A 72,089-nucleotide genomic window follows, 5' to 3' on the forward strand; every position below is an offset into this window, starting at 1 on the left:
CATATTACTCAATTGGGAGCTATGCCCTGTCTCCCCACTCCCTGCTCTCTCACCCCCAGTCCTTGCCTGGTCACATACCACCATGTTCTTGCAATACAGCACAGGGAATGTCAGCTCCACACTCACTATTCCTAGCCAGGGTTTTCTCCTTTTAGCCTAATCAACTGGGGTGGGATAAGAGCCAGACCTTGAAGGTGTCCTTAACATAATTCTATGCTAAAATCAGGTCTGGGCATACCTGGCACCTTCTTGTTGCTTTCTTTTCCTTCAGAGCTTAATTCTAGTGCTTATCTTCTGCAGAGGGTTAAGAAAGGAAAGGGATCACTACTTCCTTTGAAAGGCTCCACTTCCCCTCCTCCCTCCTCTACCTGTCTTGTCTCTTTCAATTGAATTTCATTCTACGGTGGTGTCACTGGGCCATTTTGTTCTTCTGGTGTCCTCGACAGAGATGAGAGCTCCCCCTTAAGGTTAAAGGGTGGAAGGCAGGATGTGGTCAAAAGTACACACCAGCGGGAATTGAAGAAAATCTCCAGAAATAAGATTGCTCCGTCAGTTTTTTCAGGTTGTTCATTTATATGGTGTTATTACATAGCCTCGGGAAAACACAGAAACAAAACCAAACAAAAACAAAATAAAAAAAAAATAGCACCTTGGAACTCCAGAGTCCATGGAAATTAATTTTCTTAGGAAAGCTTGCTCCTCTGGTTCCCCACTCTGGAGAACTTGATTTGCCATCAATATTTTAAGTGAAAATAAAGTAGTTCTTAAAAAATGAAGATCACTTAAAACATAGTGCTACTTGAATGTCAAGAAGCCATTGTGTTTAATAGCGTTTTTTAAACTATTAAAGTTGAGTGGTTACTTTTTATTTTGCATTTAGTCACTCATGGGAGATATTTATTTAGTCTTATATGCTACAAATAGTGACGCTGTTAATAGGGAAGATTCTCATTTTGAATAATGGTCTCATTTATATAATATCCCTTAGTATAATATATTCATAACTTACAGAGGAAAGAAAATGCACAAACTGTTAAGAGAGTGAAAATACTGTGAAACTTATGCCCTTAAAGCTATAGAATTGTGAAATCAAGAAATGTGATAATTATTTTGAGTTGGTCAAATGGTATAGATTAGATAGATAGATAGATAGATAGATAGAGATACATATACGTATTTTTTTAAATCTACCTTTGGGGAAGGGGCAACATCAAAAACAAAAAGATCTTCAGATTTTGTTGTCAATAAGTTTAGGATGTAATCAATACCACCTAGTCCACTTCCATGAAATTATCCAAAAGAACAAGAAATGAAAAGAAAAATATGGATTATAAATGAGATACATCTTTAACCCTAAACCTCATTTTAAGAAACAATTTTAAATTGCCATCTTGGCTCATATGGACAGACTGGTAGTCATTTCTTAAAAGAAAGATAGTGATTCTGTACAAAACTTGCAACTTTTTCTTCTCTTTTAATTATTCAGTATCCTGTCAGATGCTGAACTTCATAATAATATGAGAAGTGAACCAGAGAAAACTGCAGATTCTGGACAAAAATGGCATTATCTTTTGGATCAACCTTTTTCTTCAAGGACAAATCAGAAATGTGGAATGAATTGAGAGCACAGCGGAGGTCATAGGTGTGTGCTATAAGGAGCTAACTGTTACGTAATTCTTATGTAGATGGCATCTGATCCATGAGCATTTGATTACAAACAAGTTGTTATTCTGGATTCCCTGTCTGGTTCTCATGTGAGTGATAACCTTTATGAAAATAGCAACCACGTACTGAGTGCCTACTGTATGTCAGGCACTATGTTCCATGCATAACAATCTTATCAGGTAAAATAAAAAGATCTTAATTGTGACAGAAGGTCAAGAAAGCTGTGATTAGATCCAGGGTCAAACAGTACCACCAGGAGTCAATTTTTCTCTGTTTCTCGGTTCTGCTTCTTTTGAAGTTTTTAGATATAACCAGGTAGTTAGAGCAGGGTTGTACAATCTCAGCACTACTGACATTTTGGGACAAAAAATTCTTTGTTGTGAGGGGCAGTTCTGTGCATTGTAAGATGTTTAGCAGCATCCCTGGTCTCTACTTACTAGAGGAGGATAGCAGCTCCCTTCCCCCTGGAGTTGTGACAACCAAAAACATTTCCAGACATTGCCAAGTGTCCTGTGGGTGATGCAGGGTGAGCTATATCCCCTCCCTTCCTGCCAACGAGAACCACTAGGATATATGAAGATAACTGAGTATCTCCAAGAGTCAAGCTCAGCAGAGAAAAGTAAGTATTTCTGGCTCAGCATTCCCAGGGAAAATTATTCTGAGATCTTACTGGACCTGCTTGGGTAGGTGACTCACCCTTGAAACAGTCACCCTGAAGTCATCCCTGCAGCCAACTCTGATTGGCACGGTTAGGTCATGTGCTCCAGGGATGGGGATTGAGCCCCACACACACCATCTGGATGAGAGCTGGGCAAGAGAATTCTCCAATGAAAACCAAGGATAGAGCTTGAAGAGGAGGTGTGGAAACTGGACGAGGCAAAGAGCAAACATTTGCTTTAGAAAAGTTACCTCATTTATTTTCCCAACTGCCCTTTGAGGCACAGAGAGAATAAGTAAATTGCCCAAGGTCACACAGCTAATGAGTGGTCCAATATACAGTCATTTTATTCTCTGATACAAAATAAATAGGTAATGAATAACATTTTAAAAAATGCCTGTTCTTCTGCAATGGCAGCATTGCCAGGAGTTAACATATTCTTAGGACCCAGGTGGATTGTTGTACCTTCCTAATCTCAGTAATTTGTCAACGCTTTAGGGGAGTAGGGTGGAGATATCTACTTTCATTAGTCTAATTTAAGAATTAAAATATATTTCTCCCCAATTATAGTATCATAAGTGGTCAAATGGTATATTTAAAATAATGCTACTTTAGTATTAACACCTTCTTTTGGTTCACTGTGAGTTAAATCTGATTATTTGCTAACTTAGGAAACCGGCCACAATGATGAAACTGGTTCAGTTGGAAAATGTTCTGAATGCAAACTCATCGGCTTGTCAATGAACTGGAGTGCAGTCCATTTCTAAGCCAGGGGCTGCCTGTATTAGGAAACTGACACTGTACAATGAGGTTATTCATTTCTTCCAGGAGACTTGAAATACTTGTTCAAAGTTTCAACCTGCTGGTGGAATTTCTAATAATACTGAAATCTACGCAAGTTCCCATGTTACAAACCAGAAAATTACCCAAATCTAAGAATATATGAAACAGTGGAAACTTGCACACTGAAACTAGAGGGATTTACCTGTCACAAGCCATCTGTATTCCCATTTTTAGTCAAAGGTCTTTGTTAATCATATCTGGACATGTTATAAGTCACTGTATCTTAAGAGATTTCAACTCGATATTGAGCTCACATTTGATTTACTTACATTAGGCGGAAAGGAAACATGATTGTTTTTACTCTTGAAATGCATTTACTTCCTTTTAAAGCTGCCCAAATCTGTGAAAACAGAGATCTCTGTTCTCTCCAGGGACAGCATTTCGATGTGTCTTTGGAAATGTGGTACTTGCTGCAAAATTTTCTTCCCTGCCTCTCGCGTACACCTTCAACAATTTAACAAATTCTCTTTAAATAGGCTGCCATTTCCACTGTTGCCATCTACTTCTCAACTTTGAAGTTACTCTTTTGTATACTATGATGTCAATTATTGGGGGGAATCCCATTACTTAAATTTAGTCAAAGTTTTACTTGCTCAAGGGGCCTCTGTTGAGTTACTCTCTTTAAGATATAATGTGAGAATATCTATTTTAAACCAGGTTAAGAGCATTACTGCAGTCATTTTTACTTTCACAAACAAGTACCTTCAGAAACACATTTTTATCGAGTGTTCAAGAATTGCAGAAAACAGCTGCACAGAATCTTGAGAGAAATAGCTTTTGCTTTCTTTAATTTTTGCACTGTTTAAGGAGTGCACTGAAGGAATTTGAAATCAAGATGATTGACACTACTAAGCTTTTTTTTATGCAGCACACATGGTCTTTTTTAAAAAGAGTACTCTGCGCGCAAAACATAATTGCTCTCTGCTTCTGCAAAGGTTTCCCTTCAATAGAATTGCGTTTTCCTGATATAACTGATTAAAATAAATTAAATGAGCCACTCACTTATTCTTCCAGTTTGCAAACTTTGAAATTTTTCACAGGGTTTTATACAGGCATGCATTATGCAACTCTACATACTATTTAGTAAAGTGTATTATAAGTGCACTTTTCAAAACCTAGATAACAATGCTCTCAATAAAGAGAAAAGATGACAAAATGTCTAGCCCAGGGACCATCGGGCCACTGCTCTTTGGCCATCAAACAGGTGATTTTCAAGTCAGCCAGTTCTTTTCAGCTCTGTCTAGACCCTCTCTAAGGTGGGAGCTGCCTTGGGTGAAATGTTATATATATTCCTTCCAACTTTCCGTACCATCATCTGGTAAATGATGAGGGGAAGCAAAGTTCTTGGGCGAGGCTACTTTCCAAGTCTTCCATGATCATTAGCTTTACTCTTTCAAAAAAAAAGACTATTATATATACATATGCATACACATGTATACATATATGTGTATAGATACTACATTGTATTACAATATTAATTCTATTTTATTATGTGTATGTGTGTATATTACAAAATGAGCTTGCTTCAAGACTTTTTACAAAGAAATCACAGCCAAGCTTTCTCATGATTTATGCCATTTATGAATGCATGTATTATTTTGGTGGTAAATCGATGTCACTTGCACTACAGAAAATACATCTGAGTTTAGAAAAATGTTGTGAAATAATAGCTATTTGGCTGCACATAACTTATTGAATATCTGGCAGTTGTTTAGAGAACAAAGTTTTGCATTGATCTATTGAACGACTACAGAGTGACTATAAACCAAAATAGGAAGGAGAGAAAACAGAATATAGAGTAGCAGAAGAACTATTGGAAATAATCTTCTCATTTTCAGTTTTCTTTCTAAATCAGACCATATCTCATTGAGTCTGTGGTCACCAGGTGTTATAAACCTTAAATATGTGGTTTAGTATTTTTTTTTTTATCTGAGAAATGTGGTGAGAGTTAAGGAGAACAGGCAAGTCAAGACTTTAAACATTCCAATCAGGTTTCCTCCAGGGTCTTGCTGCTGAAAGAATGTCTTATGGGTAAATTTCCACTCTCTCAGCAGGGAGTGTTTTGCATGAACTGACTCCCAAGAGAATATGTTATTCCATAGAACAAAGCCCAGGCAGTGACTCATATTAAACTGATCAGGATGGGGGAGGGGAAGCACTGACCTGGAGGGAGGGGAAGGGTAGGGACACAATTTACTTTCTAAAAACTGACTACGGCTCTCTGGGAAATGAAAAACCTCTGAAGTCTCTGTGTTTCCCTGTGATGCTTTTATATAAAAAGTATTTGCAATGTGTCTTAAAGATTTTCTAGGATGAAATGAAGATTCTCAGTCAAGGGAAGAAAAACCAAGAATCTCTTGTGAAAAAAGTAACAAAACTGTCTTTCTCACCTACGACTGTTAGTTATAATATCAACTATAATTGATAGGCTGGACATGGCTAACTTAATCATGCTACTTACTGGTCACCACCAGAAACAAGACTTAACAAAGATACCGATTTTAAAGGGGAGCTATTTCTTGCTTGGATTTGCATGATTTCAATATGACACAGCCTAAAAATGGATTCTTCTCACATATGCTGCAACAACTTGAATCTCAAACGCCTTTCTTTTCCACCAAGGTTAGAGATGCACAGACCATCACTGCCCTGATGTTTCCTATTGTTGGGAGGCTGCTTCTTGATGAAATGATACAGTTCTGCAATTCGATCCTTTTAATTATCTTTTTCATTATTACAACATGCATCAGGGTCCTAAACTTCCGAGGATTTATTGATAAGGGCGTATTTCACTGGCACTGTCTCATTTTCTGGCTGTTTTTGTAATGGTTTCTAACTAATAAAATGTTATCTTATTCATTTGTTTATGTGTAATAAATCAGGAGCCTTTCCTCTTCTTCGGCTATGCAGCTATGGGTGTGTGTGAGTGGAGGAGATTGTCTCCATGTGTTAAACCGATGACGTCTTTTGCATACAAATAGAAATTAGGACAAGAGCCTTTTGCATACAAATAGAAATTAGTACAAGAGCATTTCATTAAGTAAAGTATCGATGTTTCTGCGTGACCTAGGGAAAATTAATATTCTAAATACAAAATCATGTGACTTGGGGTATTTTCCTCTTTCCAGCCGCCAAAGCTGTGAAAAGATGTCTGGAATAAAGCCTAGATTTCTTCTCTGTTCCTATGAGACATATTACTTCCTTGATGAAGGAAATAGATATGATGGAAAAAATAGTGTGCGCAGTTTTTAGGCAGCTTTAAAGCCTGGCTGTTATATTCATTCAACATATATTTATTAAACCCTTGGAATGTGTCAGACACCGTGATAGGTGCCAAGGTGAACAGGAGATACGGTCCCTGCCCCAACAGAGCTTATATTTTTATAGGGCAATAGATCCCACATGAATGATTACATCGAAGGATATGTAATTTCAACTGTGATAAGGGTTGGGAAGGAAAAGCTTGGAAGTTGAGAGAGTATATCACATTAAGATTCATTCATTTTTTATTTTCTTTATTTAAAAAAATTTTTTAAAAATTTAATTGAAGTATAATTGATTTATAACCTTTATTTTCTTTAGATTCATGCTGCCTGCTTTCCAGACAGTAGTTCTGGCCTCCCAGAACTGCAGGGCAGGGATGGAGGTGGACCTGTGCATACAGTCTCACAGCGCCCCATGATGGAGATACTGGGGAACTGCAGCTCTGCCAGCACGTTGGCTTGGGGAGTGCGGTGCCGAGAAAAGGGTTCCCACCAGAGTCGCGCTTCTTACTGAGTGTTGATAAGCTTTCCAGGCGCAGGTTGGGTTTGTATCCTAACTGTGCTTCCTCACCTGCATGGGATCCTTGACAAAGTACCTCTCTAAGCCAGAGCATTCACAATGGAGATAATGATAGTACTTTTGTGGGCTTAACTGAGTGCTTGGCTCCCTGTAAGTGCTTAATGAATATTAGTTATTCTTATCCATTTATTAAATATTTACTGAGAGCTCAGGGCCAAGCACTGTGAGGCACTGAGGAGTTAAGTTGAGCAAGAAAGACACAGTCCTTGCCCTCAAGGAATTTTCAAGGTGTGACTTATCTTGTATTTGTCTCTTGCAAGTATTTCATTATTCTTCATATTGTAGTTAGAGGTGGACGTGGGCTTTGCTGCATTAAATGTGCCCCATGATGCCTATGATAATGGTTTATATGTAGTAAGAACTTACTCAATGAATGTCTGCTGAAAGGAAGCATCAAAACAAACATTCATCACATACTTGTTAAGGGCAAGCCCTGATCCAGGCCACATTGCAATGTTCATGGAGACACAGCTTTGCGTAGTGGTTAGGGGCATAGCGTTGGCTTCAGAAAGGACTTCCTTTGAATTGTGGCTCTGGTGTTGACAAGTTGTGTGGCCCTGGGCAAATTAGTCTTTCCATGCCCCTTACATGAGGATGCTGACGTCTGTCTCATTAGGGGTGTTATAAGGGATTAAACGAGATAAAGGGGATTATATATGGTACCCAGTGCATGGCCTGGAAGAAAGCAGCCGCTCAATCAATTATAGTTATTGGTTATTGGGGTATTTCACTGACATGACATTCACTTTGTATTCATTTTGGGCACTTTATTTTCACAGATGTTATGGGCTTTAGTCATTTAGCTTGCCCAGCTTCTGAACACTTTCCTGTTTGAGCAGAAGCCCAAAAGGAAGAGCAGGTATTTTCTGTCTCCACAGGCTATTCGGTAAAGACTTGACCAAAATGTAAGTGTAACTAATCAGAAAATTCTGCCTGGACTTTTATTTAGGAGGAAATAATAAAAGACACAGGAACAGTCAGACATTATTCATGGCAGTTATGCTAGACTCAAGAGTTTATTGGTGCAAAAGTGAATGCCCAGGGCAGCTGAGTCCATCAGTGTTGAGGCGGTGGGAGGGGCACGTGGCCTGTAGTGATGGGACAGGATCCTGCCTCAGTCCCCTGAAGCACTTCCTGCACCTATTTTTCTAACCTTAGATCCATTCCTTGAATATCCCAAAACCCTCCTATAAATTCCCTTCCTATTTACATCAAACAGAGTTGATTTCTTTCTTTGCAACCAATGACCCTGGTAGAACAACAAAAATTAGGATTTCTAAACAAGAAATTTATGTTTTATACTTTTATGGCATTGGTGGAATACCTCCTGAGCTACTAAAGGTTATTTGTGTTGTTAAAATGTACACTTGAAAAAAAATCAATATGAAATCCTCTCTCTTACTCTTCCTAAACCATTAAAAGCCAGCCATGAGGCTACCATTAAAAAAAAACAAATTTATTTTATATTCCTTGAGCTTGGCTAAAATCCAGACATGACACTACTCAGATACTATTATTTTCAATGTGACATCTTATTTCATGGCAATCTTTAATGTATGTGTAACTCAAGAAAATGTTGACTACAAGCCAATCCATGAGGCCAATACTTTAAATTTAAAATCCGTCCCAATTTTCTACTTTAGTTTGCTTGTGGAATACAGTCTTGGTAATAGGTATTGTCTTAGCCTTAGAAAAGGGGATCTTTTTATCAACAATATTTAGATAATTTGTAGTTAAAACATTATTTTCCATCTGGAAGGTAGTCTCGATAGAGGACAGTATAAGGATAAACTCAGAGTCTGGAGGCTTCCTGGTTTCAGGGAAGATTGGAAGCTTTCTTTGTTCATGATGTCTTAGTGTGCTAGACAATATACACAACAAGCCCCTCAGCGATGGATTTACGGACAGAAATAAATTTGAGGAACGTTAGAGATTCCTTAGTCCAGAGAAGTCAAAGAGCCTTTCCCATGCATGCCAACTTTAATTAATGGGTGGGGTTGCATGGACTGCTGTCGAGAATACTTAAGAAATGTTATCCAAGTTCAGTGGGAAAGAATGCTATGATCAATGAATAACGTCTGTCATAGGAGCTGAAGTGGAGCGTGGTGGCCCATGTGCCACTTGTTTGCATTCTCGTCTAGCCCAATCCCTCATCTCACTGGGGAAGGACAGAAGCCCAGGAAGGGGAGGGGGCTCTCCATAGCTTGTTAGCTTGGGGTGTTCCTTTTCTCAAATACATGCTTCACTTGCTCAATGATTCTTTATAGAACGTTATTTCAAGTTCCCTGACCTCACCTTCCTCTGTATACACTCTGGTTTGCTGTCAGAGGACAGCAGTGTATCCTGAAAGATGTCATCTGTGGAGTCAAGACATACCTGGCTTTGAATCCCAGCTTGTCTACTTAATATCCTCTGAAACTTAACTTCCCCATCCTAAAACAAGATCAACAATTATTCCACTCCTTTTGAGTTGTAAAGATTCATCCACTTGTTTCACAAACATTTCTTGTGAACTTACCATGTGTAAGACATTGGGGATAGAACAGTGAACAAAACAGGCAAAAACTTTTGCCCGCATGGAATCTTCTAATGGATTGAATGAGATTTTACCTTTGTGTGTGCGCACACGCACGTGTATGTGTATCTCCATTCACAAGTGTCTGATATGTAGTAATACCCAATAAGCAGTAGTTTCCATCCACTTCTTGCTGGCTCTCAACTATACACTGACCCAGTGTGGTCTGAAGAGGACAGAGTAGCTGAACCTGATACCTTCTTCATTAGGGACATAACCTAAATTTGTTTAAGAGCAGGCTAAGTTCCCAAGGGCTTTGGAGGCGCAGTTCTTTTGCTCTGGGGGTCCTTTCTGGCTTGAGTGGGGTGTCACTAGCATCCAGAGGTGTCCACAGACCATTGCTTCCCTCTCTACAAATGGTGAGTCCAGCCAGGGTCCTCTCTTGCTATGCATTAGACACGGACATTGATTTCTTTGTTTCTCTCTCTCCTAATACCCTCCCTTCTTGCCTCCTTCCCACATACACAGAGCAAGGGAGGAATGAAACTCATGAAGGATAAAGCTTGTCAGCTCTCAGAAAACAGCGTGCTCTCTCTCTCTATTTCTCTTTTTCTTATTTGTAGGAAGGACTCTACATCCAGCTGCCCACATCTCCTGCTTGAGCACCTCCCTCCTTCACCTGCCCATCTTGCAGCTGTGATTTGCATATTGCCTTCTAATTCCAATTCTGCAAACTTGGGAAAATCAAAGGTAGCTATTCATCAAGGAAAGACTAGGCAGGTAGCAACAGAGTCAGTTCTTGTTGCAAAAAAAGAAACCTAAATACAATCAATTAAACTGTCAAAAGATTTCAGTGGATGATTCCTAGAATCTGGAGAAATATATACTTATAGAAACAGTTCAGGTAACGTGATCCAGAATTGGATGTGTCTCCTTCCCTCCTATATTTGATTATTTTCCCCAGGTGGCCCATACTCTTACAATGTAATGAAGAGCTACATGCCAAAGGAAATTTTTGGTTCAGGCTCTTTCCTGCTGGTTTTGGGTGTGCCATGGAAAACAGTGCCTGTGGAAAATTCTGTTGTGTTCCATTTCCTATGGTTGACAATCTAAGAGAAGCCAATTGGAAATTAGATTTCAGTTCAGAGACTGTACAGATTTTTTTTTTTCTCCAGTGCAAAGATAAGGATGCTCTTGACGTGAGGGAAGTTTCCTGAGCAAAGAATTTGGGGGCAGGCATGATGTCTGGGAGCTGCTTCCACATCTGGTTTTCTCTTCTCAGTTGTGTAAGCAAAGAAAGCAGTAGGGCAGATACCTTTAACATGCACAATGTCTTGCATATGTGGAATATTTTATAAGCTTCCAATATGTTTCACTGCCATCAACTTATTTTGAATTCTATAGTGGCCTTTTGACACAGGCAGGCAGATACTATTTTCTCGACTTAGGATTTGAGAAAATTGAGAGACAGCAGAGCAAACTACACTGTTCATGCACATGGAGTAAGACGGGACAGGACTAGGACCAGAACTCATATCTCTTGCACCTAGATCAGGTCTCATGTGGCCTTTTCCTGCGGCCGTGGGCTGCACGTGTCCAGGGGCCTAAGAGCCCCAAACTTCTTGATAGTTGATTGAGCTGCTGGTCTCAGCCTTGGGAAGTTTGCCATCCAGTCAAAAGGCTCAAAATCTGCAAGAGTTGCCAGTGCCTAAACCTGGACCAAACATGAACTCTCTCTCTGTCCACCTAAGCCCCTCAGACAAAAGAGGCAATTTGAGGTTTAAGCCAGACACTTATCACGGGGTCATAAGACCTGGTCTTCCATTCACTGTTCTCATGCAAGTTGACTTGTTGAAGTTCCAGTTTTATCAGGTATAAAGTAGGGATGAGAATTGTTTGCCTCATGGGGTTGTCATGATAACTAAGGGAGAAAATTAATGTGAAAGTGTTTTGCAAAGGATAAAGTACTCCATGAATGTAATTTATTCATGTATTACATAGCCGTTACTGTGAGCCAAGCCCTGTTTCAAAATCTTTACAAATATTAACTCACGTAATCTTCACAATAACCCTATGAGGTAAGTTTTATTATAATCATAATCCTCCTTTTACAGATGTGGAAACTGCTTGTCCATGGCACACAGTTGGCAAAGGTAGAGCTGGGATATGAACCAGGCAATTGGCAACAGATCAGAGTCTCCATCTTTGGTCATGACCCCATGCTGCCTGTGATTATTAATACTATGATTAGAGATGCAGCTAGATTGGTGTTAGCTATAAAACGCACAGACAGATATCACTTTTTCTCTTTTAAAAGCCTGTGAAATTAAATTAAATTAAGCAAAGAATGAATCAAGGAATCCTGAAAGCAGAAATTAATAAATTAGAAAAGAAAAAAATGGAGAAATGATAGATACTTCAAGAACTGGTTCTTTGAAAAGACCCATAGAAAAAGGAAACTTCTTGAAGCCTGTTGAAGAAAAAGAATAAGTAAAAGCACAACCACAAATAGTAAGAATGATCAAAGATATGATCACAGATAGCAAGGAGGCAGCGAATGTATGAGTATATTATCTGCGATTCTATAGCAAGATGTGACAACAATGTTCCTAGATCAACCTCCTAAGTTAATTTTGGCAATTTAGATTTTCTTAGGAAATTGATCTAGGAATATTTTTTTTTCACATTTTATTGGAATGGAACATCCAGCGTAATCCTTAATGATAAGACTTAAAGGGATTTTCATGAACATGAATATTTCCACTGTCATCATTATATTTCAACTTTGATTTGGCAATAAGATAAGGAAAAGAAATGAAGCAGAATTTTCAGAAGAGAAAAAACTGTTTGTGATGACATTCTTAACAACGTAAGAATCTCAGCCTAAGAACTAAATTAATAGGATTTCAGCAAGGTGGTATATTATAAAATATCCAAATTTTAGGTTTCTTGTATACTATCAACAATTAATTTCAAATGACATGGAAAAACAGCCTATTAATGATATCAACCCAAATTAAAGAACTGCTATGAGTAAGTAAGAAATATACAAGGTATATGCACTAAACTTCAAAACCAACCTATTAAAAATGTTAACACTTTCCCCCGCTGTGGCGGCCATGGAGGGTCGCCACTCAGCTCTTCCTCAGCCCTTAGAACTTGATGCCTGCAGCTGCCCCACCTCTGGCCGGAATACCATCCACCCCGCAGAGGCCACGTCCCGGATGCTCCCAGCCAATGAGCGAGACAGAAAATAAAGGCTTTTTCTGCCAGATGCGGGCGTCTTCTAGAGCGCAATGTCAGCTCGGTTGAGACTTTCTAAAAGCCGCAGTCAGAGGCTCTTTTCACCCATTTCCTCCTCCCTCTCTATTCCTCTATTCTCTCTCTCTCTCTCTTTTTTTTTTTAATGGACGTCAGACTTTCATTGGTGTCTGAAGGTGCTCCTGCCTCTTCCAACTCCCTTATCCTTCACAGGCTCCCCTCCTCTGCCCAAATCTCTTACCTTGATGCTCTGCTTCAAAGAAAAGATAAATGAAAACCATCGACAACGATATTTCGTATTCCTCTTCCCAGCTTTATTGTTGCTCTTTAATTCTTACTACTATTTAATAAACTCTATTGTACTTGTTTATCTTGTTCAATGGTTTTCTCTTCTCTTATTAGAATATAAGCTCCATGAGGGCAAGGAATTCTGTTTCTTCTTTATTGTATCATCAATATCTAGAATGATACCTGGCTCATAGAAAATGCTCAATAAATATTTTTTGAGTGAATTAATGAGAGCAAGGACATTAAATAAGACTTGAATAATGTTACTGGGAAAGATGAAAATCCTAATGGAATATTTAAAAAATTCAACTTGAAAAATAAATACTTAAAAATAAGCAAGAAAATGTCTCAAAAGAATAACAATATAAGATAATGAGATATTGAAGAGTATAAAGATACAATAATAAAAGCAGCCTGGTACCAATTTTAACAATGACAGGTTGGTCAGTAGGGCAGAATAGAAGTCCAGTCTCAAGAATTCTTCAGAACTTGGTACATGGATAAACATGGCATTTAAAACTTGTATGGAAAGGAAGGATTTTTTCAATAAGCAATGTTAGAAAAACCAGCCATCTGGGGAAAAAATAGATCTGAACTTTATTCCATATTCAACTTATATACCATATGTATCAAAGATTTAAATATAAAAACAAAATCACAAAGTACTAGGAAAAAATATGTGACTATTTATATTTGGGGGATAAAGGAGGTTTTAATAACATGCTACTAGAGGCAAAAACTTTAAAGAAAAACCAGTAATAAATCTGATAACCTGAAAAACAAGACAATCAACACATCTGTATATTAAAAAACATAAGTAACAGTGGAACATTTTGAACCAAATTAATGGTTGGAAAAAGTGTGCATAGTGCATGTGGCAAAGGTTAATTTTTAATGAATGTATCGTTTCACTAATATCAATAATTATGTACTTAACAAGTGTAAAGCTAATAAGAAAGCAGTAAGAAAATGATGACAAAATTTGCAAAAGAGGAAATACAAATAACCTATACAATTATGAAAATGTATGTAACTCATAGAATTGCAATTAAAAACCATGGGGCACCATTTTCACCTTTAAAAGATATCTAGATAGATAGAATATTTATGTCAAGTAGAGAAATAATCTATTCTTTATGCCATTGATGATTCTGCCAACAATCTTTATTTTTTGTAGGATGTTTTGGCACTATATTTTTTAAAACTTATGGTTATATATATATATATATTTTTTTTTGAACTATGGCTTTTCCTTCTAAGATTGCACCTTAAGGAAATAACCATAAATATAAGCAAAATATACCGGAAAATGTGTTCCTTACAAAATTGATTATAATTTGGAAGTAATTTAAATATTCAACAATAAGAGCTTGTCTGAATCAATTATGATGAAATGCAATTTGGCCTTTTAATGCCTTTTTAGAATAATGTTTAATGTCAGAACAATGCTAAAGATCGTTTTGGTGGAGATAACTCAATTATGCTGCAGTAGCAGCCCCCAACTTTTTAATGTCTTACAACAAAGACCACAACAAGCAGGTAACTCTCAAGGGCTGCTCTCCTCCATGTGTTAACTTAGCATTTCAGGATATTTCTATCATATGGCACCGCCATGTCACAGCAGGGAAAGGGCAGATCAGCTAGTCACTACTGGAGATTAAATGCTTCCACCTCAAAGTGTCATATGTCACTTCAGCTCCAATTTTATTGGCCAAAGTCAATGGCTGCATCTAATCTCAAAGGATAGAGAAGTAAGTCACCTAGTGGGCCTGAAAGTAGAGGGTAACTGGATATTGATGAATACTAGCATTTCTTACTACCAAGATGTATTGTTAAGAGTCTAAAATGACAATACAGTTTGTAAAAACTGTGTGTTTGTGTGTGTGTGTGTCTGTGTGGATAGATAAGATAGATAGATAGACAAATAGAGACAGATGCAAATATGCATCTATAGAGTCAACAGAGAATCTCTCAGGGTGGCAGGACTAAATTTTCTCCCTTTTCTTTATCTGTATTTTCTAAATTTTCTACAATGAGCAAATGTTATTGTAAGAAATCAAGTTCTGACATCAAAAACAAACAGCAACAAAGAAGTTTGTTGGATATATTTTCTTTTCCTTGGTAAATGTATACAATGTGTCTATAAACTGAAGCCCAGATTTTATAGGTCTTTTGAGAGATTCAAGATCTTTAAATTTTACCTTCTGCCACTTTTGCTTATCCCTCTCTTTCTGTACTACTCTTCTCAGGTTCTTAAGCAGAAGAAATTGTTAAACTTTGGTTGGAGATGATTGTCTTTAATTTCCATCCCTTTCCAATAAGATGGTGCTCCACTGGTGTGACTGAATTATGATGACAGTGGCATATCACTCCTCTTAAGGAGACACAGGGAAAGAACAGATGGAGTTAAGGGTATTCTGGCGGCACGAGCATAATTGCCACTAAAGATATTTAAGATAATTACCTTTTCTCTTTTATTCTCAGCCACAAGTGTTATTAAAGGACGAAAAAAAGAAAAAAAATAAAGAAAGAAAAGGAGAAACTTTGTGCATTTTGATGATCATAGCTCCTGACCCCATTTTGCTTAGCAAAGAATTTTCAAGTTTGAAATGTAACCCTGGTTCCTACTTCATTCTTGCCCGTTAGAATTCAAGTGTCTGCATTGGTGAAGGTGAAAGCCCTGCTTGACTTAGATGTCCTATGACTCCAGCTGAGCACGACCCCTTCAGAGGCTGCTGGCCGTTTCCCTGAGCTTCCAGAACTGTTCTGCTCGCTGTAAGGGTGGTGCCTATTGTTAAATACTAAGATTAATGAGTTGAATCTGCCCTTGATGACAGGGTCTCTGGCAGGCATCCAGACCAGCCTACACACAGGACTGCTTATGTGTATAAAGCTGACTCTTCACAGAGATATATTTGGACTTTCACATGTTCTGATGCGATGCTCACCCTCTTTCAGATTTGGGGATCCAGAAGGAGGGCTTTATGGTATAGAAGCTTACATCTCAGTCGCTCTTATAGACTGATCTGTCTTGCTAATCTGTCTACTGTGAATCCTGACTTTATGAACATTTTTCTGAATCTTTAAAATAAACAGACCCTATTTAATTTACCCAAGCGATGCCTGTGCTGTCAGTCCTTCAGTCTGAGCCCACTACTTACATTTATCAATATGGAGGTCATGAAGGAACAGAAATCAACTTGAGCTCAGGTATGCATAAAAAGATTTCCTTTAAGGACACACACAGAAACGCCCCAAATTTGTGTTCCAATTCTGGGAGAGAATCAGAATTGTGTTTCTTGGGTGAGAGGACTTAGGACTCAGTGTCTAATAAGCCAAAGCCTTGGGATAGTGTAATGAGTACAATTGTATCAGCTGATACGGCCAGTGGATGATATGAGGCGCTTTTCAGATTGCGGATTTCTAGTAAATTACTCTACAGGGGGGCATATTATTGAGAACCCTCTAGAGGGTCCTATGGCAGGGATACCAGTGTCCATCAATGTCCAATTCTTTTCCCACTCCCAGTGAGTGGAGTACTGCATCCCTCAGCTCCCTTGCAGTTAAGTGAGGCCGTGTGATATGTTCTCTGTGGATGGAAGTGTAAAGTGTCACTTCTGGGTGGAGACAATAAAAGGACCATATGTCATTATCTGGGCTTGCTCTTCCCTGCTGAATTAACCAAGGAAGCTGCAGAGAATGGTGGCATTTCCAACAGCCTGGAATTTGAGGTCAACCATGGAGAACAGTTGACCTAGAGAGATACCTGGGCGAGCTGAATTTTTTATCAGTGAGAAATGCAGCTTTGTGGTCTCAAATTTTGGGGTTGTTACCATGGCAAAACCTGTCTATCCTGGCTAGTGACTCTGTATGCTCCTTCTAACGCACCTCCAGGCTGGACCCAAGTCTGGCTTTGTGTCCTCTCTGATTTGGCTCTAAGCTTAGGCTGTTGCTGAATGCTGACTACTGTTCTAGTTGTCCAACCAAGACTGGGTCTCCCAAATCACTCTTAGCCACCAAAGGACTACATCCATTTCTAAGACCCTTAAACCAAAGAACTGCTTCAAGCAAGCAGCCACGTGCCACTCTTCAGATGTGTCCTTTCTCCCTTCTATCTTTATTCTGTAAAACGTATGAGAATGGGTTTCGAGATACATACACCCCAATGTTCATTGCAGCACTATTTACAATAGCGAAGACATAGAAACAGCCCAAGTGCCCATTGACAGATGAATGGATAAAGAAGATATATATACAATGGTATGTTACTCAGCCATCAAAAAGAATGAAATAATGCCATTTGCTGCAACATGGATGGACACAGATTATCATATTAAGTGAAGTAAGTCAGACAGAGGAAGACAAATGATATCACTTGTATGTGGAATCTAAAAAAATGATATAAATAAACTTATTTACAAAACAGAAACAGACTCACAGATATAGAAACAAACCCGTGGTTCCCAAAGCGGAAAGAGGGGAGGGATAAATTAGGAGTTTGGGATGAGTAGATAAAAACTACTGCATAAAAAATAGACAAGGACCTACTGTATAGCACAGGGAACTATATTTAATGTCTTGTAATAATCTATAATGGAAAAGAGAAAAAAAAGAGAAAGGGTTTCAATTCAGATGAACATGGGTGCCAATCAAGTCTCAACAATTTCTAGCCAGGAAAATGGAAGAAGAAAGTTGCTTCATCTCTCTAAAAGCTTTGTTTCCTTATTTATAAAATATCGATGGCAATAGCATTTTCTCATAGGACTGTTGAGAAGGTAAAATGAGATGTGAGTGAAATACCTGGAAGGAAGCACTGTGATAAAGCACATGCTCCATCGACCTGGTTGTTACTGATCTTCCCAGCTCTTTCCCAGGTCAGGGTCAGTTTCCTAATCCCTAAGTACTTTCCTTATGAGTCACATTTCAGCCTGGAATATGTGGGGAACATTGTTCCCCAAAGTCTTCATCTTATAGCTTTTTCTTGGGGCTTGAAGACTAGGGATTTTACCTTCTTCAATGGAGGCTCATCAAAGGAACAAGTGCCAGGGACTGAATTTCCTGTTTCAGCATATGTGTCCCCAAAGCAATCTCTGTTGGCTAAATAGCTGGGAAGGAAAGAATAGGCAGTATGCCCCCCCTCCTGCCCCCCACTTTGCTTATTGATTTGGTTGATGTGGGTGGGTTATGCTTTGAAGGACGAATCCTCTTTATTCTTTGTTCCTCATCCTTCTGTAGTTTCATCTGTCCTGAGCTCCAGCCATCCTGAACATTTTCAATTCCTCCAGAGTCACGCTTTGCCCACCTCCTATCATTCAATCATATTCTTTCCTTGACCTGGAAAATCCCACCTTCCCCTGCAACCGTCACTTGGCCAACTCTTATTCAGATTTAAATTTTCACTTAGGCATCATGTTTTAGAGACGTCTTCCCTGACTTTGCAGGTCTGGAAAGGTGGTTTCTACTTCCCCCCTCCCCCGGCACTCCCATATGTATTTCAATTGATTAATTATTTGCCTCACACTAGACTTTAAGCCACCAGAGAGATTGTGTCCCCAGGATCTTACACAGGACCTGGAACATAGTCGGAGATCAATAAATATTTCTTGACAGATGAATGAATGTCTTGTACTCTGGATTTTCGCATTTATCTTGAATTTTCATATTCGCTCTTACATCTCTTTATCTAAAAATATTTTTTCCAAGATCTCTTAAGTTCTGCATAACTATCACTCTTGCCCTCAATATCCCCTGTCCACCCTTCCCTCCCTCAATGTCCGTATGTCAGCTAGCTCCAGTTCATTCCAGAATAAAACAGTAAGGGCCATTATAGTGTATAGTTAACTCTGGTTATCCAAAAAGTAATCTGGACCACAGCAGCATTGACATAACTTGGGAGCTTATTAGAAATGAGGTATAAAGACCCCACCTCGGACCTACTGAATTGGCTCTGCCACTTAACAGAATCCACACGTGTTTGATTTTCATAGGTTTGAGAAGCATTGATACTTGAGTTGTCACTTTACTCTCTAAACATAAGTTTTCTTTATTCAAAATGGAAAAAAAAATACTTACATCACTGATTTAAGGTGAGGATCAAATAAGGTAACTTATATAATACAACACTTAGCACAGTAAAGATGGTTATTATTAAAATACCCTTCGTATTCCAGGGTCCTTAGTCAGGGATTCATGGTGTACTTTTGCATGTGAACTACGATCCCCATTTTGTCCTGGATAATCCTTGTCAGACTCCATTTCCATTGTTGAAATCCTGGAGAACCCATTGTTCTTTTAACACAGCATATAATTCTCTGAATATTTCTCAAGGTGTAAATGATTCCATTTCAGGTGTTTTCATATAGATAGAGATACCAAAAACAGGTGTTGCCCCATCAACATAGGGCTGCCCACGGAGACGGGAGTGCTGTGAGCAAACAGTGGGAAGATGATAGGGTTTGTAAAGAGTAAAGTCCTGGGTGAGTGTGAGGTAGCAGCATGGAATCTTTTGAAGGTCAGACACCATGCTTTCTCAGGCTGGGCCTTGAATAATAAGTTAATACCCTTGTCATCTCCTCCAGGGAGGACGTCTGAGAGAGGCAGGGCTCCTTGATGGTGGCCTAGAGCATTTTCCTCCGCTTCCTCTCCTGCCCTCTCACAGAGCAGGAAAATCTTGTTCTATCTTATTAGATTTCAGAGACGTGGACACGGTACAACATTCCTGATTCAAAACTGTCAGCTAAAAAGAGAGAACTGAGTTCTTGGGTTAGTAATTTGAAAAGATATTGAGTGAAAAGAGAAGGAAATATTTGCAACGCCTAGGGAAAGATTCTCCAACCAGAACGGCTTCTGAGTTCTCACCCATTATCCTTATTAAAAAAGAAATTGATTATGCCTCTTAATATTCTCCTTGACAAGGTCATTGACATGACTAGTTTGAATGGAACTGGCTCAGGGTTTTTCTCAGAGTCCAGCAAAGAGAAAGAGGCGGAGGGGGATGGTTTTCCATTTGGATAAAAAATCATTTAAAACCTTGATATATAAATGGGCAAAGGAAACAAATGAAAAATTCACATCAGAGGAAATTTAAATAATAAACATGCTAGAGCGTGTTCATCTTGTCTTGTGTAGCTCCTCCAGCAGACAATATGGAACGGTTAAACTGGCAGCCCCTACAGCTGGATAAAGTTTCTGGGGAAGTAAATGCCCCTGAGATCCACATTTCTACCCAGTTCAGGTTCATCTATGACTTTCATACCTTTCTCCTTTGGAGCTGGGATTACCCTCTTCTGCCAGTTCTCACTGTTTGGAACCAGTTTGTCACTTGGAACTCTGCTTCCATTGCAAATAAACTCTACAGTAATAAGAGTTATTACTGTAGGGGCCACATGTCATACGCCATATATCGTGTTCTAAGCATTCCTGTGTTAATTTTTTTTTTCTTTTTGCGGTACGCGGGCCTCTCACTGTTGTGGCCTCTCCCATTGTGGAGCACAGGCTCCGGACGCACAGGCTCAGCGGCTATGGCTCACGGGCCCAGCCGCTCCGCGGCATGTGGGATCTTCCCGGACCGGGGCACGAACCCATGTCCCCAGCATCGGCAGGCGGACTCTCAACCACTGCGCCACCAGGGAAGCGCTCCTGTGTTAATTTAATCACCACCACCACCTATACTATAGGTCTCCTCCTCCTCTTCCTCTACATCCTCTTCCTCCTGCTCATCATCTTCTTCTATAGGTAAGTAAACTGAGGCATACAGAACAAGCAGCTTGCCCAAGGTTATAGAGCTGGGAAATGCTTGAGCTGGGATGCGAAATCAGGCAGGCTGGCTTTGCAGCCCACATTATACCTCTATATATTTAACCTTGTACCTTTTCATTGAAGCCTTTCTTCCTTCTTACCTTAGCTCATCTTTTCCCACTTGCCACAGCACACCTATTTTTTGAGGCATTGCTAGCTATCCCCCCAAAGCCATGAATTGGTGGTCAAATAAATAGGAAAACATTAGGACAAAACATATTTCTACTCTAGAAGATTTCCTGAATATTCTAGTTTGAGCGTGATTCTCCTAGAGGAAGGTCAATCAGGCAGTATATCTAAGATTTATTTGATCATGAACACCTTTATTTATTTTATTTGGTTGTGCATCCTTAACACCCGGGGGAGCTACTACAGGTACAGGGCAGAAATGAGGACCACACTTTACTGAAATAGCAGCTGGACCTGAGAGGACACGTACTTCCTCCTTGGCTGGAGGCTGAGTTTTCTCCCACACGTCATGCCTCGCAGGGACACAGGCTTGGGGGAAGTTCTCCTCGCTGCTTCCAGACCATTACTCTTTGATCTGCAAGGAAATAAAAGCTCTCTTCCTTTGAAGCTAATGACATCCATCCATGCCACTCTTTACCACCTCTCATTGCCTTTATTTGCTTAACTCCTGACCTCCTCCCTTCTTTATGGAGACTTTGGCAATTACTTAGCTACCTTCCTCTCCACCCCAATTCCTTCAATTGTCATGGACAACATCTATGTAGATGAACCACCCAGCAGCAGGACCTCCGAGCTCCTTTTTCTCTGTGACTCACGTGACCCTTGCTTTATTGGCAGGAATCCTAGACCGATAAGAATGTAAACTTCTGTATCCCACAATGACCTAAATTCCCTTCTTTCCAGCTTACTTGCTTCTTTACAATGCTTCTGATTCTGCACACCATGATACTCCCAAACCTCCCTTTGTCAGGTGGCCCATCACCCCCCTTTCCAATGTTTCTCTTTCTTTCCCACCCAGTCTAAGTCCCATGATTCACAACTGCAACTCCACTGCTGGTATCTTCAAGTTTCTTACCCTCTTATCCTTTTGCTAGACCTCTGGAGTTCTGCTTGGTCATCCTTTCAATCCTGTTGTCAAAGGTCTTTTTCTCATTCCAGTAAATTCTGCTGCTTGGAAGGGCGAAGGAAAATGATATTTATTACTCTTCTCCTCTTCCAGTCTGTACAAGTCATAGTGATTTACACTCATCTTTTCCTCCTCTTCTTCCTCCACTCTTTCCTTCCAAGTTTATCAGAAATCAATCTCCAATATTTGTTGTACCTTCTGATGCCATCAGCTTTTGGAGTGAATGTTTATAATACATTTCTTTCTGTAATCAGAATATCACAGGTTAGTATTTTCAGGCTTTCTGCCTTCTTCAGTAGGCTTCATATTTTCAACATCACTTTTCATTACAGTTGCCAGTGGGTTGAGCCTGTCCCTTCCACAAACACCCGTATTGCAGAACAATTTCTGTTCCTTTTAACACCTTGTGTTGCAAGCCAATTTAGGCCAAATTAGATTTCTCCTGATTTAATTAAAATTCCTGCTGTTCAGGAGACATTTTTCGATGTGCAGCCAGCATACCCAGCAGAAATCCACGAGTGGGGAGGGGGGGGGTGCTTTTATGGTTTACACCTTCTGGGTGCTTCGACTTAGCAAAAATCACATAGGATCCTCCCAGGCTTGGTATCTGAACACAGCACTACCTGGATAGTTCTTTATTTCAAGATTTTACAAAGATGATAAAAGGATTAGTTGAGCAGGACTAATCCTTCATTATGGAAAGGGAACCAAACAGACGATTAGACAGAAACACTTACAACAGCCATGGGTACAAGGATATTCTAATATCAATATGCAGGTCCTCCTTTATAAGGCTCTACAAGAAATCCTGATCCAGTTGGACCAAGGAAGTATATCTTATAGAGGCCTCACTTAGATTCCTTTCTCTGCTTTTCCTTCTCCTCTGGTTGATCCCATGGTGTGTGCCTTATACCAGCTTGTCGCCCTGATTTTATTCTCAGCGGTTACTTCTGTGATTAATCACTGTTCACTTTAAGCAAAGTCCTTATCAATTTATTTTTATTTCAGTTTTGTTTGCCTTTGACACGCTCTCTAGAATTTTGGGTGCCTGCTCTTTTGGTAACTCCAAGGAAGTCTTTTGGTTGCTTGCTTGGTGTTGTAACCCTCTCTTAAAACCTGAGTCCTGGGTCTTCCCCAGGCTCACTGTCATGTCGGGCTGCAGTGGGTGGGCATTTATTCTCATTGGTTGGGTAGGACAGCTGTTTGAGATGTGAGCTTAGTATGGACCCCTGTATTGTTCAGAGCTAGGAAAGACACTTGCCGAGCATAGTACTGTTGCGAACACTGTCAGAGCCCTACCCGTGTCCCTCTCCCTCTGCTTGCCGGTCAGTATGTGCATCTCTGTACCTGGGAACTCTGCTTTTCTTACCTCAGCTGCAACAGTCAGAGTGGGAGGCAAGCATGAAATGTTCAGAAATTAACAACCCTGAGTTATCTTCAATCAATGACTCTTGGGTGTGGCAGTACAAATACCCCAGCTCCCTCTCTTCTTGAGCTAGATACTTGTGAGGAGCATGTTTTGCATCATTTCCCAGAGTTTCCCTTGGGATGAATGAAGCTCCAGTCACCCACCAGGGTAGCTGGTTTAATTGTACACTCTTTGTTGACCAGATTCTCTTCCCTGTATTATTTCCCCTGGCCCCCTACTGGGATTCCCAACACATCCCAAATAAACTATCTCACTCAAATCCTTGTCTCAGGGCCTTTTTCTGAAATATCCAAAATTGAAACAAACATTTCACATCTCTTCAGCAGCAGTAACTCAGGGGCATTCCTTTTAGCCACTTAACATACTCTTTTGTGAGCTATACTGGCCAAGGACTTTGATTTTCTCTTTTTTCCCCAACTTTTTTTATTGTGATAGAACAGACATAACATAAAATGTACTATCCTAACCATTTTAGGTGTACAGTTCAGTGGTATTAAATGCATTCATATTACTGTGCAACCATCCCCACATCTATCTCCAGAATTCTTTTCCTCTTATAATACTGAAACTCTGTACCCATTAAACAGTAACACCCCATGACCACGCCCCCCAATCCCTGGCAACCAATATTCTACTTTTATTTAATCTCCCCTTTCCCTCATGTCCCAAGCTCTGGTAACCAACATTCTACTTTCTGTTACTATGAGTTCAGCTTTTATTTTTTGGTTTTTTTATTCCACATATAAGTAAGACCATAGACATCAGAGATTCAAGTTCTTTGTAAAGTAGCCAAGAACAATTCTACCTAAGGATGGATTCTATTTCTCTAGGAATCTCAGGGTCTGCTCACCCCTCTTAAACGGGTTTCTCAGGCCATGAAATACACAACAAATCCTGGAATAACCAATAGTGGGTTTAATTCTTAGGAGAAAAAGAAAGCCAAGAAGATTACATACAATGATACTGAGATTATCAGAGGAGAGTAGCAGTGCAAACTTTTTGAAATGTGGTTGATTAATGCATTATAGATTTAAAACAATTTATTGAATTATGTTCTGAGCAGCCTAAAAGTAAATGTATTCAGTATAATGAGAGCAGTTTAGTGGTCCAGAAGAAGCTATTCAAATGCTTCCTGTTAATGGAGAAAGTCTTCAAATATAATCTAGTCATGCATTCATTCATTTATCTATTCTACCAAAAATATTATCAGGCACCTACCTCAAAGAACATTAAGAACTGGAAATATAGAGATGAAATTCCAGATTCCCTCCCCTCAAGAAGCTCAACATCAAATGTGATACACGTAAGTAAGCAATTACAGTTGAGGATAGAAAGATGTAGGAGGGAAGTAAACACAGAAGAGGGATCCTTACTCAGATTGAATATTTAGGTAGGGTTTCCTACCCAGCTCAGTCTTGAAGGACTAATGTGAGATAACAGGGGGAAGAGAAGGCAAAGACACTCCAGGAAGAGGTCTCATTAGGACAAAGATCCTGCATGGTGTCTTGTTGTAGAGCCTTCAAGAGCTTCTTTAAGGCTGGATCCTGTGGTATAAAGATGATGGTGCCACATGAAAGGTAAGGCTGGAGAATTGGCCACATGGGTTTGGGTGAGATACCAACCTGTTTGTATTTAAATGGTAATTCATTGGGGAATCTATGAAAAGTTTTAAGCATGGGAATAATATAAAGTTTTTGAACAATTAAAAAAATTTTTTAAATTAAATTGTAGTTGATTTACAATATCACATAAGTTTCAGGTGCACAGCACAACGATTCAATTCTACATACATATACATATGTGTGTGTGTATATTATATATATATTCTTTTTCAAATCCTTTTCCCTTATAGGTTATTACATAATACTGAGTATAAATAAAGTTTTATGAAGCTCTCTTAAGCTGTAGTGTGACAGTTTACATGTTTTAAGTTTGTTCATAAGGATGAATACAGTGACAAAGGAATAAAGTCTTCTCTCTCTATGGAGAAGAGCTCAGATTTTCCACAAGATATAAAGCGTATTGCTCCAGAGAAAAGCAAAGCCTCATCTCCAACCATCTCTCTCTTTCTCCTTCCACTCTAGCTCCTTTGACCTTGGTTTTTCTCAAGAGAATTGTACTTGCTATTCCTTCTTGCTGGAATATTCTTCCTTCAGATCCTGGCAGGGAAAACCCTCCCCATTTATGCAGATCTTCCCCAGAGAGGCCTTCCCTTAATCAGCACCCTCCTCTCCGGCTCTCCATCCCCTTTGTCCTACTTCCTTTCCTCCATTGCATTTATCGCCACCTGATGTTATTCATCTGTGCATTTACCTGTTGGTTTTCCATCTCCCCCGCTAGAATGTAAGGTCCAAGCAGGTAGCGTTTTTCATTACTTTATCTTCAGAACCTCTAACAGTGCCTGACACTGTTCAACATCAGTTGAACAAATAAGCGAATAATACTCAAGCCCAGAGACACATAACTGACTAAATGGGTCTGAAAATTCTGGCAAAACATGTCATAATTTCAGGACTATTCTCAGGATTAAACTGGCTTGATACTGTTATGTTCACAAAAAATCACTAGCAATTTCCATAATAAAGCCATTTTTCACAACACATGCCCTTTGCTTGGTCTTGTGGGCTGTTTACAATAGGCATGTTTAAAGCAATAAGTAAAAACCTCACCAACCACATGGGACATGGAATCCATTCCTAAGGGGATTCCATGCGTTCTGACCCCTGTTTCACTAAATACACACTTCAATGGAGGAAGGAAAGTGCTCATAAATAACGAATGAGTGGGTGTGTGCCCACTGGCTGCCGTCCTCCGTAATTCAAGGGCAAAGCTTCTCTGAGGTACGGGTCCTTCTATTCCATGTACCTAGAGATGGTACTCACAATCATTGTTGTTTCTGGAGACTAGAGCTATGTACAGCTTGTCTCTTTTGTATGGTTCACTTATAGCCAGAGAACTGGTTCATCTCCTGAGTGCTGAGGCCAACAGTGGGTTTTGGGAGACAGCTTTCCACAGAGCTCTTACATTTTTGCACATCTTACAAACAGAGGTATTGGCAATCTTTTGGTCTGAGCTATCTTTCTGAGAAAATTTTTATAGCAAATGACCCTGGAAGAAAAAGTTAACGTTGTCCTTTGGAGCAAAGTTGGGCAGGTTTGTTTGTACTCCATTACAGAAAGGATAGGGCTTCCTAATCTTGTGGTTCCTCTTCTATAATGTAGCCCACTGTGGGTTCACGTGTTACCTGGCCCCTTTCCATATCTCACCAGGATAATTGGGGCTTGGGAAACTGGTACCATAAAATGCTGCTACTTCAGCCATTGCTCTTGCTGTCTCTGTCTCTGACCCAGAAATCTCTTGTCTTTTGCCAGCATCCATAAAACTGTGGTAGGTTAACTGGTTTACTTGCAAGGAGTATAAAATTTCACACCTTTACAATCTTGACAGTTGACATTTGGTACATTCTTGTTGATTAAACAGGACCCCTATGATAATATATAAAAAGCTGGTAACCAGGATGAGGAAGTACAAGAAAAACCACATCTTGTGAAGAGCAGTTGAATGGACCCAAAGCCCAGAAAACAAAAGGCTGAGAAAGGAGATGACAGTGGTCTTCTATTCTGTGAAGACTAATAGAGACGAAAGAATTCTCTTTGCCTGGGCTGCTGCAAAAGATTCAGTTCAAACCAATATGAGGAAGATATATTGAAGCAAATTTCAGCCAATGAGTAAGGAGATATCGCTCTTACCTGGGAGGAGCCACAAGTAATGCAAATGAAAGAATTGGATTTTATAATAAAGATCTAAATGATTTGGCTCAGACTCTAATTACGCATGCTCAATAATGGAATGGCTTTCCTTAATAGGTTCTGTGCTTATGGATGTGGAAGTTATTTAAACACATCTCTGTGATTGTGGGTAAAGAACCCACTCTTCCACTAAATGAGAGATTGCTTCAGATGATATCTTAGGTTTGTTGAACAAGCTCAGATTCTAGAAAATTTGGATTATTTTCTCACTGATGAATGCCTTCTAAACCACAGACCCAGGGAAGTTAGAAGGCAATTTTCTGTGTAGACATGCCTGGAGCTTTAGGCCATTATATACACTTCTTTCCATACTATTCTGTTGACATCTCACAAAAGCAGAACTCCAGCCTAGAACTGTAGACAGAGATGGGAAACCTGGATCGGTAGCCAAGTCATACGGTCTGCTTCACTGTGTGCGCATTCATCTACTGCACAATTACTTAGCATTTATTTTGTCTCGGACCCTGTGCTGGGTGTGGAGAAAGCAAAACACAGCTCCTTGTCCTTGAAGACTCTACATCTACTTGGGGACACAGATAAGTAAATCAACAGCTAGAGCATATTTTCCTAAGTGCTAAGACAGATGTAAACCCAGAGTCCTGTAGGAGCAGAGAGAGAGAGAGCATATGAAACAGATTTAGGGATAAAAAGAGGGCTCTGGATAGTTTCCCAGAAGAGACGTGTGAGCTGAATCCTGAAGGACAAAGAGGAATTGAGCAATTCCAGAAATGAGGTTGAGGTGTAACCTTCAGAAGGAAAAGCCTGTTGTAAGGCACAGGACAAGATGTGAAACAGCCTGATATGTCCAGGAAACTACAGTAGTATGGTCCATCCAAAGCCAAGGGTTAGTATGGTCTATCCAAAGCCAAGGGTGCACGTGGATGAGTGAACTGGCTGGAGAGTAAGGCAAGAGCCAGATCACAAAAAGCCTCATGGGACAGAAATGAGTACACATAGACAGTCCTAGCTAGGCTATTCTTTCCCCAAAATGACTCTGGCTGCAATGAGCAGGCTGAACTGAAGAAGGGAAAGACTTAGGGGCAGGAAATCCACGAGGGGTGGTTGTAGGAATCCCGGAAAGAGATGTTGAAAGTTGAATAACTGTGATGAGGGTGCACTCTCAATTGTGGGCAGAAAAGTCACCTGGATTTGCCTTAGAAATTCTTTATGTGTCAAGAGTATTCCAAGTTCTGAATCATGGACTCTGCAGCCTGCATGACAAAATGAGTGAGGCTGGTCCATCGGTGGCATCAGGTAAACTGCGCTGGGAAGGCAGGAGCCATCCCCTCCCATGCTCATTAGTGTGGGCTTTTCCAGTTCCTCTGAAAGGCATTATGGGTGCTGGATGCATCCTTCAGTGTCTATGCAGAACATTTCCAGACCTAGCGAAAGGGAAAGGGGCTTGGTTGCTAGGAAACCGATGGCTGCTATTAACCACACCTACAGGGCAGCTCCAGATGAAGTCCTTTCTCTTTAGAAAGGAATTTCTAATTCCTCCCTTCAATTGCCACCGCCTGCATATTTAATTTCCTTTTGGGGTTCAACAGCCATCTGGCCCATTAACAAAGGGTTTCTGACTGATTATGCAAAATGTTCAGAGCTAAAACTTGGCCAGATGTGAGTCTTTCTTTTCTTTACGCCTTCTTTGAAATCAGAAAAAAATTAAGCAGGTTTTTTTCTTTCTTTCTTTGGGGCTAAGAAGAAATGACACTGTGACAGTACCTTTTAAAGTTTTCATCTGCATTTCTTTTCCTCAGTGATTTTTACTAAATACCCACAACTCCAGGCAAAGAATTGGGCTAGGCATGGGGGTGGATAAGACGGAGATGTGGACATTTCCCCCTAATAAGTCATGATCAGGTTGGAGAGAGAAGATGCCAGGCAAGAAGTGTGGGCAGTAGGGTCAGGTAGTGCTGGCTCGCGTGCTGTGACTGAGCACCTAGCATCACTGCACAGTGCCTGGTCCTTGGTGGGTACTACATACAAATTTGGAGCAGAAAATAAATCTCAAATCAGAACTCACAATGTCCACTCTCCCTTTGCACATACCGTGGGTTCCTAACAAAATGAACAAATAGTCAAAATAATTCAACCACAGCCCAATGATACGAGTCCAGGAAAGAAACAGGAGCTCAGGGAGGCAGCCACATGGAGGGAGAACAATGATGAGGCTCCTAACTGGGCTCTCACCCCGAGAGCTGTAACCAGGAAGTCAACTAAATCTCCAGAATGGTTCTGGGCTGAATTGTATCCCCTCCTTCTCTAATTCATATGCAAAGCTCTAACCCCCAGTACCTCAGAATGGGGCCTTTATTTGGAGATAAGATCTCTAAAGAAGTGATTAAGTTAAAATTAAGCTATTAGGGTGAGGTCATAATTCAATGTCATTGGTGTGTCTTTATAAGAGGAGGAAGAGACCCCAGGAATGCTTGTGTACAGAGGAAAAAACACATGAGGACACAGCAAGAAAACAGCCTTCTGCAAACCAAGGAGAGAGTCTTCACAAGACACCAACCCTGCTGGCATCTTGATCTTGGACTTCTAGCCTCCAGAGTGGAAAGTAAACCTCTGTTGATTAAGCCACCTAGACTGTGGTATTTTATTATGGCAGCCCTAGCAAACTAATATAAGAATTCTTACACAGACCATCCAAATCTAGGGAGAAGCAAACTGAATCTTATCCTTTCCCTCTTCTAATTGGGAATTAATGGGAAAATTGTGTAAGGTGGGAATGGTGAAACATGGGAAATGAAGGAGTCAGAGGGCAATGTGCTCTGATGAAATACAGCTCCAGGGCTGACTCAGAGGAATGAAGCAAAAGGTATGTCCCTTCCTCCCCGGAATAACTCACTTTCCTCTGCCCTCCAAGTAAGTAAACACTGGAAGAAGACATCTAGCACAATCTCAGAAGTGAGAGCAGCTGCTGGGAGTTCTAACAGTGCTGTGATTAACAGAAGTTTGCACACTGGTCAGCTGACCTCCCTCTCTCTGTATCCTTGCCCCTTCTCCCTGCCCATCACCATTCAAGACCTCAGGCTCCTGAAAAGATACACCAAAAGGAACACCCAATAACTATTCTCAAAGCATGGCTTTGAGGAAAAAATTAAAAGTCACTGTTAAAATATCAGAGCAAAGAGAAGTTCTGTCCAGAGCTAGGCAACAAGAGCAAGTTTAAAAAAAGAGTATGGCAACTACATGAACCGCAGAAAAAACTAGAGAAAGAAAAAGGCATGCAAAGTATAGACAAAGAACCCAGCCTAGAAGGAAACATAATCCCAGGAACAGAAAGCAATTCCCCACCATTGTTTCTAGTTATTGAGCAGCCTAATGAGAGTGTGAATTCAATACAAACAAGTGTTCAAAGATGAGATAATAAACCAATAGAACATGATGAAAAGGGACATTGTGGCCTTAAGGAAGAAAAATGGTCGAATAAAATACTCTCATTACAGACCCAAAAATACAATAAAAAAAATAAGGATGGGAACAGACATCATTGAAAATTCAATTACTGAAAATATGAAAATGTTAAAGCTAACACAAAGAAGGCAGATTAAAAAGAGCAAAAACGTTATCAGATAGTTGCTGATAGATGGGGAGGGCCGAAAAAGATAAATCCAATGTTCATTCATATTCATTTAACAAATATGGATCCCATCCATGTGGACAGTCTCTGTCTTCAATGCATTTAGAGACAATAAAGAAATAAACAATTCAACATGTCGGATGGTGATAGGTGCTAAAGAAAAACAGAAAGCAAGGTACAAGGGACGGTGAGTATGGTGGTGGAGGCGTTGCTATTTTATACAGATAATCAGAGAAGGCCCCTGGGGTAAGGTAACCCTGGAGGTGAGACCTGACTGAAGGCGGGGAGCCAGCCCAGAGTTCCTGGGCCAGGGAACACAAGTGTAAAGACCACAGGGTGATTGAGAAAGTGGCTGATATGTTTTGGAAGCAGAAAGAGGCCGGTATACTGCAATGGACCCAGCAATGGGGAGGATGCTAGGAGATGAGGTCAGAGAAGGGGTAGGAGCCAGGTATGTGTATCACCTTGTAGGCCATCCTGGGTATTTGTGTACAGATTCTATAGATTGATTGGAGTGGAGGAAAGCAGTATCACTCTGCCCGATGTTTTGCGAATAGACTGCTGTGGAGCAGAAGACCAGCTCAGTGGCTATTGCAGGACCTGCAGCAAGAGGTGATGGTGGGTTAGACCAGGGTAAAAGGGACGCTTGGTAAGAAGTGTTCAGATTCCAGATATATTGAAGGAGGAGATAATAGGATTTGCAGAAGGATCAGATATGGGGAATGGAAGCAAGAGAGGAACCAAGGATAACTCCAAGGCTTTTGACCTGAACATCTGGAAGGATAAAGTTCCCATTTATGAGACTGGGGAGACCGTGGTAGGAGCAGCTTTGCAGTGGGAACTAGACTTTGGTTTTGGATGTGTTAAGTTTGTCTCTTAATTCAAGTGGAGACATGAGGAGGTGTTTGGATATCTAATTCTGGAATTCCAAGGAGAGGTCTGGCTTAAAGATATAAACGTGTGAGTCATCTCTACATCATCCTTGAGGACACACTAAATAAAACGGAAAAATTATTCACAGATATAATGAAAAAAGAATCCATGACTCTGCAGCTTAAGAGAACTTGCTCTGCTTCAAAGAAATTTGATGCAGGGCATCTAAGCAGAAAGAGCATGCAATGCAGAGACATATCCTGATTCAGTTGTTGAAGTTCAGGGATAAAGAGTGAGTTTTTTAGGCATCCAGGAAGGATAAGGAATTCACAGAGGAAGGAGACAGAGGCTGACCACAGCATTCATTGTTCAATTGTCAAAGGTAATAGACCAATGTCTACATTTTCTGAAGGAAAGTGTGATTCAAGAATACCAGGCATAACAAAGACGTTGTTCAAGAACAGGGCAACAGGCACATATTCTTAAATAACTCACATAACTCAGGAAATATTGCACCCTTGAGCCCTTACTGGAAAAAAAAATTACTTAGAAATGAAATCAAGTCACTTAGATGAATCAAAGTATAGAACTCAGGAATGGAAGATGTGGTATCAGTGAGCATTGAGTCAATTTATATAGAGACCTGATACTAAATAATGATGGGAATTATTCTTACAAAGCAGAACACAAATACTACAGACCTTGACAGTTTAAAAATGATGCTCTAACGATCAGGAGGTGGAAGGAGAAAGCGTGTGTGGCTTCATGGTTTATGGGAGTCAATCAATGCTGCCAAAAATTAAAACTTGTAGTTTCAGGCTTCCCTGGTGGTGCAGCGGTTAAGAATCCGCCTGCCAATGCAGGGCACACGGGGGTTCAAGCGCTGGTCCGGGAAGATCCCACATGCCATGGAGCAACTAAGCCCGTGCACCACAACTACTGAGCCTGAGCTCTAGAGCCCATAAGCCATAACTATTGAGTTTGCACGCCACAACTACTGAAGCCCGTGCGCCTAGAGACTGTGCTCCGCGACAAGAGAAGCCACCGCAATGAGAAGCCTGCGCACTGCAAGCCTGCGCACTATGAAGAGTAGTCCCCGCTCCCCGCAACCAGAGAAAAGCCCACACGCAGCAACGAAGATCCAATACAGCCAGAAATAAAAAATAAATAATAATAAAAAATTAAAAAAATTAAAAATATACAAACCTGTGTTGAGACTCTTTACCCTTAAAAAAAAACTTGTAGTTTAAAATCACCCAGTGCCTCTAATTATGATCTTTGTAATTTTATTTCTTAACACCAGAGTATTTTAAAATATCTATCATGGTATAAATTCATTTCAAGATTAGCAATTCCTTCCGTTTTGTTTTAATTTCTTTGTTTTAGTAAATTTGAAAAACATCAAGCATTTTTAATGAAAAATAGTGCTTTATAGCATGATTCTATTTTTAGAAAAACATTTATCAAGCTATCATCTACCTATATTTATATATAGAAAAACATGTAGAACTATACTCACCTAAAATATTGACAGTTAGTATTGAGTGGGATAATTAGGTGATATTTTAGTTTGGGTTTTTTTTTTTTTGCTTTTCTATTTGCTTGAATTCACAATGAGCACATATTATTTTTCAAAAATAATACTATATTTCTTAAAAAAAAAAAAAAGGTAACCATGAGAGATGGCTTGCAAGCAGCTGCCAAAACAAGTGAGAAAGATTACTGTGGAATTTTTCTGTAGGGAAGGCTTCTTGGAGGAGGGGCTGGAAACAGAGCATTTACCAATGGGAAAGATCCGGTTTGCCTAAGGAAAAGAAAATGTTTGAAGCTGTGGAATCATATAGAAAGGCTTGGACACAGGTATTTTTTATTCAGGGAATAATAAAAGCTTTCTTAAGACAACCCTCAGAATGGGAGAAAATATTTGCAAATGAATCAACGAACAAAGGATTAATCTCCAAAATATATAAATAGCTCATGCAGCTCAATATTAAAAAACAAACAACCCAATTAAAAAATGGGCAGAAGTCCTAAATAGACATTTCTCCAAAGAAGACATACAGATGGCCAAGAGGCACATGAAAAGCTGCTCGACATCACTAATTATTAGAGAAATGCAAATCAAAACTACAATGAGGGCTTCCCTGGTGGCGCAGTGGTTGAGAGTCCGCCTGCCGATGCAGGGGACACGGGTTCGTGCCCCGGTCCGGGAAGATCCCACATGCCGTGGAGCGGCTGGGCCCGTGAGCCATGGCCGCTGAGCCTGCGTGTCCGGAGCCTGTGCTCCGCAACGGGAGAGGCCACAACAGTGAGAGGCCCGCGTACCGCAAAACAAACAAACAAACAAACAAACAAAACTACAATGAGGTATCACCTTACACTGGTTAGAATGGGCATCATCAGAAAATCTCTACAAACAACAAATGCTGGAGAGGGTGTGGAGAAAAGAGAACCCTCTTGCACTTTTGGTGGGAATGTAAATTGATACAGCCACTATGGAGAACAGTATGGAGGTTCCTTAAAAAACTACAAATAGAACTACCATATGACCCAGCAATCCCACTACTGGGCATATACCCTGAGAAAACCATAATTCAAAAAGAGTCATGTACCAAAATGTTCACTGCAGCTCTATTTACAATAGCCAGGACATGGAAACAACCTAAGTGTCCATCACCAGATGAATGGATAAAGAAGATGTGGCACATATATACAATGGAATATTCCTCAGCCATAAAAAGAAATGAAATTGAGTTATTTGTAGTGAGGTGGATGGACCTAGAGTCTGTCATACAGAGTGAAGAAAGTCAGAAAGAGAAAAACAAATATCGTATATTAACGCATATATGTGGAATCTAGAAAAATGGTACAGATGAACCGGTTTGCAAGGCAGAAATAAGAGACACAGATGTAGAGGACAAACGTATGGACACCAAGGGGGGAAAGGGGGGGAAGGGGGGTGGTGGTGGTGGGATGAATTGGGAGATTGGGATTGACATACATATACACTAATATGTATAAAATGGATAACTAATAAGAAACTGCTGTATAAAAAAAATAAATAAAATTCAAAAAAAAAATAAAAGCTTTCTTATATTCGTTGCCTGCTATGTGTTAGAATACGAATATCTGCCTCCTGCAAGGTGAAGATTATTATCCCCATGTGCGGGAAAAGGTTAACTCAGCAGACTCAGGGTGTTCAAATCCTGCGCGTTCCAAAGAAAGGACTGGCCCTCAACTTGCTTCTGGGAGATAATCTCGAAATCCTTGGAATATCCTGCCTAGTAAGAGTGTCTTTGTGTACCTGGACCATGGCCCATACCAGATAGTTTAGATAGCTTATTTTAACAGCATGATTTATGGTGAGCCCCAGTTTCTCTTCTGCAGGACCTATTCTGTATGAGTACAACCTCTGGGGGGCCTGACCACCTAGTAAAGTTCAGTCACGTGGGTGCACCATGATGAACAGTAGCCTTCATGATGGAACCCCGATAAAAACCCTGGACACCAAGTCTCAGGTGAGCTTCTCTGGTTGGCAATAGTTTGTACGTGTTGTCACACATCATTGCTGGGAGATTTAAGTGCTGTTTGTAACTCCACTGGGAGGGGGGGCAATTGGAACCTGGCAATGTCTCTCCTGGACTCTGTCCTAAGTACCTTTTTCCTTTGGAGATTTTAATCTGTGTCTTTTCACTCTAATAAACCATAACCACAAATACAGCAGCTTTTCTGAGTTCTGTGAGTCCTTCTAGTGAATCGTCAAACCTGAGGATGGTCTTGGGAACCTCCAACAGGGTCCCACTTTACAGATGAGGGACTGAAGCTCAGAGGATTTATGTGATTGTTCACACTCATACAGCCAGTAAACAAAAGAGTCAGTATTTAAACCCAGGGCTTCTTGGCTATAAAGCCTTACTTTTCTCCCTACAACAGAGGTTTTCAAACTATTTTTCTTCTTAGCACTTTTTAATACTTTGGGATATATATATACATGAAAATTTAACAGAACTCCTGATATGCACATTAATTACTAAAAATATGGTGCCTTCATTGAAGCGTGGGTGGAAGGTTTTGAATTGTATTGTCTGGTCCCACGCACCAACCCCCTGGCAGCCACTGAGGCATTATGATGCTAAGCTAGACCTCTGAGGATGAGGTTGTAAACATACCCAAGCACATTTGCTCCGTTAAGACTGATTGTCCGCGTTAGCCTTCTCTACCCACCTGACTCCTCTATGGTCATCTCAGGCTTTATGTGATCCTGAAAGTTGCTCCTTATCCCTCAAGTCAGAGTTCAGTGGCCTTAGTCTAGGATGACTAACTGTTCTGGTTTGCCTGAAGCTGTCCTGGTTTTAGCACTGCAAGTCCCAGTCGGGTTGGTTGGTTATCCATCTTCAGTTTTCTGTTTCAGTGCCCCTCAAACTTGAATGTGGACTCAAGTAACCTGAGATCTTGTTAAAATGCAGACTCTGATTCAGTAGGTCTGGTGGAGCCTGGATTCTGCATTTCTAACAAGCTCTCAGGTGATGCTGCTACTGCTGGTCACTCTGAAGCCAGGACCACACTTTGGTGAGGGATGGGAGAGCATGCTTTGTTTTCTCTATCTCAGTAATTATTGAAATGGATTGTAATTTCCTGTTGGTTGGTTTCCTCCACTAATCCGTGAATTCTCCAATGATAGGAACCATGTCCTAAGCCCCCATATTCCCGATCCTAGCAGGGTACCCTGCACAGAGTCTGTGCACAAAAGATTCCTTTTGAATGCATAGAGAAAAGAGTAGAATCCCTTGAGAGAGTCCCAGGATTCATGCCTGAGGGCCAGCATGAATCCAGTTAACTAAAGACTCTTGTGTGGGCCCATGAAGTAACCTGACGGCCCCTAGGGATGCAGATTCTTAAGTCTAGCCTGATGTCTGCCCTGTCTCCTCGTACGGAGTTACACCCTGAAAGAGATCATAGGTGAGCGTGACCAGAGTCTAGAAAATAGGAGGAGTACACAGGTGTGAGATGGGATGAGTTAACTTCATTCAAATGCTCCACAAAAGTGGATGCTAGGGGGCTTCCCTGGTGGCGCAGTGGTTGAGAATCTGCCTGCTAATGCAGCGGACGCAGGTTCGAGCCCTGGTCTGGGAGGATCTCACGTGCCGCGGAGCAACTGGGCCCGTGAGCCACAACTACTGAGCCTGCGCGTCTGGAGCCTGTGCTCCGCAACAAGAGAGGCCGCGATAGTGAGAGGCACCACGCACCGCGATGAAGAGTGGCCCCCGCTTGCCACAACTAGAGAAAGCCCTCGCACAGAAACAAAGACCCAACACAGCCAAAATAAATAAGTAAATTAATAAATTCCTACCCCCAACATCTTCAAAAAAAAAAGTGGATGCTAGGAAATGCCCTCTGGTTGTGTCATTAAATGCACTATTTTCTCAGGACCAGCCTCACACTCTGAGATGCTGCTTTGTGGAAGGTAAATGGAGCCTGTGCTATTTTAACCGTAGTTCCATGAGGTGGCCTACTGACAGAGGAGGAAAAGGCTCTGAGAAGTTGAGCAACTTGCCTAAGATCACACAGCGAACAAGCTGCTCCCAGCTGGATACACTTTACTGATTCCTCATCTGGAGCTCTTTCAACTGTAACACACCAAATTCCAGAGTTAAAAGCCATCATGTGCCACCCAGGGGGATGCACAATTGTGTCCCCATGGCAGCATATTCAGGATATCCGGGAACTGGCACTGTTCCACTCACAAACAGAGCTATCAAAAGTTTAAAAACTTCAACTACACAGATTCCTGAAAGAAATGGCCATTTGGCCAATGACCTCTGAATTGAGCTGATGGAATCTGCAGGAGGCATTGCCTGGAGCCGGCAGGACTGCAGCCTCGCATAATTCCTCATCTGTTCAAGGGATAAAGGAAAAAGCAAAGTCGCCCCTTATCTGGGAATCCCCCTTATTTGGAGGATTTTGACTAGGTCTTGATGTTAATTAAATTGTTTCTAAAGCCTAATGTATTATATGTAATGTTTTTTTTTTAATGACCACCAGATGGTTTCTCAATGCTAATGAGGGGTGTATAATGACTCCCAGATTCCTAGTGGAAGCTGTAGAAGTCAGCATGCTATCAACGAAATGGATGCTCTGGACGGGCTTAGCTCTCTCCGGGGTCACCACCAATCCAGGACTTGGGCAGCAATGGGCCAGGGGATTTGCTACACTGGTGGTGTCACATCAGGCTCATGGCAGTGAGGGAGTACGCAGATGACACTGATCTCGGCATTAGCACACAATAGGTACTAGATGAACTCATAATGCATGTCATAGTTGGAATGAACCAGAGTCCAGATTTGCCCACCTTTAATAAGTATGAGAATATCTTTTTATTATTTTTTAAAAAACTCTTTTCTTAAAACTTTATTATTAAAATCATAGCTCTGCAGAAAAATTAGAAGGTATTAGAAGATAAGCAAGAAGAAAAGGAGGAAGAAAGAAGGAAATGAAAGAAACAGAGAGAAACAAGCAAAACAGAGCAGAAAAAAGACAGAAAAAGGAAAAAAGATAGATTGATTTGCCTAAATCTGGTTTGGCTAAAACACGTTTGTCCACGATTCATTTGCCAATTCACGTTTGTCTAAGATTCAATATCTTTTGCATATTTTCAGATCTTACTCTTTGTCCTTCCATCTTTTTGTTATTTAAGTATTTTTAACAAAAAGTCACTTCTAACTTCAGAGCAATTTTGATTTATTTTAGTGTATCTAATTAGGGTTTATCAAAATTGCAATGCTTTTTAGCCAACTACTTGTAGATATTTAGAGGACTGATCTTTAGGAAAATTGGTTTTAGATAAAGTGGCTGTTACCAAGCTCATTACCTGTGAGTGACCAATCTCCGTATTTGGTCTCTGTCCAATCTTTTTGACAAAAGTTTACTCCTTACTGTAGAGTAAAACACATACACATATATTCCATTAGATATATTAAATGTATCTTACATGCATGTTTTATACAGCTATATTTAAACAAAAATGAAATTTTAATTTAAAACCTACTCAATTAATGAAAACTGTATGTCACTAGAAATTCTACTATAACACCACATTAAATACCTGAGTACTATTTGAGTCCATTTTAGGTTACTATTGGGCATTGCGGTGTTTTCCAACGTTCTGCTATTACAAACAATACACTCTATTGCTTGCTTTCCTTTTTGCCCTTAAAGATATAGTACCTTAAGCATCTTTTTATGACATTATATAGAGATGATTCTTTTGGACAGTTACATAGTAGTCTATAGGAAGATGCTGCCTAATCTTTTAAAACTATTCCTTACTACTTGGGGCTAAACTTGTGTGCATATGCATAATATTTCCTCAGATTAAATTCCTAGAAGTGGTATAAATGTTTTTTAGAGCTTTTGATACACATAGCCCCAAATTTCCCTTCAGAAAGGTGGTGCCAATTTATATTTCCACCAGTGGGATATGATAATGGTAATTTCCCTACAACTGTTCATAACTCTGGGTTGTTCTTTGTTTAATTCCAAATATAATACATGTTCATATTAAAAACAAACACAACAAAGTAAAGCAACCCAAGAGTAGAAATTTATAGAGAGCAAAAAAGACAAAGGCCCCTTCCTTCACTGTACCTCTTCCACTGACTCCTTACAATTTCATGGCTTGCTTCCAAAACATGCACTTATGCATTTACACTGCATGCTCTTGGTCATAAGTGGAATCAGACCATCTGTTCATTCTGTTGCTTGCTTTCTTTTTCCACCTAACATATCTCCGACATCTTTCTGTGATAGTCCATATAGATGATTCTTGTGAACAATCACGTCACAATATTTTATAGCTATTTTTAATCAATGGATTTTTAGCTTCCACACATTCACTATTTCTAATGGTAACTGACCTATTTGATTATTGAGAAAACTTATGTTTCTTTTGTCTTAATACACATTTCCCTGATGTCAATTTTGATTTGTCATCTACTTAGCCACCATTTGTATTTCTCTTGCAATGGGTCACATGTTGAGGCAGACATTTCTAATAATGTGTTAAACTACGATTTCTGGGTCTTTTGCTTCTAAGTGGGGCTGAGTGGCTGTTTCTGCCAATAGAATGTGAGTGGAGAAAATGTGTGTCATTCCCAGGGTGAGGTGGTTAGGAGTGGGGCTGCCCAGGAATATGGTGGAGCCACAGGTTGGAAGGGGCCTGGGTCCCTGAAGACCATGTGGAGCAGAGCCCACTATGGACTCACACTGGCCTGGGGTAGACAAAGGAACTCAGTGCTAAGCCACTGAGCTACGGCTCATTTACCACAGGTACTAGCATTACTTACCCTGAAAAACATACGTGTGGGCTCTTTTTTGTCTTCAGAAATAATCCCAGGCCCTCAAATAACAGTGGTTTTATTTTTAGTGTTTAGGAATAAACATGTTTAAATTCAATTACCTCCGGACATTTTTACTGTTCTCCCTGCTGGGAACGTTTCTCCCACGCAGCTGGCTGGCTCCTTCTCATCTCTCAGCCTCAGCTTAATCATCACCACCTCAGAGGGGCCTTCCCTGACTACCAATCTAAAACAATAGCCTCCCTGCACCTTAGTCTCTCTCATAGGGAGATGGCTATTTTCATAGCACTTTCAGCGATTTTTCTTTCTACCTTTACCTATGTGTTCTTATCTGTCTCATGTTCTCCATGGTAAGTCCACAGAGGAAGGGTGGTGACCGGGCACAGAGCGCTTAGCAGAGGGTATGAGCTATAGTGGGCATTCAGTAAATGTTTGTTGAGGAATGAGTGATTCACCACATTCTCTACATACATTTAAAAATAGCACTACGTGTAGGCATAAGTCCCCAGGCAAGGCTTGGTATATGGGTGGATTTATTGATTTCTTATAGTAATTCTGTGGCTTCTAGGAATTTGGGGTCCATGCTTCAAGTCCTTGGTATGAACAAACAAATTCATTTAGCAAATAACAAAACTGAGACCCAGAGAGAAGTGACTTGTCCAAAGTCACTAAGAGAGAGATTGCTTAGCTGGGACTAGAATCGGATTCTTCTAATACCTACAGCTGTACAGTGCTGTGGCTAAAACTGGCTGTGTAGACACCTGAGTTCAAAGCCCCGGCTCTGTCACTTACTTGTCATGTGGCTCTTGGTAACTTGTCTAAGTCTTTTCCCTTTGTAAAAGGGGAACAATAATATCCCAGTGTCATTGGGAGTTTAAATATAGGTCATGTATGTAAGGTTATCCCGACGAAAGTGTTCCTCTCTGAATAGGTGCTCGATAAACAATTATGATGATCATAATAATTTGTATTTAGGGGACTTTACCCAGCATCTGCTCATTTCCTCATTCATTTATTGACCCACTTTTGTTTTATTGTCAGATCCTTACTGGGTATTGGGACACGAAAGACGCGTAAGACATTATCACTGCTTTTGAGAGTGTCACGGTCTGGTGGCCTAAGAAAGACGCATGAGTAGATGGTTTGATGAAGCAGGATCAATGCTGTACACAGGTATGTTCAAAGGTAGTGCCAGGCTCTGTTAAGGTGGGACTGTAGGGCAGAGAGAACTTTCCTTGGTTTTCCTTTCTAGACAGTGGGTTTTTATGTCCCTACAATGCATACTTTTCTAGGTGAGTAATGTAAGGAACAGGAGCCCATAAACATCCAGAGATGTGACAGTGTGATGTTTGGAGGCAACATGAAAGGTTGAAGTCTCTGGATACCTCTTTACAAACACACATGAATATACACTCTATTTATACTGTTGCTGCAGTAAGGTGTTCTCCAACTTGAGCGTGCATCAGAATCTCCTGGAAGTCTTGTTGAAACACAGACTGCTGGACCCCACTCCAAGAATTTCTGACTCAGTAGGTTGGAGGTGCAGTTCAAGAATTTGCATTTGTAATAATTCCCAGGAGATGCTGATGTTGCTTGTCAGGAAAGCACACTTTGAGAACCACTGGTTTGCTACAGTGACTCTCATCCTGGTGTTCACTGAAATGACCTGGGAAACAAACAAACAAACAAATAGCAATGCCAGAACCCTGCCTCCCAAATATTTTGTTTCAGTAGATCTAGGATGGAGCTCAGATGTGGGTATTTTTTAAAAGTTTCTAAGTGATCCTAATACACACAAGGACTGAGTATTTTTGTTCTACCAGCTCACGGCATGGCTTCTTTCAGGGAACACAAGCAAGGCAAAATTGGAACCATCGCACAATATCTGTTCAACTCTTACCAGTTGATTAGTTCATCCAAACTTCCATCCTTTTTCATGCTTCTGGCCAATACGTGCAAAGGGTAATGCATTTTCATAAAGTCAAGCTCTGTTACCTCAGGCAAATCATATCTCTATGTCACATCTCATGAGATGTAAACGTTAGGTGCATTTGAATGAATCTGATAGGGCGGGGACGTCACACTGCAGTGAGGTATCAGGGTCCTAGAATCTTAAACTCTTCTTACAAAGATCAGGATTTATTCTACAAACTGGGTTGTGGTGAAAAGTGAGGTGCAGGAAACTAGGCACTGCCTGATTCTCTTCTCTTCTTTCTCCTAAACTATAAAACATGGCAATGTCAAAGTTTCCAGTTGTGAAATTCCTGGATTCTATGTCTAGTTTCTAGTCATGAACATAGCTCCTGGTCTTTGAGCTCTCACCACGTGCTGACCCTGTACTGGGGCTTGTGCCTTCATCGAACCTCACAACTTTAAATAACATATTCTCACTCACAGATGAAAACCTGAGACTCAGAGAAATTAAGCATTTTCTAGAGTAGTTGTTACCGAGCTGAAATTCCATCATGTTGCCAGTCAGTGCTTCTATCTTGACTTTGGCCCAACATCCCTTAGACACTCCCATACTCCATCACAGTTAGCATAGTTGGAAATTTCCTGGATGCATTAGAGTTTCACTGAGGTTCAGGGCCATGAATTCAATGTGAGACGTATTGGCATGGTTTTATTTTTCTCTTAGCAAGTTTGGCTATCTGGGTGAAAGCTTAGGGTAGGCAGAGCATTGGATACAACCAGCACTGAGGTTCTGCCCGGCTTAAGACAATGAAAGGAGAGTAGGTAAGGGAGTTGAGGGGATATACAAGGAGGAGAATCTAATTACGGACTTTGGTATCTAGCCTGGAGAGCCAATGTGTAAGAGGGAAGGAGAATAAAAAAGAGATAGCGTCAATGAATTGGAGGTTTCCATAGGGTTGAAGAGTTGTTGGAGTTAGAGTACTAGAGAGGATGAACTGGAAAGTTAGAAAGAGGTGGCTGGAGAATGGGATAAAACATAGTGATTGTTGAGAGGGTGCAATTACTGGTAAGTACAGGGTCTAGGAGGGCAGAGCCAATTGTGTGAGACATTAGGGTGGGCAATTGATCATCCAAGGAGAGTAAGTCAAAGAATTCAGAGGCCAGCCAATTGAAAGACTCATTTAGAATTGTGGCTCACAGACTTTCACATGCATCGCTATCACCTGGAAACCTCCCCCATTCCCTGCATGTCCCCCACATCTGTTGCAATCTAAGAATCTACACTCCAAACATTTTCCAGCGAGATCTTCATGTTGCTGTTCTGGGAGCACACTGGAGAATTACTGATCTACAAGGATAATGATATCATGAAGAATCATGTCAGGAGTAGAATCTTAACTGTCAGGGAATCAGTTAAAGGGCCTTTGCCAGAATACATTTTTATTACCAGTTAGAGAGACATATGGTCTAGGACCAATGAGTCTCACACTTCATCGTGCATCACCATTATCTGGGGAGCTTATGAAAAATACAAAGCCCTGGAGAATCCCAGAGGTTCGGAATCCGTAAATTTGGTGTGAGATTCCGAAACATGCATTTTAACAAATGCCAGAAGTGTTTCCGAATCAAGTGGTCAAAGGACCATGCTTCAGAAACACTGGTACAGAGTGAAGTATGCAGTTCAGCTGTTTCCCTTGGGCCTATTTATCAACTCTTCTGAGCTGTAGATTTCTTGTCTGTAAAATGGGAATGACTTATTTGCCTGCAAGTTTGTTGTATGGGTTAAATGGAATATGTGTGAAAATATTTTGTAAACATTAACTCTCTATCAATTTAAAAATTTTTATTAATATAAATAATTATTTTGTTAGAAGAACTTTCTCTACCTGGTGTGTCAGTTTTAAAGGAGAAGGGATGAAAAGAAAAAATGATTAGTATTTGTTGATTTCCTACTATGTGCAGGAACTGTAGTAGGCATTTTACTTCCATTTTGTAGTTTTATTCTTACAGCAAACACTTTAAAAGTAAGAAATCTCCTGGAATTTATGATGGGAGTAATGAATCAGACCGTTCTTCCTTCTGATTTATTTATTTGTTTGTTTGTTTACTTATTTATTTATTTATTTTTGGCTGTGTTGGGTCTTTGTTGCTGCGTGCAGGCTTTTCTCTACTTGTGGCGAGCGGGGGCCACTCTTCGTTGCGGCGCGCGGGCTTCTCATTGCGGTGGCTTCTCTTGTTGCAGAGCATGGGCTCTAGGCACATGGGCTTCAGTAGTTGTGGCACGCAGGCTCAGTAGCTGTAGCTTGCAGGCTTTAGAGCACAGGCTCAGTAGTTGTGGCACACGGGCTTAGTTCCTCTGCAGCATGAAAAATCTTGCCAGACCAGGGCTTGAGCCTGTGTCTCCTGCATTCGCAGGCAGATTCTTAACCACTGCGCCACCAGGTAAGCCCTTCTTTCGAATTTTTAACCAATTGAGAATAAACACAGAAGTCACATGAGAATCAAATGCGTTAATAATGATAAAAATTAGACTAGAAATAGAGATGAACTTCCTACCTCCTACTGCTATTTCTCTCTCTGTCTCTCTCTTTCACACACACACACACACACACACACACACACACACAGCCCTTGTGCCAGTTATTATGCTGTGGTCTCTTGGCTCTAAATCCACCCTTTTATACCTAGCTCTTTGCTGGGCCTGGGGCTTAGCATTTCTGCTTTGTCAGCTGCTCTCCCTGATAGGATCTGCACTAGAGAGAGAGTAGGAGGCAAGAAGGAAAAGGAGGCAAGAAGGAAAAGGAGGCACCTATCTATTGGTTTCCTGTCTTCTTCCTATTCCTGTGAGCATCCCTCAGCCTCACTTTATCCTGGCGTGGTGGGGGCCTTCCCACAGCATCAGCTGAATCTAGTTTGCAGCTTTTTTACACTTGCAGAACCAGCCTTATCATACTCCCCTTCCCCACCCCCATCCCTCACACTCCGCTCCCCAACACCAGTAGCCTAGCAGACCCCCTCCCCACAAGTCTGGGTCCTGGCTCCGCGGGCCCTCCTCCAAACATCTAAGTTTTAATAATTCCGATCTCTTCCTCCTGTTCCCCCAGCCCTATGGGTGGTAGCTGCTTCTGGCAGTTACTATCTCTGTGATACTCTTGAGTTCTCTTTTATCCTTTCAGTTTCCTAGGTAACAACTTTATACCTAGTTAACAATTCTTTATATTAAATTCTCTCTTTTCAAGTAACTGGTGTGATTTCTGTCCCCTGAATGCACTTTGACCCACAAACACACACACACACACACACACACACTCACTCACACACACACACCAGACAGAGCAGATAAACACGTGCAGACCTCCTCCCTCCATTCCCCCAATTCCAGGGTCAAAGCCTGCCCCAGAGAGTTTACCATATGGAGGTACGTGTGTGTATGGGTAGGTTTATACCTTATTCCAAACAGGAAGTGGGAGCCACAGAGGAACAGAGCTACATATGCCCAGTTCCCTGGTGAAGACACAACTGATGGATTAAGTCACCCTTTCACTGGTGGATTTTCTCAAACATTGAAGTCTTCACTCAATACCATCCTTACCTCAGCCTTTCACTCCCTTCTTCTCTGTGAAAATGAATACAGTGGCATAAAAATAATCCTCCTTAGCAAAGACTTACTCAGATTATGTCACTACCTGAAACGTACAGGTAAATGACGAGCTCAGGCTCTGGTCTGCCTGATGTAAAGTCCTATTTTTCCCATTACACTATATGGCCTTTCTCACCAGCCTAAGTCCCATGAATGGGGCCAGGGGTCAGATGTCAGCCCACATCTCCAAGGTATCATTTCATCTTCTAGGAAGAAGAGACTGTTCTGTGACCTGGAAAAGAACTTTTTGTCTTGTCAGAAGTCCCTTCTTTTCCAGTGTTCCTTTTTTCAGCAATAGCCAAGCTTTTTAAAACAGAGCTACTTCTGATTAGTCAGTGGTGAGGGGAAGGGGAAGATTATACTGGTCATTGAGGTTTTCTTCTTCTCCTCTCTCCTCTTTCTCCCCCTGCCCCGCCCAACTCTCTCCTACACAGACTTGGTTATTTGCCCCTATGTGACAACAGGGCTCAACATGTGCCTTCAGGGCTGACCTACGTAATTTCCATCTCTGTAGGTTTTTTTGCCATACTCTCTCAGCCAGTCCAATGCAACTTGGCATCTCATAGACTATCTTGTTCACGTGTCTTTTTGCCTCTCACAAGAATGAATTCCTTTGGGGGCAGGGACCGCATTTTATTCATCTGTGTATCTCTCTGGCTCAGAAGTTCTTAACCAGGGTTGAAATTCATGGGTCTGGGAATTTGAATAGAAACAGAACACATCTTTATTTTCACTAACCTCTGACAGATACTTAACATGTACTTCAATCGTGCATGTAGACAAGAGCCACAATAGAATCATAGTACCTGTGACTTTGCCTCCGATAGGAATCCCATTGTGTGTTTTTATATCACATTACAGGTTATTGCAGACATCTCAAAATACCTTGGGCTCATCACTGCTCTGAAACTATGGTAGCTATTAGATTGCTACTTATGCTGTTAGATTGTGTTATGATGTTTAAATAAACACATATTATGTGTCACAATTTTTTAAAATATTTTCAAAACTGTATATAATTGGTCTATTTTGTAATCCTATATTTTTATTTTATGCATTTAAATACATTATTCTAAGCAAGGAATCCATAGACTTCACCAAACTGACAAAAGAATTTCTGTCTTAGTGTCTAACTCAGTGCCTTGTTCACAGTTTGGTGAATGAAATGTATGGTGAATGAAAGAATTAGATTAAGTGATTTTTCTTTCAAGAAAGACTATTTGATCTAAATTAATATAGTATGTTAACATAACAGAATAATTTGGCAAATATATCCTTTTAAATTCATAGTGCTTGCTGTATATCAAAACAAATTCTAAAGGAATTAAAGAGTTAAATATATATTACAAAGTAAACTAATTTGACTCACTTATTTGTTGATTCATTTCTTGGATGTGTGCTACATGCCAGACACAGTTCTAAGCAATAGGATACAGGAATAAATAGAAACAAATTGTTAGTCATTGTTGGTACTGGAACAGTTGGACATCCATACAATGGACCCCCCAATCCATATCTTGTACCACATATAATAATTAACCCCAAATGTATGAGGCTTATAAAATTAGACCCTAAATTTACAAACTTTAAAAAGAAACCATGGCAGAAAATCTTTGTAACTTTAAATTATTAGACACAACACCAAAATAATCCGTTAAAAAATTGATAACTTGGACTTCATCAAAATTAAAAACTTCTGTTTTTGGACAGACACCATTAAGAGAATAAAAGATATCACAGACGGGGGAAAATATTTGTCAATCATATATCTGATAGAAGATTTGTGTCCAGAATACATAGAGAACTCTCAAAACTCTTAAAAATAAGGAAATAAACATCCCAATAAAAAATTAGCAAATGAGTTAAACAAACATCTCACCAAAGAACATACATGGATGGCAAATATGTTCATAATGAGATGCTCAGCACAATTTGTCATTAGGGAAATGGAAACTAAAACCACAACAAGACACCACCACTTGCCTATTGAAATGACAAACAAAACAACACAAAAACTGACAATTGACAATGGATAATACCAAATGCTGAGAAGGACGTGGAGCAACTGGAACTCTCGTACATGCTGTTGAGAATGTAAAATAGTCCAGTAATTCTGGGAGACAATTGGGCACTTTCTTATATAATTAAGCATACACTTAATATGATTTAGCAATCCGACTCCTAGGCATTTACCTAAAAGAAGTGAAAGTTTATGCTTACCAGTCAATGTGTGTGCAAATACTCATAACAGCTTTGTCTTTCATTTGTAGCCCCAAATGAAAAAAAACACAAATGCCCTTAAACTGATGAATGAATAAACTATGGTAAATCTGCACAAAGTCATAATTATTAGCATTAAAAAGGACTAAATTACTTACACATGCAACAAGATGGATGAATCTCCAATGTATTATGTTAATAAAACAATCCATAAAGGCTACAAGCTATATGATTCCATTTTTATGACAATTCTGGGAAAGGTAAAACTAGAGAAACAAAAAACAGATCAGTGGTTGCCAGGGACTGGGGTGGGGAGAGGGGCTGGCTACAAAAGGGTACAGGGAATTTTTTAGACGGGTGATGGGATGGTTTTATATCTTGATAGTGGTAATGGGTACATGACTATATATTTGTCAAAAATTATAGAAGTCTACACTTTAAAAAGGCAAATTTTGGGAATTCCCTGACAGCCCAGTGGTTAGGACTTGACCCTTTCACAGCTGAGGGGCTCGGGATCAATCTCTAGTCAGGGAACTAAGATCCCATGAGCTGTGTGGTGTGGCCAAACAACAAAACAGAACTATACTACCCAAAGCAATCTACAGATTCAATGCAATCCCTATCAAACTACCAATGGCATTTTTCACAGAACTAGAACAAAAAAATTCACAATTTGTATGGAAGCATAAAAGACCCTGAATAGCCAAAGCAATCTTGAGAAGGAAAAATGGAGCTGGAGGAATCAGGCTCGAGACTTCAGACTATACTACAAAGCTACAGTAATCAAGACAGTATGGTACTGGCACAAAAACAGAAAAATAGATAAACAGAACAGAATAGAAAGCCCAGAGATAAACCCACACACATATTGTCACCTTATTTTTGATAAAGGAGGCAAGAATATACAATGGAGAAAAGACAGCCTCTTCAATAAGTGGTGCTGGGAAAACTGGACAGCTACATGTAAAAGAATGAAATTAGAACACTCCCTAACCCCATACACAAAAATAAACTCAAAATGGATTAAAGACCTAAATGTAAGATCAGACACTATAAAACTCTTAGAGGAAAACATAGGCAGAACACTCTATGACATAAATCACAGCAAGGTCCTTTTTGACCCACCTCCTAGAGAAATGGAAATAAAAACAAAAATAAACAAATGGGACCTAATGAAACTCAAAAGGTTTTGCACAACAAAGGAAACCATAAACAAGATGAAAAGACAATCCTCAGAAGGGGAGAAAATATTTGCAAATGAAGAAACTGACAAAGGATTCATCTCCAAAATTTACAAGCAGCTCATGCAGGTCAATATCAAAAATACAAACAACCCAATCCAAAAATGGGCAGAAGACCTAAATAGACATTTCTCCAAAGAAGACATACAGATTGCCAACAAACACATGAAAGAATGCTCAACATCACTAATCATTAGAGAAATGCAAATCAAAACTACAATGAGGTATCACCTCACACCAGGCAGAATGGCCATCAACAAAAAATCTACAAACAATAAATGCTGGAGAGGGTGTGGAGAAAAGGGAACCCCCTTGCACTGTTGGTGGGAATGTAAATTGATACAGTCACTATGGAGAACAGTATAGAGGTTTCTTAAAAAATTAAAAACGGAACTACCATATGACCCAGCAATCCCACTACTGGGCATATACCCTGAGAAAACCATAATTCAAAAAGAGTCATGTACCACAATGTTCATTGCAGTTCTATTTACAATAGCCAGGACATGGAAGCAACCTAAGTGTCCATCGACAGATGAATGGATAAAGAAGATGTGGCACGTGTATTCAATGGAATATTACTCAGCCATAAAAAGAAACGAAACTGAGTTATTTGTAGTGAGGTGGATGGACCTAGAGTCTATCATACAGAGTGAGGTAAGTCAGAAAGAGAAAAACAAATACCGTATGCTAACACATATATGTGGAATCTAAAAAAAAAAAAAGGTTATGAAGAACCTAGGGGCAGGACAGGAACAAAGATGCAGACGTAGAGAATGAACTTGAGGACACAGGGAGGGGGAAGGGTAAGCTGGGACCAAGTGAGAGAGTTGCATGGACTTATATACACTGCCAAATATAAAATAGATAGCTAGTGGGAAGCAGCCGCATAGCACAGGGAGATCAGCTCAGTGCTTTGTGACCACCTGGGGGGGACAGATAGGGAGGGTGGGAGGGAGATGCAAGAAGGAGGAGATATGGGGATACATGTATATGTATAGCTGATTCACTTTGTTATAAAGCAGAAACTAACACAACATTGTAAAGCAATTATACTCCAATAAAGATGTTAAAAATAATTTTAAAAATAAAATGAAATTTAAACAAACAAACAAACAGCCTAGGAATTTAAAAAGGTAAATTTTATTGTACGTAAATTACACTTTAATAAAAAGTGAAAAAATTAGGCAAAAACTAAACAAACTCCCAGCTTTTGTGGGGAAACCAGATTAAAAAATATACAAGTCAATACCAAGGGGGAAAGGGGTGGGGTTGGAGGAATTTGGAGATTGGGATTGACACATATACACTATTGATACTATGTATAAAATAGACAGCTGACGGGAACATACTGTATAGCACAGGGAACTGTTCTTAATGCACTGTGGTGACCAAATGTGACGGAAATCCAAAAGGGAGGGGATAAATGTATATGTATGGCTGATTTGCTTTGCTGTGCAGTAGAAGCTAACACAGCATTGTAAAGCAACTATACTCCAATAAAAATTAATTTTAAAAAATTAAAAATAAATTTAAATATATAAATAAAAAAATATACAAGTCGATAGAAGTCAGTTGATGTGAGGACCATGAAGAACAGAGGAGCAAGAGGGGATCAGGAATGAGGGCAGGTGCGTTTAAGCTCATAGAGGCTGGTCAGGGGCATCCTCTCTGATGACGTGAGTTTAGGATGGGGACTAGAATAGAGTTCATCACATTTCTAAAACTGCAGAAAGAGGAAAGTAAATGTTTATTAAATCTCTGCGGCACGATGATTTTCTAAACTCTGATGGCAGAAAAAGACAAAAAACAGGGCTTCCCTGGTGGCGCAGTGGTTGAGAGTCCGCCTGCCGATGCAGGGGACACGGGTTCGTGCCCCGGTCCGGGAAGATCCCACATGCCACGGAGTGGCTGGGCCCGTGAGCCATGGCCGCTGAGCCTGCGCGTCCGGAGCCTGTGCTCCGCAACGGGAGAGGCCACAACAGTGAGAGGCCCGCATACCGCCAAAAAAAAAAAAAAAAGGTGAAAAAGATAAATAGATATTCCTCTGTGGTGTTCAAAAATTCTGGAAAAGCAACTCCTTAAAATGTTGTAGAAGATTACATCTGAAGCAATTTGCACAGAGGCATATGCATGAGTGAGTGACGTAGACCCTGGCCTGAGAGGGAGTCTAAGGCAGAATATGAGGAAGAGGGAAGAGGGGCCTGTAGGGAAAGAAAAGCACCCAAATGGGATCTTTGGGAGGTCCCCTCCTGCACCCTCATTCAGAGCCCTGACCCCACTCCCAGCCCCAGGCCCCTGCATCAGAACCTCCACACCCTCCCCCTCTCTCTGATTGGAGTTTGGAGGTGAAATGAGTAATTTCTTTTTGCAGGTGCTGTGATCAGGTGCTCTTGTTCTATATATAAAACTCCGGGGCTCCTATGCAGATATCCAGAAAGCTCAATTAATCCCAAACATCCCTTCCCACAGAGATATCCCAAAATAAAATCTTCAGCACATGTAAAGTGGCTTAACTGTTTCCTCGACTGAATGACTGAATTTAAGTTTATGAAGAGTTTTTATGAGGAGGACGCTGAGTTTTATTCCCTGGGTTCGTGGGCGGCTAAGAAGACAGGAGCTCAAATTAAAGCTGGGGAGTTTGTGGCTGGACAAAAAGAAGAACTTCTTAGCTCACTGAGAGATGAAATGGAAGAATTGGCTGTATGGAGAAGTTAGGGAAGTCCTATCCCTACAGATGCTCATGGAGAAAAGAGACGTGTCAGTTGTCTCATTAACCTTTGTCGATAGAGCACAAAATATATCCTGTTATATTAATCTTTAAGTCTATATATCTAGCATAGTGCCTGAAACATTGTAGACAAGCCTGCCTGAAAAATAGATAAAGAAGTGAATAGGTGAATGAACTAGTGAAACAATATCAGTAATGTGACTGATACAAACAATAATGAGATGTGATGATTCCCTATAGCGTCTGCATCCGTGCTCTAGGGCCACAATGATGCTGCATAACAAACAATTCCAAAACCTTAGGGGGCATAGAGCAGTAGACATTTAATTCTGCTTATGAATTAATGGCTTAGCTGAGTGACGTGGCTGATTCTGCCTTGGCCCTTTGCTGGGACTACCTTTGCTCCATGAAGTCTCTCATCTGTCATCCACCATGCTTGTTCTTATGGCAGACTCAAGGGTCCAAGGGAGCAGAAGTGAGTAAGAACCCCATTTCTTCTGCCACATTGTACTGAACAAAGCAAGTACAAGAGTAGTCCAGATTCAGGGTGTTTGGAAATAGACTCTACCTCTTGATGGGATTGGCTACTAAGTCATATTGCAAAGCTTAGATGGGGGCGGGAGACTTAAAAAATTGGGGACTTTTTTGCAATCATACTACAGCACCTCCTTTCTAGTCTTTCGCTACAAAAGAAAAAGGACAAACAGAGTTTAAAATGTGAACGTAACAGACTAACTACATTGACTTAAAAAGAAAAATTCATGTAAGAGGTAGTATAGTCTGTACCTTAAAAGATAAATATGTTTGGCAAAGTAGGGATGAGTCAGACACATTCCTGATAAAGGAATAAGCAAGAACGTAGGCACAAAGGTAGGAAAGAACCTGATGTATTTGGGGGTGTAGAGAAATAGGGTCCAGGGAAGCAGCATTTAGGGCATAAGTGGTGGGAAGAGGAGTTGGTTAGTGTTAGGTTTTACTATGAAAATATCTGGTTTATTTACATTTACGTGCTATGACCCATCTTTCCTACTGGAGTGTAAGCTCCGTGAAAGCAGAAACCTTGACTTCCCCAGCACATAGAGCTCTGTCCAGCACATAGTAGGGCTTAAAAATATGCCTGTATTGAATGGATGAAGAACAGCGTTGTGTGGGGAGTTGGACTTTAAGACAGGAGTATTGGGAGGGGGCTTAATTGTGGATAAGCAGGTGAAGATTGCGATAAGATTTGCGTTTCAGGAGGATAGCTCTGATGCAAGAAGAAATGATGAAGAAGGATGGAGAACAGAGTCATGGTGATGGTGCTGGAGACCAGGGCAACAGGAAACTGGCTAAGAGTTTCATGAAAGAAAAGGCTGCAGATCCTTGCTTTCTGGAGTGACCCTGACAGCTGAAGGGACAGCATAGGGCCCTTCAAACTGCTGGGGCATTTGCAGAATTGCTGATCTGCTCAAGATTTTACGAGAAATTCAGTGAGAACTGTTGATTGAGGGTTTCCCTTTGTTGAACACTTACCATTCAACACTTCGTTTTCATCTGGTATGATCTAGAAACTGCTGCAATACACAATTTTTATTCATCAATCTGCAAAGACTCTTATGTGTGTATTTTCTCAGTGTTAATGGTGAACCTTATAAGCTGAGTGCATGGGCCTGAGAGCATTGAAATCAGAAGGTTTGCGCTGTGTGACTCTGAGTAATGTACTTTACCTCCAGCTTCATTTTTCTTGTTTATGAAACAGGGTTAATTGATCACATCCTGTCTACTTCAGAGGCTCGTTACAATAATCACATGAGATAGTGTAGGGAAAAGACCTAGCATTTATTAAATACCAGAATCTCTGCTAAGCACATGATGTGCATATTCTAATTTAATCCTTATAACAGTCTATGAGGCACTAGAGTACTCTTATTTTAGTCCTATCCCCAATCTACAGATTTCATAACTGAGGCTAAGACATCAATGAAATTTAGTTCTATTTCGTACATTGTAATGTGCTATTTTAATATGTCAGTATGACTACTACCTTTGCTTTAGGGAGAAAATATAAAGAATTTCCAATATGCAGGCCCCACTTCTGAGATTTGACTGTGTAAATAACCGAACAAAATAAAACAGAAAATAAGCAGCAACAAACAGGCAAAGCGAGAAATCTGGGCAGGGTAAGACCATTTTCAGGTCTTGGAGCAAAACAAAGCGTGTAATGGGGGAGGGGTTCAGGAAAGACATCTATTAACAATTGCTGTGATGGAGACGCTTATATGCAGAGAGATAGGTTACGTCCCTAGATTGTTTATCCATCACCTGCAACCTTGGGATGTTCAGGCTGGGCTGGAATCTGATCTGTAGCTTCTCTCTATCCCTCCTTGAAATCGGTTGCCAGGAGAGCCTGAAGGCCCCTGGAGCAGGAAGGGGAAAAATCCTGCTCTGCATGTTCTCCCAATAATGAAGAGCACTCCCACAAGGGTCTTGGGGCTGCTTCCTGCCCCAGAGAGAATGGCTAAGGACTCATACTGTCTTCCTTGGTGTATTAGTCAGAGTTCTCTGAGAACAGAGCCAATAACATGTGTATATATATATATATATGCAGAGAGAGAGAAAGAAAGAGAGAGAGAGAAAGAAAGAGAGAGAAAGAGAAAGAAAGAGAGAGAGAGGTTGACTTTAAGGAATTGACTCTTGTGATTATGGAGACTAGCAAGTCCAAAATCTGCAGGGTGAGCCAACAGGCTGCAGACGCAGGGAGATTCCAGTGCTGTAGTTCAAGTCTCAAGGCCTATGCTGGTGGAATTACCTCTGTTTCGAGGGAGGTGAGTCTTTCTTTCTAGTTAGGCCTTCAACGGACTGGATGAGGCCCACCCACATTGTGGAGGACAATCTGCTTTACCCAAAGCCCCTTGATTTAAATATCATTCTCATCCAAAAACACCCTCACAGAAACATCCAGAATAATATTTGACCAAATATCTGAACACCAAGGGCCAGTCAAGTTGACGTGTAAAATTAACCATCATGCCCGGCTTCCAACCCAGAATTTGCCGTTGCTGCAGCTCAGTTGCTGAAAGACGATTAAATGCTAGGCTTGGTGCTGAGTTGGAGCAGGGCCTAGAGCAATCAGCTCATCGATGGAAAAGTCAACAAAGGTCAATTGGCCCTTCCTGGCTTTCTAAAGGATTCTCACCCTGAAGTCTGGTGTGGGCCATGCAGAGCGCTGGCCCAGGTGATAACAAGGCTTCACACCAACTGGCTCTCTGACTTGGGTCTCCCTGCTCAAGCTCGTTTATTCCTCCTTCACACCTCGCTGGAGACTTTGTGCTAAAATGCGAGTGTGCCGTGGTACACACCATGTTACAACCTTTTAAGAGGACCCTGGTACACTAAGTCTGCTGTAGTCCTATGTCCCTCTCCAGCCCCCTCACTGGCTTCATACCCCACCTGGCACCATAGGAAATCCTGATGCATGACAGCTCCTAGCCTTTGCTCGTGCTGTTTCCTCTGCCTGCATTGACTTTTGTCACTTGGCAGGAACCTCCCCTATTTCAGGGTTCACCCTAAGTGTTCCTTCTTCTACAATCTTTTCAGACTTCCTCAGTCACCCTCCTCTGAACATGCAATGGACTAGCCTCCCCTTATAGAATCCATGACACTTTATAGTATTTACTCATTTGTTTATGTGTCTGTCTCACCTGCTGACTGAGAATTACGCTTGGCAAGTAAGTGGTGCTCAGCGTTTGTTTACTAAATGCATGAATGGACAAGAATGAATGGTGTCCAGGGTTATTCCACTTAGGGTGACAGAGCTGAGATCTGAACCTACATTTCTCTGACTACAGAGCCAGAGCCTTAAATGACAAAATGACAATCTGCAGATGGTTCCAGGCTGGCTATATCTGAATCTCCAGGGCATGAATTTGGTAAAAATACAGATTCCCAGGAGCCTCCCAGATCCCATAAATCAAATCTCTTGGTGGACTGAGCTAAAAGGGAAAGTAAGGGTGTTAGATGCCTGGTTTAAAAAAAAATCCCGCTTGGAGTTGTATCTCTAGGAATCTGTCCTCTGGAAACAAAATCACAGATGCACATGGATGTGGTCCATAGACACTCTTGCAACTTAATTTAAGATAAAAAAAAATAGAAACAACCTACATTTTCATCAAAAGGTGGAATGGTGGCCAAATGAATTATGAGAGAGATATATATATATATATATATATATACACTCTGGAATACTAAAGAGCCATTACAAGAGAATGAGAAAAATGAACCAACTTAAAAGGATCTCTGAGACACATTTTTAACTGGAAAAGGCAGGTCAGGGAGAACATATGTGCTATGATCTTATTTATTTTAAAACAACAAAAAAATCTGACGTACAGGTAGCTATTTACTTTTGTAAGTGCATAAATGCATTGATAAAAGTGTGGGAAAATATACACCATCCTGTTAACAGTGGTTTCCTCTGTAATTTGAGAAAGAAAAGATTTAAAGTCAAAATCAAAATTAAAAGCTTCCCAGGCAAGAGGGAATATTTTGGGCTGGCAGAAATGTCACAATTGGATTGTGGTGACAGTTGCACAACTGTGCAAATTTACTAAAAATTATTCAATTGTGCTCTTAAAAGGAGTGAATTTTATGATATGTAACTTATACCACAATAAAAGCTGTTTTAAAACAAGCTTCCCAGGTGATTTTGATGTGCACCTTATCTGGGGAACCCCAGCTGTGAAATGCTTTTCTTACTCCTTTCCTTTTTTTCTGAATCCCATCTTCCTTTCTTAAATGAATATGTATTTATCCTTCCTTAAGAAAGGTGATAATAAAATCAAGAACACATAGTGAGAATCAAAAATGTCATAAACACCTCTACAGAGTTTCTACTACTTTGCATATTTGAGGATTAATGAAATGAAAACACATCAGAATTAAAATCCCTGAGAGAATTCTAACTCTTCTCAAATTTAAGTTCAACAAAAAGCATGACCTTGGGCCTTACCTTTGGAATCTATGGCTAAACATCATCCTTGAGAAAATCTTGCCTACAGGGCTGCATTTTGAAACATGGGACTTAATAACACCTACTTCACAGGGCTGTGTAAGGTAAAATGAAATAGTGTTTGCATTAGATGGGAATCTACTGTACTCTGTATACCTGCCCTTCCCTGGTTCCCACTCCAGAAGGCTGATTCTGGGATCGTCCCCTCCAGACCTCAGTGTACTGGTCAGGGTGGGACCTTGGTCCATTGGCAGCTGATTTATAGGTTGGCAAGAGGCTGGGCAAGCAAGAGATTTAACTACCAAGACCCACGTTGACCCAGTGAACTAGTAAGCTCTTCTTTCCAGTGGCATCTTCTTTCTAGGTATCTAACTACAGAGAGAATCAATTCATTGCCCTAACAGTGCAGCACAGGACCGGGGTGAGGGGGTGCGGGGAAGGGTAGAATAGCTATTCAGTCGTGACCGTCACCAGAGAGCCCAGGGGAGTGTTTCCCATTGTTGAACAATGTTCCAGCCTTCATGTGGCCTGGCTGAGCACCTAGTCCCTATTCTTCATTTCCTGTGCATTTTATGGAACGCTCCTCTTTCTGGAAATTCAACGAGACTCTGCACTTTGCAGGCAAAGCAGCCTCATTCAGCCAGCCCAAGAAGTGGCCCAAGAGCATGCAAGAAGGGTGCTCACTAATGCTGGAGCTCTCTCACTCATGTCACCCTTTTCATGTGCACCAGGCTCTGTTTGAAACACGCTGCGCACATCAACTCCTTGACTCCTCCCTGCCCATCTGACGTGGGTACTACTTTTATCATCATCCCCATTTTAGACATGAGGCAACTGAGACATAGGAAGGTGAGTCACAGTTAGGAGGTGGGGCTGGGGTTAGAATGCCTTGCTTAACCACTGGGCCATTTTGCTTTCAGTCAACACTGGTTCCATTTTCCCTCCCAGTTTTTCTTTATAACATGACCCTTAAGAGTCTTCCGTTTGCTTATGAGGTCAAACTAGGTCACTGCTTCATCATTCTATTTACTGTCAAGCCCAGTGATTCAAGAACCTTCACCATAGCAGACTCTGCCTTTTTTCCTGCTCTCCCTTTCCTCCTGATATTTGCATAACAGAGCTTCTCACGTTTTTTGTGCTTTAACTCAAGGGAGATAAATGTGCTCAGCAGTAGAAAGAGACATCAAATAGAAAGGAAAGTAGTAGAAGGAGGATAACTTCAGTATCTGACCTATTTTCTTTTTGGTGTTGGAAACAGGTGTGCCTTTAGAAGTACAAAGTATAACCTGAGGGACCATGGAAACTTTAATCATTCTGGTACAATTTTTCTTGCAATAAAAAATGTTTTCTTTATCTTGAATGTGAACTATTTTTTCTTTTAAGATGTAAATATCCATGAAGAAGAAATGCACGTGACAGAGTGTGAAAGAGTTTATTTCTGGTACAGAGAAAGACTCAGAGTTGTAGTGCCTTGGTATCTGGTCTCTGTTCTGCCATTTGCTGGCTGAGTGGCTTTGGGTTTGTCACTGGGATTCCCTGAGCTTCAGATTCCTCATTTGTAAGATGCCTCCCATGTGGGGCAAAGAGTGATACACCACAAGTATGAAGTTCCCGTTGCGGAGCACAGGCTCCAGACTCGCAGGCTCAGTGGCCATGGCTCACGGGCCCAGCCGCTCTGTGGCATGTGGGAGCTTCCCGGACCGGGGCAAGAACCCGCGTCCCCTGCATCGGCAGGTGGGCTCTCAACCACTGCGCCACCAGGGAAGCCCCTTCCGGGCTTTATTCTTGCACTTAGGTGTAACCTCACCTTCAGAGGCCATGAAATTCTTCTTTGGTGGAAAATATCACATTCTTTGGAGCATTTTTATGAGGATTAAATGACAATGATGTAAAGTGACTTTGGCAATCTAAGTTGCTGGTAAATGTAAAGGATTATGAGTTCTGTATTAATCCTTCATTCCAAAGACAGTTTTGAGCAGAAAACGTACCAAAGTCAGAGAGGGCATCATGTCTGCTATGGTTGTTACCATATCATGGGGGGCAGATGTGACAGTGGTAAGAAATGCTAAAGATTCACAAGAGGAGGTAAGGGTAGCAAAGGTAGATGAGGGGAGTCGGAGATACAGGCAAATAGTGGAGGGTAAACAAAGGTGGTCAAGAGTAGATAAGGGTAGTTGAAAGTAGACAAGGATAATTTAATTATCCTTGGTTAAGGTTAATTTGGGGTAGACAAGGGTAGTCAAGGGTAATTGAGGGTAGATGAGCATTAAGTGAGGGAGCATTTGAAATTAGGCAGGGGAGCATCAGCTGGAGAGGGGAGGAAATAGAAGCATTGTGTTTCAGGACTACATTGAGGTCATGGTAGATGACCTCAGTGAGGTGATGATGGAGCTCACTGTTGTTGAGGAGGTCAAGGAACTAGGTGGTTATGAAGTGACCAGTGCTATAGACTGAATGATTATGTCTCCCCAGATTCATGTGTTGAAACCTAATCCTCAATGGGATAGTATTTGGAGGTGGGTCCTTTGGGAGGTGATTAGATCCTGAGGGTGGAGCCCTCATGACTGGGGTTAGTGTCCTTATAAAAGAAACCCCAGAGAGCTCCCTCCTCCCTTCCACCATGTGAGGACACAGTGGAAAGATAGCCACCTATGAACCAGGAAGTGGGCTCTCACCAGACACCAGATCTGCAAGCATCTTGATCTTGGATTCCCCAGCCTCCAGAACTGTGACAGATAAATGTTGTTGAAGCCACTCAACCCAGTCTATGATATCCTGCGATGGCAGCCTGAACAGACTAACCCCCCAGGGGCCTGCGCCTGAGAGTAAGGGAGGCCGCAAAAGCCAGAATCTGTTCCTAAGCAATGTTGTATCACGTTCTTATGCTACAAGCACCAAAAAAGCAGCTGTTTTTTCTTTTTTTCCTTTAATTTAAATATTTCCTACTATTATTGACTGACCTACCTCCTGTCTGGACTCTAAGAGGGAGGAAGTTATGATTTGTCTGTGAATGGCTATCTGAGCTTCTGGAATGATGAACTGATAGGTCTCTGCAGGTGAGGACACAGACTCAGGGCATGGCTGTGGTTGCTTCTGAAGGGGTATCTACAACAAATGGCATCTCCCTGATCCTGACAAGTCTGGGGCAGCACAAAACCATATCTGAGAGAATAAGGCTGGGAGAGAGGGGTTCCTCTCTCTGAAGGTGCCCCAGTGCTCTGTCATACCTAGAATAATCAATTTCCCATAAAAGTTTAGAACAGATCATCTTAGAAAGGATAATTTCCTGATGTGCTTGCTCTGGGTTTCATGCTAAGATTAAGTCTCAAAAGTGCTTTTTAAAAAAGCATAGATCTGATTAGAGCACTCTCTGCTCTGAAACCTTCCGTGGCATCCCACTGCCTATAAATAAAGTTCAAATTCCCTAAAATAGCATGACCCAATCCCAGACTACCTCTTTGGGTTTCTCTGCCATTCTTCGTATCTCAGGCTCCTAATCTGATTCCTGGCTCAATCACCATTTCCCAAACAGTCCGTGTGATTTCCCGTCCCAAGCATTTGCCTCCCGCCTGAATGACCATCTTCCCAGCCCTGATGGATTTCACAGCTGTCCTTTGATACATCCTTTACAGCACGATGCACTCCATTCCCAGGGGTTGCCAGTCTGTAGTGATCTGATGCTTTTTATCTGTCTGGGCTCACAGAGTTTTACTAATGAGTCTTTATAAAGGCAGGTGTGAATTTGAGTTTTCTATTAATTTACAACTCATACGTTCTAAAAAAAAACATTTTGAGGTAAAAACTGTCGATTTTTGTCTATCAAAACTCACATGTACACACAACCCCATCTCCCTGCTGCAAGAGCGGATTGCCCTTGTTGGGTTCCTGTGGTAGTTATAATCTTAATGAGTATTCCAAGCATCATTATTTTATTGCTCAGCTCTTGTTTTTCACAGATATTTCTGACTATTTCCTTCGAACCAGCCTGCTTGCTGAATTACTAGGCAGCATGTTCAAGATTGAAGGACTTTTCCCATATGTATCACCTTTCCTGGATTTCAGCTTCAGAGGAGGAGCCATAAATCTGTGTTCTTCAATTTGAAAAGGTGCACTAGGAATTCGGCAGCCCTGCAAGGGAGCCTAGAGAAAAGGGTTTCCAAGACAGGAACAACGAGGTACACAGCCACAGAAGCAAGCGGGATCCACGGTGTTGCTGCTTTGCATGCTGAATTCTTGCAGTGCTTATAGCCCCAGTGGTTCCATTAAGGAGGCAGAAGGGAGAAGCATCCTCACTGCTTGCAGAAATAACAAACGGCCATATATTTCTTATTCCAGGATAGAAGGGCAGGCAGGATCTGCAAATGACCTGTTTTCTGCTGGCTAAGCAATGGAGAGAAAGGCAACGGCTGCCTCTCCCTGCTCTGCTGAGCTGGGACTCTTTTGTGACCTCAACTTCCAGCCTGGCTACTTCTCTGGATTTCCAGGGACTATCTCCCCAACTTTTTATCTAGATTCCCCTTCAGCTTGTATTTATTTGGTAATGCTTTGTAATCCCTACCCAGGGGTTGTGGATTGATACACAATAGTATTGCAATTGAACTGAAATCTTTGTTCAGAGATATATCACGTTTCCATGCCAACGAACGCCAAGAGGCAACCAGTATTTCTCCCTCCCTCTCTCTCTCCCTCCCTCAATCCTTCCTTCCTTCCTTCCTTCTTTCCTTCCTTCCTTCTCTCTCTTCCTCTTTTCCTTTCTTCTTTCTTTCACCTTCTTTCCTTTTTTCTTTCCTTCCAAATCTTTCATACTCAGTTTTGTAAATGGAGGTAAAATGCAGTTGCTGGAGGGATGCACACAAAAGAAAAGAGTAAAGGCTGTAGGGAAAGTTTTTTACAGATCATTATTCAATCTGCATGCTGAACTTCCAGTGTTGGGTTTTGTTTTGTTTTTTCATATATACTTACAAAACTAATCTCCAGGGTGTTAATTTTGTCCAGATATTGGGCATAGAGAGACAAGGATGTTGGGGAGCGTTCAGCTGATGTTGTCAATTTTCTCTTTGGGATGGCAGATGGCATCCCACATAGAGAGCGAGAGAAAAGGTGGCAGTGGTGTGGCTTTGGCAGAGGCAAGAAGTAACACTACGCTTGCTCCCACCTGCATGTATTCTAATCATTTTAAGGACACTGACCATTTTCTTAAATCTTTATATCCCTTCTCTTCTGCCAGACCTTGCCCAACACACTTCCATTCCCATAGCAAACCCTCAATAAGTCTGTGCAGAATTGAATCAAGACACCCCTTTACCCTTCCCTCCCGTACTTGCCTCCTTCCCACTGCTGCTCCCCATACCATCCCAGTTGCACTTGTTCTTACTGAGCTGGGCTTTTTAGAACATCAAGGGCAGAGGGACTGTGTAATGAATTTTAGTCGTAGGTGACAGAAACCCAACTCAAATTGCCCTGAGGAAGAAAAGATGGGAGTAGGGCTGGTATTTTCTCACTAAACTGCCAAGTCCAGGAGAGAAAATATCCGAAGAACCAAACAATGACATCGAGATATAGACACTTTGTCTCCTGAATCTCCATGTCTCTCTGGATAGGCTTCATTCTCCCTCCCCATATGACCCTCCAGCCCTTCAAGTTTACATCTAAATAGTAGAAAAAGTGCTTCTTTATCGAATAGTTCCAGCAAAATGTGCTGGGACTGAATCTGCTTGACTGGGCTTGTGTTATTTGCTAAATTATGTACTAGTCACTCTGGCCATAGGGTTGAGATACTCTAATTGTCCACACCTGAGACTTGTATCTTGCTGGAGGTCAAGGGATGGGGTTAGACTCATCCACATTCAAAGATTAAAGTGGGAGGAGGGTTGTTCTTTGGGTGCTGATAGGAGAGGAAATGAAGATGAATAGCAAGCAGGAAAAATTGAAGTGGTACCTACCATGTTACCTTTTCTCCCCTCCCCACCATAACCAGTGTTTGTTGGAGCTGTTGAATCTTGAGTTACTCAGGCCATCAAGAAAAGAGGGGATTAAAAGAACCATCAATCCTCCTGGTAGGAATTGGCTCCTCTGTTATTTGATGGCAACTAATGAACTTCAAAATGGCATTTATTTACATGTGGCCAGTCATAAGTGGCTGGCAGTTAAGCCCAAATGCTGTAATGACTAACTCAGAGAGTCCATTTTCAAACTCTCTGGGACATCCATTCCCAAAGATATTTATGAGCACTTAGAACTGCTGCTTCCGGGCACTGGGAGAAAACATCACCACCACGCGACATTATGATTTTAATACCAATAAATGGGAAAGGAAGCATAAATAATAATAATCTGGGAAAAAGCCTTCCTCTCCTCATTTCCTGCCTGCTTGCCAAGCTGTGTGCTATTTTGACAGGAGGTGGGGGAAGCATATTCAAATATGTCCCTTGTCTCTGTCAACACCATCACTGCTGTAGTTTCATCCACACGATCTCTTTCTTGAACCACTCTTGTCTCCCAACTCAGAGTCCCACCTCTCCTCTCCCCTTGTCTTAGCTCATCCTTTACTCCACTGCTCGCGTGATCTTCTGGAAAGCACAGCACAATCCACAAACAATGCCCCGCGGACACTCTCCTGTCACACTTACGGCTCCCATGCCTAACACTCCATAACAGTATTCCTCACACCTCCCAGCATTTGACTCCCAGCTTTATGATTTTTTGCTGTATTTTTGTATCATCTTCACAATGCTTTTCTTAATATTTTCTATAAATTCACTTACTATTTTTTATTTAAACTCACTCTTGTCCCGAGCAATTATCTTCATTAAATTTCCATTTCCATGGGCTAGGTTTTGTTTGTTTGTTTGTTTGTTTGTTTGTTTGGCTTGTTTTCATTAAACATGAAGGATAATTAGAATAAGTCAATAATGATTTTTAAAAATTTTCTAAAATGTCCTCGCGTGCCAACAAGGGTATTTGTGCTCTCCTTTGGGAACACTGGCCGTCAGGATTAAATCCAAACATAACATGGCATTATGTTCTTCTTAATCTGGCCCCTTTCTGACCCTCTCCCCCTCTTGCTGGTTCTGCAGCTTCCCTGAATTCTTCACATTTACACATGTGCCTTGGTATATGCTCTTCCTCTGCCTGGAGTAACATCCTTCCTCTTCCTTCTTTACTGGACAAACCATCCTTACCCTATAATATGCACCCCCTTGGTGAAATTCTGCAGGTTACTATTCCTTTGAACAGTTGGTCTAACTGTGAGCTGGACTTATTATACTGTGTCTGTGGATAACTTGGCCCACTTCTGCCTCACTCCAGCCATGAGCTCCCTCCAGGTACGGGACATTCTGATTCCTATCTATATCCCAGTGCCCAGCACAAGGACCCCCTCAGAGAAGATTTGCTGAATGTTACTTGTTACAGTCACATTCAGTCACACCTGTTCCTTACCTCCTTTGCCAGTAGCAATGGAGATCATTTTACTCTCAAGATCTGCAGTAGAAGGTATCGGCAGAAGGTCCATAGCTCATTTTGTGGGTACTATGTCTGTCCATAGAATCACCGACTATGTGAATTCTAGAAAGCAGTGTTTCTTGCTTTGTTTCTGGTCAGTTATAATAGAGAGTTACAACAGAAAATGTTCATCCATGCAGTACTTTATCTGGGAAAAACACAAGATTATTATCTACAATTTCCTAAGTACTCATTGTAACTCTATCCCATTCTCTCTCACCAAGACAGCAAATCCCAAGTATCAGTGAGAGTGATGTTACCCAAGAAATAAAGCTGAATCCACTCTAATTCATTATTTAAAAAGAGAATCATTTGCAAATGTTAAAAATTAGGTTTTAGTAAAACAAAAAACACATGTGAAACATCTCAGAGTCAGTTTTCCCCTGCTAAAATAAAAACTCTAAGAAAGCAGGCATTATATCTGTTTTTCTCTCTCTTTTTTTCTTTTTTAAATTTCACAAGTGAGTACTCAGTACCTGGGCACAGTGCCTTAAACATAGTAGATGCACGATACATATTTTAAAGAAATTGTTGTACCTATATATTCCTGATTGTGTGAGTGGAATAGTCTACTGTGTGGGGGGCTGGGCGGATGGGGGGGTGGATATTGCAGGGAAGAAGACACGGGCACAAAACTTAATCTATAATCTGAATAAGTCACTTACACTTACGCATGACTGCATTTCAAATGTGTCTCAATGCTAAGTTCAGCTCTTTGACCCTATGAATTTTCACAGTCAATAATCAATAACACAGTAACTTTTCTTTGTTGAGGGTATAGATGTGATAATGCTATATATGATGTTAGATCCCACTAGAGTAGATGATCCCTTCAATAGGGGTCCACACAGCTATTATCTTTGAGTGGGAAAAATTATGGCTATATTTTATGGGCTTATTTTGACTTGTCTACACTTCTATAATGAGCACAAGTTGCTTTAAGAATCTTTTTTCTTTTTAAGGTAGAAAGTTTCCCCTTCCTCCCCTTACAGAAAAGAAGGCTATTCATTCTTGAAACTGTGGAGCCCATCGTTCTAAACACACCTCCTTCTTTGCCTGTCTATCCTCTCCCTTCTCTGATCCCTTGTCAGCTCCTCCTTCAGCCCAAGAATCCTGGTGCTTCAATTATCTCCTCATTTCTCTCAGCCCCAAACTCCTCCTTTTCTCCCCCAACGTCCCACACCACATAGCTGATGGCGACAATACATGAGAAGGGGGCTTTGCGATGCCATCATGAGCGGAAAATGCAGGTTAGAGCTTGTGATCCTTTTGCCATGAGATCATGTGATTTTAACTGAGAGACGTCTATGCTGAGAGAGTGAGGAAGGCCTGCTTGGAGCTCCTCACCTCTCTTTTGGCTGCCATTCTGCTTCCCCTTAAATTATTTATTGATACCATGGGTTGTCCCAAGCCTCTGGCAAGTACCAATATGCTTGGGCGTTAGCCACGTTGAATGATGGAAAGAGAGCAGAGCAGAAACATTAAAGACTCCTGCTCTGTGATGTCCAGGGGAGTCCTAGAGGTGAGCGTATGCCCAGCCCTGCCACGACCCCAGAGCTGCAAATCACTCCAGAGGGCCTGTCACCTCTAATGTCTTCATCTTGCCCTGAGTAGAAGTTAGGTCCTTAATGGCTTCTGAGCCAAAGATTGAGAATTCTTCCCAGAGAAAATGCATCCTAAAGTCAAAACCCATGGCACACCATAAAGAGTATTAAATGCCATGAGAAAACAAACCAAGCAAGGTAAAGGACTTTGGGCTTGAATGTTCAGGGCCTTGCGTGGCTAATCCAGACCTGTGTGCAGGCTGACCTCTTGGACTGTCCACACCATGGCTTCCACGTCTAACCCTCTATAACAGTATTCTTCACACCTCCATCATTTGCCTCCCAACTTTATTATTTTTTGCTGTATTTTTGTATCATCTTCACAATGTTTTTCTTAATATTTTCTTTAAATTCACTTAGTTTTTTAAATTTAAACTTACCCTTGTCCTGAGCCATAATCTTCATTAAATTTCCATCTCCACGTGCTAGGGTTTTTTGTTTGTTTTCATTAAACATGAAGGAAAGTTGGAATAAGTAAATAATGATATTTAAAATGTTTCTAAAATGATCTGGTGTGCCAACAAAGGTATACGTGCTCTCCTTTGAGAACACTGGCTCTCAGGATTAAAGCCAAAAACTGTCCAGAAATAATCCTGCAAAGGTCTTTCTGAGTCTCCAAATTATAATATACCATGGACCTTAATACCTAAACCAAGCCTCCATCAGCCAAGCTTCTATAAGGCTATTATTATTAAATGGTCATTAAAATCAGAAGTTCACTTGTAAAGAGCAGATCAAACTTGCAAGGAAATATTTAGAATATCAAAACGTAATCATAATAATGCCAGGATCATTCCATCCTTGTCACTGATTTATGCTTCCTGCAAACACAGATTGGTAAATTAAGAGTTTTTATTTGGCATTTATTGTACCTTTTGGCGGGTTTGTAAATCTGGCTCTTGATTTTTTGACATTATGGCTGCCTTGTAGGACTTATAAATCAGTTTTCTGATGAGGCAAATCAATTTTGTCTTAGAGATGAAGCTCAGTGGCTAAACGAAGAGGAGGAGTAAATGGCTGCAAATATTTTAAGCTTTAGATGGAAGAGTGTCATGAACAGGCCCAATGAAAGCCTTACCTGCATGGGAGAATGAAGGGTTTTGCAGATTTCTCTTTTGATAATTACAGATTTTAGATTATGGGTCACAAACTGGCCTCCAAGGGCCAAACTATAGTCCATAAATATATTTTGTATAGCTCGTGAAATGCGTTTGAAAATTTTGGATTACTGTGATCAGTGGGAGAATTCAAGTAGAAATTGAAGTAAAAGTGCTGTCTCCTGAAAAACAATCAGAAGTTCCAGCTGCTTGACCTGTGAGTCCTCCTGGCAGTAGCCAGCTGCTGTGGTGGAGCCCTGGCCCCCTATACCTGGGGCATGAGCACCCCAGCCTGCCACAGTTCCTACCTGGCCTGCTCTACTCACTTATATCACCTTCCTGTCCCTTGTGAACATTTGATCTTCTGACCCCAATTCAGACATTGTAGAGCATTCCAGAGTCTAAGGTTGGGGAAAAATTATACCAAAAAGTTACCTGTTGCTTATCTGAAATTCAAATTTAACTTGGTGTCTTATACTATACCTGATAATCATACTGTGGTAGGCAGAATTCTAAGATGGTCCCCCAAATTTTCACACCCCTGGTGTAGATGCTCTCCCCTTGAGTGCGGGCAAGGCTAAATATGATGGATTCCATCCCCACAATTAGGTTACACGACCTAAAAGTGAAGGGATTTTGAAAATGTATTTAAAATCCCAAATGAGTTGACTTTGAGTTAATCAAAAATGAGATTGTTCTGGGCAGGTATGACTTAAGGACAGAGTCCTTAAAAGACACTGTCCCTTGTTGAAAAGAAAGTTGGAGTGTGAGTGATTCTTTGGCTGGTCTTGAAGAAGTAGGTTGCCATGTTGTGGGGACGTCTGTGGATGGGCCCAAGTGACAGTGACCTGACAGCAGGCCCCAGCTGACAGCTGGGAAGAAACAGTGATTCATTTATACAGCCACAAGGAAAGGAACTCTGCCACAATAAGTGAGTTTGGAAGAGGCCCTGAACCTCACATAAAAATGCAGCCTGACAAACACCTTGATTTCAGCCTTACGAGACCCTAAGCAGAGAACCCAGTTGACCCATGCCCAGAAGGCTGACCCATTGAAACTGTGATATAACAGACTTGTGGTGTGTTAACCCACTGCATTTGTTGTAATGTATTACCCAGCAATAAAAAACGAACACACTCTCAAAGTCTCAATTTCTTTGTCTTGATTTGGAAATATTTCAAACACTTTTTGGTAATTACAGAGTGAAATGACAACATGAAATGACAAGATCTTTTCCTTCTTAACTAAGTGGTGCTCAAGATTACTTTTATCCTCAGAGTGCTGATGTGCTGACTACCAGTGAAACTCATGCCTTTGTCCATGTGAAGGAAAATTAATGGAAACATACATGTGACGATATTGAGGGTGGGACTGAGCTGAACTTCATCAGATCCTTCATGATTCCTCTTGCCCTCTCTCCTTATCATGGACTCTTCCCCAATCTCATGGACTTGTAACTTCCTTTGTTCCAGCCAATACTCATTTCTTCATCTTTTCAAACTTTAATTTCTAATAGCAAGAATCTAATGAGACTGATAGCTCCCTGTTTCTGAAGAGTTTTTGTGTCAGCCCACACTATAATGTCTGAGAAGCAGAGACTGAGAGAGTAGAAATTCTGGTCATCTATTGCAGCGCAACAAATCTGCAATTTGTTCAGGGCTCTGTGGGTTCAGCTCATCTCTGCTTCATGTGGCATCAGCTGAGGTCTCTCAGATGGTTCTGGAAGATCCACTTCCAAGATGGCTCACCCGCATACCTGGAGGCCTGATGCTGGCTGTTAGTTGAGCATTCAGTGGAGGCTGCTAGCTAGGACATGGGTTTCTCTCTACATGGGCATCTCCACATGGTTACCTGGGCTTCTCCACAGCATGATGACTTGTATTACAAAAGACAGAAAGTAGAGGTTACCCATCTTATAAGGCCTAGGTCTGGAAACCGTATAGCACCACTTCTACTGTACTCTTTTGGATCACAGAGTCAAAGAGAGGAGATGTAGAACTTTCCCCTTTGTGGGTGAGTGATATAGCATTTGCAACCATATTTTTCTACCAAAATATCCGAGTCATCAATACTGTTTGACTGTGTTTGGGTCAGGTGACCATTTCTGGTCAAATCATTATGGCTGAGGAGTTGTTTTGTGGTACTGAACATGCTCCCCTGTATGAAGGAAAAGCCCAAAATGCTTAAAAAATATTTGCATCTCTTAACAAAAAAACATGGTTGAGGCAATATTCCTTAGAAGGGTTCAGAGAGTATGGCAGGCAGGGCTTCCTATAGACTGTGCAGGGCCCCAGGAAAATGTTTATAGTGGGGCCTTTGTCTATATAAACAATCTGTTTAAAAATATAATTTAAAAAAAATGGATTTGTAGAATTATGATGATTTATTGATACAGATTTAGGAGAGTGGATAGGGAAGATGTTCTTACATACTCTTTGTTGTCCTATCAGTATGTGAGAGTCACAAAAACCAGTCACAGCATTCTGGGGACCAATCACGTACAATTCTATGAAAGAAATATTAGGTCAGCAAGCAAGAGCAATCTACTTCCTATGCACTCTCTTGGAACCAGGGACCAGCTACTGGTCCCAGGACAAACTTATACAAGGTCTAGTCCTCCTAGGAGCAACTGGTCAACCACACATGTGGAGCAGAGGATCAGAGCATGCCCTGGAAGGGATAAACGGGGATCAGAAACTGGCGGGGGACTTGGAAAATTTCAAGGAAGCCCTCCAAAGTACACAGCTCCTGAGGTGAGAGGCTTGGGGCAAAAAACCTTCTAATGGGGTTTAAATGTAGTAATTGTGACAGCCAATATAAATGAAGTGTGTGGAACATTTTTTAAAAAGTAGTAAGTAAATAAGACAATAAAATAGATTTGCCAATGATCAGGCTTATTGTGTACGATGACAGGTAGATTATGTTGCTTTCGTGTGTCTAATATTCCATACTCCCCTCTTCAAACAGATACAAACTCTCCTAAGCAGATTCCATCCCACATGTTTCAGAAAGGACTTCACTGACTTGGGCCCTGGGCCACAGTAGTGGACACATAACCCAAGTTTGCCTGCTTCCTATATCACCTGGCCACAGTAATTCATTTAGAGATGGGCATTTAGTCAGACAATATTCTTTGCGAGTTTATGCATGGCTACTCAAAGAAAGAGAAGGTGTGTTCCTTCTGGGCTCACAAGAAGTGAAGATGCAGTAATTTAAAGCTGTCTACAGCCACCTTTCTGTGCCCAGTGAAGGAAACCACCTACAATAGAGGAGAAAAAGACCAATATGCCAAAGAAAACAGAAACCAGCAGAAAAGGGGAATAAATGGAAAAATGACACCATCTGAGTTCTTGGCTTCACCTGTACCTAAAATGCTTTAACTCAGGGTGACTTGGGCTGGTTTTGAACTTCTCAGTTATGTGCACCAATAGATTATCTTTTGTGCTTAAGCTATTCTGAAATGTGTTCTGCCTTTAACAATCAAGAGCCCTTGGATACATTTATCTATAAAAGGAAAAGAAGAGTAAATTCTTTCTCCTACACACATACCAACATCATTCCAGCAAACTTTAATACAACTAAATTCAAGAAAATGGTGCCAAGTTCTATTCTGTTCCAATCACTGTATTCAACATTTTAGATGATACAAATTTTAGTAACTAACTGTGTTAGGTCAGGTTTCCTAGGATCAGAGCTTGAGACGAGAATTCCTGTGCAAGTGATTTACTGAAGGTGTGCTCTCAGGAGACCCCAGTAAGGGAGTAAACAAAGAAGGATCGAGAAGGAGAAGATGACAAGCAAGGTCAAATCTAGCCTTAATCTTATCCTGGGGGGAACCTCAAGAGTGTAATTTGCACCACAGAATTTGTCCAGCTCTAAGGCAAGGGGCTTTTGTAGCCCCTGCATCCCACAGTCTTTGGCTACTGGCTGTTCTGAGGGAGATATAAACTCCAAGGTAGTTAAAATTGCTCAAGGGCAACCCTCCAGAGAAGACTGCAGGTATGAGTTGGGAGCAGCAGGGCGGTCAGCAGCTGGGGGATGGGCACACCCAGCCTATAAAAGGGATCCCACAGGATCTAGTGAGGCACCAACAACACCTGCTACAAGAATGGTCCCTGACTTCTAGGTACTTACAATTTGGAAAATATTTGTAGATTTAATAGAGATAGCTCAGACAAATTTTTTAAAAAGAGTGCTTAATAGAAACATTTTATGGGAATGCAGAGGAAGGGAAGAAATGGGAAAGGAGTAACTAAAGTTTTGAGTAAAACTGTGTGTAAGACACTGAGGCATATGTATCAATCAAATGTCATGTTTATTTAATTCCTTTGCTCTTTTTAGGATGTCCCTGCATCTTTTATTTCTATTACATTTATGTGTCTGTTCTAAGAAAGCTAGACTTTTATTGGAAAAGTTTTGGTGAACATGTTGAATTGGGCCTTCAAGGATAAGAAAGACTTATAGAGAAAGAAGGGATGGAAGTTGATCAGTTCATTTGTATCATTTTTTTGCTGTACAACTGAAACTAACACAACATTGTAAATCAACTATACTTCAAAAAAAAAACATATTATTTTAAAAAAAGAAAGAAGTTGATAGTTAACAGAAGAAACTAGTTGGGGGAAATTCCTGTCATCTGGGTACAAGCAGAAATGAGGCAGAAAAATCCAGGACAAGAAGCATGGGGTAACTGGATTGTATATTTAGTAAGCGATCTTGAAATGTCACCTGGGAAGCAAAGTTAAATTTTCTTTCTTTACAAAAAAATATAATAATTTCTCTTTTGACATGTGTTCTCAGTGTGCATAAAAGTGGATTGACTATAATCCATGGTTTCTGCCACACTATCATCCTTGGTCCATGCATAGACCATGGTTTTTTATTTATTTCTTTACTCTTGTATGTTATTCCTTTAGTTCCCTTTTCATCACCCTGGTTTGCAACTCCCAAGTATAGCATAATATTAGGTTACCCAAATAATATATAGATATAGTTCCTTAATTTTCACTGCTATATGAAAATGTGTTTTGTGACTATACTACAGTTTATATTTTTTTGGCAATGAATGTGTGAAACATTTCCAATTTTTTGCAATTTTGAATAGTGTTACTAAAAACATTCATGCACACATCTCC

This window comes from Monodon monoceros, unplaced genomic scaffold (genome assembly GCF_005190385.1).
Source record: "Monodon monoceros isolate NGI ecotype Baffin Bay Population unplaced genomic scaffold, NGI_Narwhal_1 Super_Scaffold_20, whole genome shotgun sequence".
Lineage (NCBI taxonomy): Eukaryota > Metazoa > Chordata > Mammalia > Artiodactyla > Monodontidae > Monodon > Monodon monoceros.